At 42.5% G+C, this 72,089-nt stretch overlaps 3 protein-coding genes across 5 annotated transcripts; 2 read left to right on the forward strand and 1 right to left on the reverse strand.

The window, feature by feature from the left end:
* Window positions 1-3,483: 3,483 nt before the first annotated feature.
* On the forward strand, window positions 3,484-28,370 carry bmp7b (bone morphogenetic protein 7b). The gene is made up of 7 exons (XM_022203389.2): window positions 3,484-4,210; window positions 18,972-19,164; window positions 21,532-21,680; window positions 24,291-24,494; window positions 25,537-25,613; window positions 26,624-26,734; window positions 27,021-28,370. Exons 1-7 carry the CDS (start codon window positions 3,811-3,813, stop codon window positions 27,168-27,170), a joined length of 1,284 nt encoding a protein of 427 aa, XP_022059081.1. The 5' UTR covers window positions 3,484-3,810; the 3' UTR covers window positions 27,171-28,370.
* A 2,998-nt stretch (window positions 28,371-31,368) lies between these two features.
* irf10 (interferon regulatory factor 10) lies at window positions 31,369-39,676 on the forward strand. The gene is made up of 8 exons (XM_022203390.2): window positions 31,369-31,758; window positions 34,168-34,360; window positions 34,591-34,667; window positions 35,343-35,397; window positions 37,317-37,418; window positions 37,522-37,908; window positions 38,106-38,224; window positions 39,270-39,676. Exons 1-8 carry the CDS (start codon window positions 31,588-31,590, stop codon window positions 39,372-39,374), a joined length of 1,209 nt encoding a protein of 402 aa, XP_022059082.1. The 5' UTR covers window positions 31,369-31,587; the 3' UTR covers window positions 39,375-39,676.
* Window positions 39,677-39,807: 131 nt separating this feature from the next.
* On the reverse strand, window positions 39,808-56,656 carry zmp:0000000926 (ataxin-1-like). Of its 3 annotated transcripts, XM_022203388.2 has the most exons (4): window positions 56,217-56,656; window positions 51,490-51,592; window positions 41,791-43,541; window positions 39,808-41,503 (listed from the first exon to the last, which is right to left on the reverse strand). In XM_022203388.2, exons 3-4 carry the CDS (start codon window positions 43,381-43,383, stop codon window positions 41,039-41,041), a joined length of 2,058 nt encoding a protein of 685 aa, XP_022059080.1. In that variant the 5' UTR covers window positions 43,384-43,541; window positions 51,490-51,592; window positions 56,217-56,656; the 3' UTR covers window positions 39,808-41,038. The 3 variants fall into 3 exon arrangements, with proteins under 3 accessions (XP_022059080.1, XP_022059077.1, XP_022059079.1); XM_022203385.2 differs by lacking the exon at window positions 51,490-51,592; XM_022203387.2 differs by lacking the exons at window positions 51,490-51,592; window positions 56,217-56,656 and adding an exon at window positions 46,287-47,105.
* Between the last annotated feature and the right edge of the window lie 15,433 nt (window positions 56,657-72,089).

Genomic DNA, 72,089 nt, shown 5'->3' on the forward strand with positions numbered 1-72,089 from the left:
TTATCAGGCCCACACACCTCCGTAATGGATGCCGATAAGTATGTGGCCGGGTGAGGAGACCAGTCGAGGTGCTGATGACACCAGTGACAGAGTGCCTGAGTGATAACATCCTGCAGTGGATAAGCGCTACTAAGTCGGACTTTATGGAAAGCTTAACTAAAACGGTATCTCTGCCTGTCAGTGACACCAACTATAACTGATGGATCTGGCTGGACTGCTGAGAGCCATAAATCACATCCAAGCTACTCTGGTGTTCCCAAGTGCCATATCCAATTGCAGACAAACATGGGGGTGACAGGACATACCAAATCCAGACGAAAGTAGGTCGTGAGTGAAGCCATGGAGACCTGCAAGGTGCAGCATTTCAAATAAGAAAATCTTGTATCTCGTACCAGAAAATGTGATGTTGTGAAACCTTTCCTTTCTTTAAAGAATGGCATATTGGTTTGTATGCAATTTCAAGTTCTAATTTGCATTTTTTTTCTAATTGAAAGCATATTTTTTACTATTCAAGTCTAATGAAAGTCTAAATGAATATTTTATCTCCTCAACTTTTTTTTTCCATTAGTGAATACTCATTTAGCTACATGAGTAATATATCTGGCAACGCACAAATCTGAGTTCAGTTATTTGAACTCTAAATCTTTAAAGTTAAGTGATATGTAGCCTTTTAGGAATATTAAAAAAATCCATATTGGATCCAGATTTTTGAAAAAGACATCAAATCCCAAACCTAAACAGGCTATTCAAAGTGAACTTCGAAACTTTTTCATATACCCACCCCCTCTCTTTTCTTCTGCCTGTCTCACAGCTGTGCCTCATATGTTCATGAGGCCCCTGGAAGTGTGAGCCACCAGAAGGGGAACATTTGCAATAGCTCTGCTCCACCTGGTCAGGCTGTTTTAACAGGCCGTCGGTTTGTGCAGTGCACCCAGTGGGGTTACGGCAAAAACGTAGACAAGGGAGGACAGAACAGGCAGACGGAGAGGGCGGGGAGGGAAGGAAAAATGTGCCTCCACCCTCTTCATGTCCTTGCACCCCGACCCCACACTGCTTCATTTGAGGGTCAGTTTACCCTGAAAAAAAGTTTTACTGTATCATCTGTGGGTCCCTCATCCGCCTCCCTACATCCACAGGTCTTCAAAGGACTGCTGCCTGCTGCTCTCTGAGGCAACACATGAAATAAATATTAATCTGACCTCTGACCGCAGGCTTTGAGCTCCTAAATAGAGTTAACCAAGCAGACGGAAAGAGGACCAACCCCTACCACAGATAAAACAAAAGAAAAAGGGAGAACAATATCATGTCGAGATGAAAATGTTACGTGGGTGAGAAGGAGTTTGCAGGCAAATTTCACTGCGCTGCTGTGTGGTCTTCTTTGGAGCTTAGTATCATGCTCCAACCTGTTGGAGTAAAGTGGAGAGGTGTGTATTTGCTCAGGTTGTCTTAGATCATAGTGGGAAGAGTGCGTGTGCTTGCACTGAAAATGCCCCAGGTCAAATACTGAGTTTGAGCTCGATGAAATAAAAACTATCCAAACAAGTGGAAGAAACTGACCATAAATCTCACATGTAAAGAACTTGTGAGCTCGATTATAACCCTTGTGTAGTCATGAATGTAGTTGTTCCACTGGCAGAGGTGTGGCTGTTCTTTTCAATAGCCAGGTAGGCACTATGTTCTGTTTTACTAAATTATTTTAGTGTGTATTTCTAGAAAGCCTCAACATCTCAATTTGTCTTCAATGCATATCTCTGGCAAAAGAATAAATGTTGTGAGACGAACTTGAGAGAAATTGCACCTATTCTGCATTTTTTTTTCTATGTGTTTAGTTGACAGAAAGTTCAAACGCTGTTTGTTCTGCCTTTCTGCTTTAGTTCCCCTTGTCAAAGGCCCCTCAGTGCAGCTCACCCAGCCTGGCCTCAGCCTGTGCCCACTGTTTACTGGGACTGTCACCAGGCATGGAGGCCCAAACAAAGAGGGGTCTGTTCCTATTGTCCTGTCCAGGATTGTCAACCCCTCTCTGGGTACAATCTGAGCTGAGGGCTGGGGGTAGTTGGAGGAGCACCGGGGGGATGTGACCTCACCAACTTCATAGGAAGGGCAAGAGAGCAAAGAAGTGAGACAATGAAAGAGGGGGAAAAGAAAGTGAGAAAGAGGGGAAGATGTATAGTTATAACCCAGGCCCTTTCAAGTCCCCTGTCGGAAACTGCTGTAATGTAAACACCTGCGGCCATTAGCTGATTCTATCTGAGGCACCGGATAGAAATGTTTATATGTTACAGGCTACTACTGAAAGGCCAGTTAAAAGCAAATAGAGGATTAGATATACAGAGTAGTGGCAGGCTATGCAAGCTTTCATGCTTTAAGCCATGCTAGATTGTCACTGGAAAAAGAGGAGTGGAACGCCTTTGAAGACAAGAACAACCACATTAAATGGACAGGAAGGTGAGCTAAGTGTAGAAGACCCCAAGACATGCTCTGGCTGTCTTCCTCCCTTCCCCTGTTTGCAATCAAAGCTTAAGCCGTCTGGCAGCCTCTCTTGCTGTGCCATTGAAGTCTAATTTTATTGTCATAAATATCACCTGGCAAGCTGTAGCCAAAAAACATCTCAACTACACAGCCTTTAAAACTCCACTCTCCGTGCAGTGAGTTGTGTGCAGATAAAGCAGTCATTCTTGGGCCATGTGAAATCCCTCCGCCTGTGTCAGCGAGAGCACAGCGCACCAGAGGGTCAGGAGCGTTCCATTAAAGTGTGGTGTTTAAGAGGTGCTGGTGCCAGGGGGGCAGATGGAGGAATGAAGCAGCTGCCAAACATCTGCACCCCTCCTTTGCAGTCTGTACTCTGTCTGTGCACCGCTGCCTTTGTCACAAACTTCCTGCTCCAGCACTGGGGATGGAAAGCTTGGATATCTTCAGAAATGCGGCGTGAAATGGCAGTTGTGAGGCAGTAATGCAGCCTTTTTGACATCAAAAGACAAGTGACTTTAAAGTCTCCTAACCACATGGCCCACGGTATTCACAGAGTGCACCTGCAGATCAGCCAGCAGCTATTATAGTGGCAGCATTGCGACTGCGTGTTGCAACCTCTCCCAAAGCATTGAAGTATTCACTTGTAAAGGCAAATAATTCCTCTCTGATATGAAATTTATTCTTCATAAGCTCACTCACATTGAGTGACCCATTGTCACTGTCTGCACATCTGTCATTAGTGAATCCACACAGGCACTAGGAATTATGGGAAAGCAATGATGAAACGTGCTTCATCATAAACTGAAACGTCATAATACAGATCTCTTCCGAATCAGTTCTGTATTTGCACATGTTGCCTCCAGCCTTTCTCCAACTGGCAACAAAGCAAAGTTAGATCTGTCTCCATTAGACAACGACTACATACTCTCTCAGTCTCAGTCTCTCTCTCTCTCTCTCTCTCTCTCTCTCCCCCTCTGCCCCTCTCTCTCTCCCTCCCTCCTGCTCCTCCCAGCACACAGCGCCTCCTCGGAACTTGTACGTTTCTCTCCCGGTGAAACGCGTCCGTCCGTAGCCTTCACTCTGCAGTTGCACGCTGCACTACAGTTGGGAACTTTTCAACACTGGTTGTACATGAGGACCGAGGTCCAGGAGACATACAATCCGTCCAGAAAAGCAATCAATAAAAGGACTCTGAAGTGAAGTTGATGTTTCATTTGGGAGCATTTCCCTCAACATGAGGGTCCGGTACTGATTTTTGGATACTGAACACAAGTTGCCTGTTGCTGAATATCCGCTTCTCTCGGCGAACAGAACTGGGCGCAATTACGCACGGAGAGCAGCATGGCACCGATTTTGGATAGACGTGCTCCCGCTTTGCTCTTGGTTTGGAGCTACTGCGTCCTAGCCGATACCGCTTTTACGAACTTTACTCTGGACAATGAGTTCCACTCCAGTTTCATCCACCGTCGACTGAAGAGCCAGGAGCGCAGAGAGATGCAGCGGGAGATCCTGTCGATCTTGGGGCTGCCGCACCGGCCGCGACCCCACCTCCACGGAAAGCACAACGCTGCCCCGATGTTTATGTTGGACTTGTACAATGCCATGTCCACGGAGGGGGACGAGGACAGATACTCCTACCCCTACAAGCCCGTCTTCACCACCCAGGGGCCCCCGATAGCCAGCCTGCAGGACAACAACTTCTTGAACGATGCAGACATGGTCATGAGCTTTGTGAATTTAGGTAAGATCTTTGTCCTTTCAAACCTTCTGATTAAGAACATTTGAAATATATTTTACTCTGAAAATCAATTTCACAAAAAAGAAATCCCCAGGCAAAGACAGCCCTGGAGAGTAATCGAGTTTTTCCAATGATGGCAGCAATTAAGGCCATTAACATCATTATTGTTCACCTCTATCCAACCATTTAGTTCTCTCAGTGCTGTTTTAATTTTAAAAATCAGTCTTCTGTTAATACTTTGATACTCCAACACAATATCTGAAGGACACACAGTGTTTCTACACACTTTCTAAAGTTTAACTTTCAGTACTTGTTGTTCAGGGATCATCTTTAGGTTTCTACGTGTTGTAATTCACTGCCAGGGCTTCATTAGCTTTGAGAATTAAATACTCCAAGTAGTGACGTCCACCTGATACAACTCACTGCATGAGTACTTCGTTCTGTGAGTCAAAGGTGACAGAGCAAAATCATTGCGGTTGCATTTGATTTTGTTACACGTGTATATTTTCTGTTCCACCTGTGTGCACTCACAGAAGAGCAGCACAATAACCATGATTACATGCAACCCAGTGCAGTTATCCAGCTCATACCAGGAGTGTCAAATAGCAGTGTCCCCCTCTGTTAAACAGCTGTGCAACCAGCTAATGTTCAGGTGTTCGAGCTGTGGATGATGGACCAGCTAGCAGCTACATGTGTCAGCCATGTGTTATCTAAAGAATGAGTAAGTCAACAGCAGAGTGGGTTCAAAGTGCACTGGATCCTCCCTTCACTCTAATCTGGAGACATCCCTATAGACACTCGGACCGCAAAATCATTCCACTGATGATGATCTGCGTTTAATCAAATTCAGTTCCACACAAAATGAGTCCTAATTTTGCAGGATGCACTCCACACTAGTTTTGTTGAATGCAGTGCCCTGGACCACTGTGCTTATCTAATCAGAATGTTTATTGAAATCAAACTGTCCTGGACTATTTTCTTGCTGTCAGCAACAGTCAGAGGTTGTTAAGAACAAATAATCACAACATTAGCGTGCAGTGTCAGATTCATGGATAGATAACGGCACAGCATTATAGTTTAATTGACTCAACAAATTATGTAGTCACAGCAACAGGCCCATTTATGTTCCAGATAAGTAGCTGTAGTGTATTAATTTGGACGGGGCACACAAAACACTAAATCAAATACTGAGCAGGTGCATGTGTTCGATGGATTTTTGCATGTTAATTTTTTTTTTTTTTTGCAAAGGATTAGAAATTTGCATTCAGTCCTGGAAAGATCATTGTTGGAGAGTCTTGGCAAGAGAGAGGGAGGTGACACTGGTTCCTCCACTGCACTGTGTAATTACTTTGGGAGCTGCTGCATTGTGACTATTTTTGACAGGCTGTGACACAGATGGATTTGACCACAGAGACTCGCAAAGTCAAGGGCCTCGCAAAGTCAAGGGCCAAGGCTGCAGTAAACTGACAAGAAAGGAGGGAGATTTTGAGAGAGACAAGAGATGAACTTCACAAATATCATACTCAAAACAGACCTTTTTTGCAAATCTTTGCAAGATGTATTACATCAGCGAAGAGTATAATTTTGACTCATAGTAAATGATTGCACAATGAAAAGTCACTCTTTCTAAAATCTTGTGGTTAATGTAATCACTAATGGCGTTTTTGTTCAGCTTGCGTCTCCAGTGTTCCAATATATGTCACATATTTGGACATAAAGTTGCAGTTTGTCATTGCGTTCTGCCACGTGTTGCATCTGTCAGTAGGGTTCATTGTTAGGTTTGTTCCTGAGTCTCATGTGACAAAATCAAATATTCGCCCAAATGGCTTGATTCAAAACAGCAGATAATATGCAGCTTCATTACTCTTCACATGAGAGGAAGAGAGAGAGCGAGGGAGAAAGAGGGACCCAGAGAAGAAGTGATGGCTATCAAGTGGATTGACTATTTCCTCTCCAAATTCTTTCCTTTCCACATTTGCTCGTTGTGGTTTTTGTTTTCTTATTTAGGTTGTCGGAGAGCAAAATGAGTGTGGCTTTTATTTAAAAACTGTCCCTCAAAACTCCATAAAACTCCATAACCACTGAGCCGAGGTACATTAGTCAGACTTTGTACCCTGGTTACTGCTTCCTGAGAGGCCTATTTTCTTGCACTCATTTGTATTTTTGTTTAAAGGACCAGTGTGTCAGATTTAGCGGGTTCTCTTCACGAAAATGAAATGTGGTACTCATATTTATGGTTTCATTGGTGTATAATCACCTGTAACTGTGAGTTGTCATATTTTCTTGAGCTTAGAATGAGCGCTTCAGCCTGCCATGTTGGTATAAGAGCCCAGAGGAGAGGGTCTTTTCCTATTATGTGCTGGCGTACGGCCACCGACGGTTCTGCTCCACACTTTGAGAGTTGAGGCAGTTAGTTGCTATCTCCATCCTTACCACTAGATGCCACTAAATCTTCCATGCTGGTCCTTTAATGCCAGATATGACGATAATGGATCTGATTTCAGATTTCACATAAAAGCCATTTTAGTAGCTCACACGCTTCTCAATTGACTGTCACTTGAGTGAGTGGATAGGCTTTGTCGTCAGCTTGTGTGAGCGCTGCAGACTCCGGTGCAGCCAGCTCGGGTGGGTGTGGGCTTTGGGGCAGACCCCTGGCCAGGGGCGTCCTCTCACTGAGTCACTTAACTTTAAAAGTCCAGCTGTGTAAATGGCTTACAGCATACATTCAGAATGTACACTGCTGCATGCGACACAGGTCACAGAGACGCTGGGTGTGCCGGACATGCCATGATATCACACCGGCAAGTTAACGTGACGGATTCACATTCCCTTTTTCTTAACGTGTCATCTGTCTATCCATCTATCTATCCATCTATCCATCTATCTATCCATCTATCTATCCATCATTATTTAATGCCACCCCTTTGGTCTCTGGCAGCATTAGCTCAGCCACTGTGAATAAAGGCATTTCCTCCATAACAAACCGCAGCTTCCAGGGCTGTTGCCCACTACTTTGGCTTGTGTTGAGACAAAGTTCAGTTCAGTTCAAGTTGAACTCTCACACACTGCTGTCATGCCCAACCAGCCAGGCACACAGACTCTCATAATGTTCAACCTGAAATGCCGACTGACACCTTTGCCAGCCACAGGAAAGGAAAGAGCTGTGACTTGGATGTCTGCTATTTGGATCCTGGATGACTGAAAGAGTAGCAACATCATCACCTGTGCTTGCGTGTGTGAGAGGAGGGGTTGTAGTCTTTTACTGTAAGATGTTATCATGAGGTACGTTAGTCACAGCGTCCTTATTTTCCCGGTTCTCATGCAATCCTGAATGGATGATTGTAGCCTTGTTAGACTGTGAGTTTAAGAGACAACTCTGCATTTGGGCTGTAATTGTGTAATGATTTTTCCAGCAAATATACTATGTTTTAGTTCTATGTTGAGGATAAGACTGATGTTAGCGTTTATTTTTCTAATTGTCAACCAGTCCCAAAGATCTAATCTGTCTTTTATGATTTTCCAAATTCTCTACCCAGTTTGTGCCATCCAGCCCCATTCTCACTGACTCCTACTGACGTTGTTAATTAACACGACCATTGCATACTTTCATTTTTAAACATTGAGTAATTCCCTACAATTACTACAAACAGCGTGTGGCTCATTGACGTATGTTTAATAGTTTTCAGACAGCAACTGTGGTTTATGGCACAGAGGAAAAAGTAAATCAGACTTTGGCTTCACATTTGCTTGTGGGACCAAGTCATTGAAGGTTTTGGTAGTTTTTTTATGAGATGTGTTGACAGTTAATAAAAGCTGTAAAAACTAATCCAAAACTTAGAGAATTAATTCAATGTTTTACACATATTTTTAGGAAATGGACTTGTTTGTTTCATGAACCATAGATTTGGCAGTATTGTGCGATCTTGTGTTAATTTACTATGTAATGATGTAAATCATAATTGTAAAATATTTTTACTGATATGCAGAGGAAATCAACCATATTACCCAACTCTAGTCTGTATATTTTAATCACTGCATGTTTGTATGTGTGATATGTGTTTGTGTCCTTAAAGATTTTCGTCTAAGTAAAGCTGATGCACCTTTTTCTGTAAGGAAACCTGAACTAATGTATCTATGCATGAGTGACAGTCATAAAGTAAGTCGACCTTTACGTCTGGGTGCTCAGAATGTGTGCCGTTACAAGGTAAAAGCATATAAAAGTGAACAAATATAAAGCCACTGAAAAACATGTGCTACCAGAGTGCATTTAATTGGTCACTGCTTTGCTGCTGTTAATCAGCACCAGATGCGATACATCTCACTAAACAGAGTTGAAAAGCAGTAAACAAACAAATCTCTTGTGCTTTCTTTCTCTCAGTGCGGCAATATGCAAAATCTGGATAGTGACACACAAACCAAGTCATGATGCAGACAGTGAGCAGTTTTCCTGTAGGATTGTGTGTCACGTTAAAGCTATGCTTATATTTAACTAGTGAGTTGAGGCTGTGATCAGAGGTATCGTACAGACTTGGCGTGCTGAGTGAGTCACTGCTCTAGTGGGTAATTATCCTCGGTGTTACCTTGGTGACCTGACAGAGCACCACCTGGCCCTTGCGCCGTTCACGGCCGTCCGTCTGCTCCCAGAGGAGCTGCCACACACTTTATCCGCCGGTCCTTTCTGCTTTATACTGCGTGTTAATGGCAAGATAATGGAGAGCAGAGGAGGGAAGAAATGTCTAACTGGCAAATTAGCTGCGATGTATTACAGGCTTTGGCGTTCAGACAGCATTGTGTCACCAGCTCACACACTCACGCTCGGAAGCAGTTGTGTCACGCCACAGCCGCACTCAAGGCGCTCGGCTCTAATTTTACAGCTGATGGTAGTCTATTCATGTAACTTCCAATGATCAGCTCCAATATTGTTCCTTTTTTTCCTTTTCAAATAAATGCTCATATGTCGCATTCATTCTCTCCCCACCCTTGTCTCCGTTGCTCCTTGCATTCCTCTCCACTATGGGCCGCCTGTGGTGCTGAGGGTAATACAGATGTTTCCCTCTGTCTGCAGGCCAAAGCAGCTGTGCAGAGAAACTTTATCTTTTTCAGAGTCCAACAAGTCCCTTCGACTCAGCCTCCACCATCACGTCTGGCCCATTCTCAATCTACCCCCCCACACCGGATAATCTGATACCAAATTTCCCTGCCTGCCCCCCCTGAACCAACAGTATTGATTATCAGCACTGGCCTCCTAGTTTTAATTAGTTAGTTATCATATGTTCCCAGTAGTGTCGTGTGGTGTTTAGTCTCCAACCTCCTGCTCTGGCCCTCGCCACCAGAGGTTTAAATCTGCTGTGCTCCCAGACATAAAACATTTCAACACTTTCTCAAGTTCTTTTGTATGTTTTTCCACTCCCCGCCTCCCTTTCTCTCATACACACACACACACACACTTTGTCTGAACCCAAAACACAGCATTCTCTTTCTCTCTTCATTCATTTCTCACTGCTTCCCTCTCATATGTGAACACAAGCACACATTTGTAGTTTTTGTGCTTGGTTGTTGTAAACTGATGAATTTCTTCATCGCCATCTTTCCATCTCATGCCAGAAGCTGTTTCTCTCATTGGCTTCTGACAAGAGGGCCAGAAAAAAAGGCCTGCCTTACAAAGTATGTGTTGAAGCCCAGTCTTTGGTCCGTGCATGCAGCCTGTCCTTGACACTGTTAGTACGCCTTTCTTCCTCTTGCAGATTTATGTAATCGCTTCTGTGTACAATCCCAGTGGACTAAAAGCGCATGTCTGTGTATGTACATGCAGGCGTACAAATATTGAAAGAAATGCATGTTCACTTTTTCTCTTTTTTTTGCCCAAAAGGAATGTTTCTGGAGCTAATTAGTGTTATTGAGTCCATGTTTTATTGCCTCTTGCTGCACAGGGAGTGAGCAGAAGCAGAGGAATGTAGCAGTTAGTACAGATAGCCTGCCTTCATGTCAGGTAGATTTCTTAGACGATCTAATGTATTAAATCGAGGTCGGCTTGCAAGGAACGGACCACAAATGTTCTCTCCTCTCATAAACCTCAGGCAGCTTTACAAAGCACACAGCGGGTGAGATCTTGGAAAATCCATTTCTGTTCCATTTATTATCTCTCAGATTCACCTGTTGAACCCAGGGGTCCAGAATGACATCTGGATGTACATAGCAGAGCCTCTGTGCACTTGGCCAGGCTACGGTACTTGCTGGGAGAGATGATGAAACGCACTGCAGGTGGACTTGACAATGTGGCGAGTGGTCAAACAGCCCAGATGTACTAAGCAGCGGGCGATCGAGCTCTGCTTCAGTGATGGACGGACCTCCTTCATCGCCAGGAATGCTGCGCTCATTTTAGTTTTTGTGAAACGTTCACTCTCTTGCATTGTGCCTTTTCTCCCTCTGTGGCTCCATTTTTGCAGTAGCTGATTTAATTTGAATTTCAGATTACAGTACAGCTGAAAGGGCAATAATTGATTCACTGAAGTGAGCGCTGCGAATGTAAACCAGAATGATGAGCTGTAGCAGAAAGATGATATTTACACTTATTTAGCCACTTTTCTATCATCTGGGCTTTTTGGCCTTGCCTTATCAGTGACCGGCAGCATCTAAGACTCCCCTGCACTTCCATGACGGCGGGTACCAAGCAGTGAAGCTGAGAGGGCAGATGTGGGCCAGAGCACAGCCAGAGATCCTGGGACCAATAGCTCCACTGCTGCAAAAACAAATACAGCACTCTTTGCTTGGTACTGGGGCACTGACAGGGCAGAGGGGAGAGGAGGAATGAAATGAAAGAAGAGGAAAAGAGACGGCAAAGATGGATCACAGATAGATGACATGGATTTCTTTAATTGACTGTTTATTCCTTTTCCTTGTGGGAACATTGTGTGCTTGAGAACCTTCGTGTCAGAATAGCTCTGTGTGTGTTTCTGCATAGTAAAACACTATTTTAGAGCCACCTGCCCTGCCCAGTCACCAGCTGCACTGTGTAATGTGTGTTAGTTCTCCAAGCGGAAGATTGCGTTAGCGGAAGCCCGTAATACTGACCAGATTCCTCACCAGGCTTCAACGGCCAAATCAAAGCTTGTAAAAGCCGAGCTACAACTGTATGCAAGTGGTTTTATGATAAGTGATGAAATATTGCGTCTGTGCAGTGTGGAATATGAACTGGCTGTGGGTCTCTATTTATTTAGGCAAGCGTGCAGCTGTGTTTCCCTCATCTTTCCTCCGCAGCTATTCTGTTTATTTTAAAAAGGAATGAGCTGTGATTAAACAAAATAAACAACAAGCTGTTAAAATCAGGGTGCCAATGTGCCCATCATGTGCGCACAAGATGCCGCATAAGGATGCAGGAGATAATCACAAAAAAGTTTCTTCGGCTCGTGCCAATGTGCGTATTGTATGCGAATTTTCCTGAGGTCTATAATAAGAGGTGGCTTGGCTGGACTAGGAGGGTGTGGCCCCTGTGGCCACAAAATTAAAGAACATAAAAAACAAGGGGATGAGGGGAAGAGTGAATGAGTGGGGGAAGCTGAATGGCTGCGGTTCCACGTCTGTGAGCTGTTTAATCCTGCAGTTAAGAGGAAGTGCAGATGGTTCCAGTGACACGAGCACAGAGAGATCCTTTGCTGCTTGGCACAGGTCGCTCCACACCCTTTCATCCCTGTCTCTCAGCGCATCATATCGCACCACACAGCGATGACTGCAGAAGATTTAGGAGGTGGTTGCTTTGTTGTCACTGTTGCCTCACACTAATATACAATCTGTCTCGACAGACTTCTGAGGAAACATGTTGATGTCTAAGTTCCAACGTCCAAGATGACTCAATTTGTCCTGCAAAACTGTCACTGTGTGGACACCAATTTGTAGTTGAACATGAAAAATAGAAATATAAAATTTGATATTTTCTCATTTTCTACTAATGCTATTAGTACAACCATACCTCACAGTGTGTATTATTACTCTGCAAAGGAACGTGGTGTAGTTATGTGATGATCAGCATATGTTTGTCCTTTTGATAGTCTGTTAATTTGTCTTTCTGTGCACAACATTACTCACAAATGGAATAACGGATTTGGATGACATTTTCAGGGGGATCAGAAATGACACAAGGACAGCGGCTCACAGTCTGGATCCATGGATTTGTTAAAAACTTCTGTATCATTGTGAGATGCTGGTACGCCGCTACGTCAGCTGCCTGCTGACAATCACATGATTGTGATCCCACTACAAGTCCACGGCTGTGGACTTGTAGTGATACGACTGAGCAGCCTTGGCAGAGTACTGCGCTCTCTGAGTGCTTTTCTTGTTATTTCAAGTAACTCTGCAGTTCCGTGCTGTAGGGAGCATCACAAACACTGCTTCATTCGGAAATCTTAAAGATCTTACACCCTTTTGCAAAATTAAAGTATAGTTTTGGGAAAATGCATTTATTCTCTGTCTTATCTGGAGTTTGAAAAGATGATCAATATCACGCTATGAATTGTAAAAGTTTAGCCAGCAGCCATCTAGTCTGGCTGTAAGAAACAGAATCCACCACGAAGAACAAAAAGTGAAGGGTCAAAATGACAGTTTGGGGTTTTTATGGGGTTGTTGTGTTACATGTGAGCTGACATGGCACAGTAACGAAACTGGAGAAGTTGTTTGGCATCTAAGCCTCCGTAAACTGTTGCTTTTGCAACTTTTTTTTTGATGAGGAATCCAGGAATGAAGAATTAAACAAACAAGGTAAAGTTGGTGAACTTGAGAGCATTCATAGAGGATTCTGTCAGCTTTGAACAGAGCCAGGCAGCTGCTATATTTAACAGATACATATAAGAGTGGTATTGATCTTCCCATCTGACTGTGCAGCAGAAAAAAAAAAAAAAAGTTGCCTCTGAAATGTCAAAGTATTCATATGAACGATCTGCATGGAAATACCAGTGGAGGTTAGTGAGAAACAGTGCAGGAAAGGCTTTGCTGTCAGATACACGTCGGTTCCAAGCTGTTACATATCCAGTATAAATCTCTGGTCCATGATGCCCAGCGAAGCATGAGGTGGAACCCAGCACTACAGTTTATGGGTGTGGAGGGCAAGCATGTTTGATGGCTGCAGTGAGAGTGAGATTAAGAGGTCAGCAGAGCTATATAATCTCAACCTCCCGATGGCCTTCAAGCTAGAAATCTCAGAAAGGTTTGGTTTGACCGCAAGTCTTAAATGTAAAGACTCTTCTTCCTGTGGTAACTTGTGCACAGGCTCAAAGGCATGTGTCTGGGGCCGTGCACAGAAACACACACACACATGCTGCGGCAAGTTAATGATCGTTAAGTGTGCGTAAGTTATAGCATGAAACTTCGCTGACCCTTTCCCAGGGAGCCAGCGCTGTCAGGGCCTACACAGCAGTATAAATACATCACGCCGGCATGATGTCATCAGTAGTCGCCAGTGGGCAGGATGTTTCCTAACGTGGTAATCGCCCTACTGTGGGTAGTCACTCTGTACCCAAGAGATCAAGCTCTCTTTACTCTTTATAGGATAAACATCTTGAGCAATCTACCCCTTCCTTGCACTCCGTTTTTCTTCACCCGTCTCCTTTTAGCTTACGGAAACTATGACTTACTTGCTCCCAGTCCTGTATTTAAAACATTTTTTTTGGAGTAAGAGCATCATGAAAAATAACTGGAAAAAAAAAGACAGATTATTTGGCGGCGCTACAATCCTCAACCATCTGCTGGAAAATAATCTGACTTGACTGACTGGGGTTCTGGTTTGAACCAGGTGTGTTGCTAATGAGCTCTATATGGGCGTAGGAGAAGGTGCAGATAGTGTTGGTTAACTCAAGGGAGCACAAGGTGGGGCGGGAGAGAAGTGAGAGCGGTGCCAGGGGTGAGATCCCCTCCTGCTGAGAAGCGGAAGCGGACGGGGCAGGACTACGGGGTGTGAAGGTGGCCAACAGACACTTGGGCTAATGCGAGCCGTCAGATCTGTCTGCTGCTGCTCAGAAGCCAGAGGTGTCGTAGAAGTGTCTGAGGTCCACAGGCGCAGCAGGAGTGACGGAGAGGAGGGAGACGAGTTGGGAAAGGGAAAGAAGAAAGAGTGGGGCATACAGGCAGAGCAGGATTAAAAGATCGGGCTGATGATATTCAGCATTATTATTATTTTTATTGTCAACGGCCAGTGAAGTGATGAAAACCAACCATCTATCTTTCATTACTTTCTGTCTACCATGGATTCTCTATTCCAATTAAAGATGTACGTTTAAAAATCCCCAAAACTTGTACAAAATAATAGATTTGGCGAATGTTTGTCAAACAGTGGTAAATTAATAAGGGAATTTGTTGGACTATTTTCAATGTGATTTGGTGTTTACAGGAAGGTGTATGTAGGATTGGCTCATCATACACTGCAGTGATTGTGTTCACAGTAATGAAGAAACACGTTAGCCAGTACAGAGACGCAAAGACTCCTGTGGGTTTTTTTTTTTTCATTTTTGTTACTGACCAACAGCAAATTTTGAACTCTGAATTTTGCCTATCGAATTTGAAGACCTTGAATTTTTACACCTGAAATTTCGCCTCTGTAATTGTAAGCGTTGAAAAACAAAAGTGAAAATAATTTAAATGCGAAAAGATTCACAGTTAGAAATTCTTTTAAATTCAAAATCTGATGACTCTGATTTGCTTCCATGTGGGACATCAGTGGAAGGCACAAAGGAATGAGCTTTATCAGGCTTTAGCTGTGTAGACAATACCTGTTGTAGGATTAAGTCATTGTGGTTTGGATGTTTTCGTTGGATTTGATGGCTAGAAAAGTATAATATATATATCAACAGAATTGTTGAGTATTTTTTGGGAAAAGAACCAAATTTTTTTGGCTTTAAGCAGATGCAGACTCTCCCTAGTAGAGAACATAATAAGGAAGCTGCAAGCATTAATCTTGAAACAGAGTGTTCATGTGTTAACTCTCTGCTTGCCAGGTGCACAGTAGACTTGGAGGATGGAGGGTTCACTATCATCCTGCCATCTGTGTCGTGTGCTGCTCTGCATGTGTGTGGCCTGCTTTAGTCAAATGATGTGGGGTAACCGTGCATCATCAGCGTTTGCAGAAAAAGCAAATGGGACGTCAGGCCAGATGATAAAAGCAGCTCACTTTGTATACTGTATGTTTGTGCGCTTGTGTGTGTGTTTGTCTGTTTGCATGCGTATGTGTGTGTTGTTGCATCTCTAATTATGGATTACAGAAACCCATAATGATTGTGTTACCGTGCTGTGACGCACAGGACCGTTCACTTCACAGGCAATACTTTGTAGTAGTTGTGTATCTGCACTGGGGTGTGTGTGCGTGTCCGTGTGAAGAGCTAAAACCAACCTGGACATTGGCTACTCAGAATGAAGGGCTGAGACGACATCAGAGGAGGGTGTGTTTCAATATTTGTGGTGTGTGTGTTTGCGACACAGGTGGGGCGATGGCTACTCGCTTCCTCCCAGAGGAAATCTTAAATGCACCCACTTGGGTTTAACCGTGCCGCTTCCCCTCATCTAATGACTGCCATGCTGCCGTAATGGCCCGTAAGAGAATGAAAGACAAAGGCAGAATCACAGAAGAAGCTTTAGCTGCCTTCTACATGCTGCTATGTTTTTCTTTCCAGTCAGACATCGGATGAAATTAACACACAGAAGAGAGGAAATGTGGTGCGAGAGAAATAGTTAGTGTGGGAGTTTTACAGCAGCATCCAGCTGTTCTCTGAAGCAAAGATAAAGAGCTTTTACAGTAAAGGGGCGGGTGTCTGCTCCAGAGGCTCAGGAACAGGTCTGGCTTTCTCCCCAGAGGGAGTGCACCTGCACTGGGCTACGGGAGGAGGGAGGAGGCCCCTGGAGCAGTGGAAGAATAAGCAGGTCTTGGAGATGGGAAGAATAGAGGACCAAAAATATATGAAGTGATTGTTTTCTGGATGGATAATAACTTTAAAGTGGTACTCCTTAAATTGTTGTATTTCTCTTTGAAAAAGAGAACACGTCTTGTTGTGAAAGGAATTCTTACCGAGATACCTGCCAGACTTAGTAGTTTAAACCCCGACACATGATGACTAAAGGAATAGGAAGAAAATAGATCAATAAGATATAAAAAGCCTTTATTTCTGTTACACAATATTTTTCCTTTTGAAATATTAGACATTTTCCCCTCCTTGGGCTTCGATTAATCCCCCAAATAAACAATCTGAGATCCCACACCCGAGGCTGTGTGGGGCTTGCTTTTAACGAGCCGGTGATGAAGATGCGCCTCAGGTGTGTGATCCTCGCAGGTGCTCCCCCTCTGCGCTGATCACCAGCCACACAGAGGGAGAGAGACAGAAGCCAATGAGCCAGCTTGAAAAGAGGGGACAGATTTATTGAAACGAGCTAAAAAAATGCTGGGCTGGAAAGTAGAACTACTATGGAACTTTTCAACGGTGTGGAATTGCGTTGTTTTTCGAGCAGCTCAGTCTGTGCCCATGCTAGATGAAGGGCAAATAGCATAAAGGTAGGCCATCTAATGGGAGAAGTGCTGTCCCTCATTGAAGAGTAATTAAATCCTGTGTTGTACTTCTGCTCTGACCTGTCGCCTCACAGTGCTGCCTTGGTGTGAAAGGGAATGTAGAGGAGAGATTCTACTGGTGAACAACACTGCACAATTCATCTTGTGAAATGTGCCTAAGATATATATTATTGTGCATGTGTGTTACTGAACACTTGTATAGAGCATAAATGTTGTAGCAAAAAAATATTTGGTTTGTGTGTGTGTGTGTGTTTGCTCAGTTTAGTTTCGACAGTTTAAGCTTCCCTGAGCCAATTACGCATTGTGTTAAGACGCAAATACAACCCCTAGAGCAAACGCGCAATAGTAATAATGGTAATAATTCCCACCACCCTCATCCCCACTCTGACCCAACCGGTTGAGGCAGATTGCCGCCTTCCCTGAACCTGGTCTATGCTAAGCGCTGTGAGATGTGGTGAGCTTGTGCTACATAAATATAATTGCACTGAATTGAATATGACATGAAATTTACTAAACTGCTAATGCATTGCTGCTTTTTGTTACATTAACTAAGCAAAGACAAATGATGGCATTTTGTTATCAGCTTTTTAAGACTCTTCAAATCTTGTGGTAAAATAATGAATTACTCTAAGACAAAAAGGTTAACTGATGTCTACATATCAGGGGGAATGTGATACCAACATATCAGTGTGCTTGCAGCTAACGATTTCCACTGTCCAAAATGCTGTACTAAAAACATTGCAGTTTAGGGGAACTGAAGAAGTCAAAACTAGATCTGGAAAAGCAAGAAAACTTTCAGATAAAAAGCAAAGCAAAGGCATATATGACTACAAAGAAGCTCCAGGAGGATTAGTTGACAGACGTGGTTCCACTACACAGTATTGAGAAATGGCATTTACTTATTTTTATGGTGAAAATCAACAAAATGTGAAATTCTCCCACATATCTCAATCCTGAGACTTTTTCCTGCTAAAGTTGTGCTGAAACCTGAGGCAGTTTACTTTGGTTAAAAAAAATAAATAAATAGCAGCCATCCAGCAGTCGGTAGGTGGTTGATGCTGGATGAGCATAAGAAGGGCTGCTGGAAAAGGTTTTCCTCTGTTGCTCAACTTTGACGCTGCCTTGCACAGACACATAGTTGATATCTGTAAATGTAAACAATTATTTTCCTAATTGATTTCATTATTGACTAATGGTTTGCTAGTGCCAAAGCTGTAGGAATAACTCAGCTACTTTGGTACAAACTGCAACAACTCCGCTACTAGTTTGGATATCCTTACAACATTACAACATTGAAAAAAAAAAAAAAAAACTCCTGTGTGCACATTTTAATTGCCCCCTGGGGACAAATAAAGTTTTCTGAATTGGATATATTTTAAAAAATGTAGTGCTTTCAAAGTTTTCTAAGTCATTTAGTGTGTGTGACTTTATGCTTTTGCTTGTATACGGATACATAACTGTATGGGGGGTCTGTTGATAGTTGATAAAAGAGGCAGATGGAGGAAGACCCAGGAGATGAAGAGATACAAGGTGCTGCCCTGTGGGATGTCCTGCTGGGACATGAGAGCAGCAAGGTCAGGAGGGGGGGGGGCAAGTCCTGGAGGTACAGGAGGAGTTGGAAAGCTGGGATGTGTGGATGGGAGAGAGAGAGGGTGAGGATAGGGAACACCAAACATGGAGCCCCAACTCATGAGAACCAGATGAAGGGCAGACTGGATGACTCTCTGGGGCTATGAAGGGAAGAGAGGGGGAAGGAAAGAGGCTCATAAAGCTGTCAGAGTCTACCCGCATCTTTCTATCATGGGCCCGTGCACACCAGATGCATTGCTTCTCGTGCTAGTCCTCATGAATGTTTCAATCATAACCCAATATGTGTACCACATATCTACAGACGTGCTTAAATCTGGGACTGACGCAGAGTCTGACAAGCTGTGTCGGCTCCTCGCAAGCAACCGAGGTTGATGGACTGTGGAGGAAGCATGAATAGTCAAAAATTAGGGCAGAAAAACAGAAACATTTGTTCGCCGCCTCCTTTGCAAACATGTCCTTCGTTTCTCTAGAAGATGCAACTCAATACTACAAAAAAAGCTTTTTCGTTTCATAAGAAGTCACAGTGGCTCAAGTTTTGTATCTCTGCTGGTATAGAGCCGGATAAAAATATCGCTCATGTGAAAATAAAACCTCTCAGGATGCATTTTTCATCTCGTTTTGTTTGTTTTTTTGCAGTGGAGCATGATAAGGAGTTCCTACCAGTGCGGCGGCATCATCGAGAGTTCCGGTTCGATCTGTCACGAATCCCTGAAGGGGAGGCGGTTACTGCTGCTGAGTTTCGTATTTATAAAGACTTCATCCATGAACGTTACGATAATGAGACCTTCCGTATCAGCGTCTACCAGGTGTTGGAGGAACACTCTGACAGGTGAGCTTGGAATCTGTTAGAACAACATTCATGATGCTATGAAATAATTGTCTGGTATAGCATTGAATGGTTAGCTGATCATTTGACATGCATTTTTTTTTCAGCAGTGTGGCCCCTGAGGAGGGCAATGTCAGCTAAATGGTCTATTAGCCAGTTGGTCTACCATTTTAGTCCAGACATTTGGATGGATTACTGTGATGTTTATTTACAGACATTCGCGAAGAATGAGGCCTACTGGCTTTAAAGATCCTTTAAATTTTATTCAAGCACTACTTATAGGTTAGCCCGACTCTCCAGATGTACTCTAGGGCAGTGGTTCTCAACCCTGTTCCTCAGGACCCCATGTCCTGCATGTTTTAGATGCTTCCCTGCTCCAACACACCTGATTCAAATGATCAGCTCGTTATCAAGCCTCTGCAGAAGCCTGATAACGAGCTGATCGTTTGAGTCAGGTGTGTTGGAGCAGGGAAGCATCTAAAACATGCAGGACATGGGGTCCTGAGGAACAGGGTTGAGAACCACTGCTCTAGGGGTCTAAGCTTGCCCTTGGCCAGGCACTCAAACTATGCAGTAGGCAGATTTATTTATTTATTTATTTTTTGTGGGGTCAATAGGCCATTTTGGTAATGCACCCTCAATATTTATTTCCCCCTTCATTTTTTAAAAGGGGACAGTTACTGCATCCTGGGTTTAGCTCTGCCCGATACACCTGCGATTGGTTTAAAGAAATACAAATAAGCCCGAATGTTTTACCCAGTAGCATAGTAATAATGAGGTGCAACCAGATGGTCTTGCTATTTAAAACTATTATGAGGTTGACAGTTTTGGTTTTCATTGAAATGTCTCACCAAATGTTTGACTGATTACCTTGAACTTTGATGTAGAAGTTCCCCTCAGGATGAACTGAATTCCTTTTATGTAATCATTTAGCTTTTCATCTAGTGTCATCAGGCCATTTTTTTTAATGCCAGTTTAAAACCAAAATCCTGCATAATTAATTGTGTTGCCATTAACCTCAACTTTGCTTCATATTCAACTCACCTGGCGAACAGTTCACTGATAGTTTAGCTCAAAGCACTGCTGTAAGACTAGCAGCAAGTATGGCTGTAGACCATTCACGTTATTTAGTTAGAAGAAATTACATTACCGAGTTTGTTTTTCTGTAGATGTAAGAAATTCTTTGTGTTCTGCTTAACATCAAAGGCCCTTTTACAGCAGGCATCTGTCAAAAATACTGGTGTGAAAAATATTCATGATGGCTCTTTTTTTTTTTTAATTGAAGTCTTCAACTAAGCATTGACAGTTTGATGATATGCTGACATACACAACACCAGAACCCTGACACCAAAGCAGTTTAATGAAATCCAGGCATTGTTATGTTTATATGTTACATCTGTGTTGTTACTACAGACATGTCGCATATCTGTGAAAAAGACCTGCTATTCATTTAATGTTTTGGATGCATATTTTAACAAAGCAAAAAAGTTCCAGGAGTCTCTCTGGGGTCTACAATCTCGGACAGCCCCCTTTCACACTCCTGTGATATTTTATAAACTATAGAGTAAATACAATCACTAAAAACGACCAAAGTTATTAAACTCGTCTTCATCTGAATTCATTTCATAATATGCTTCGACACATCTTCTCTTTGTGGTTAGTCTTGGCCTCCCTGAAGGTGTGTATAACTCTGGAATGGCCCATGTCCTGCTCTCTTCAACCCCTCCTGAAGCTTTCTGTTTTCCAGAGGAAACAACACAGTCATTTATTCCTTTGCCAGACACAGGCCTGAGTACATGAATGAACCAGGGCTCCGTGACACACTATCTGCCCAGTTAGAAAACGGGTTGGGATACATGAATGGCCACATGAAGAACAAGAGAACTAAGTCTCCAATGGTGAAAGAGTAGAAAAACCAGAGTTCACTGTTGGAGAAAAAAGGCTGACTTGGATATGCATTGCTTCACTCACTACTTTCCACACAGTCTTTTCCCTTTTTGCAGCTATGCGTGTGTTTTCATCCTTCTTTCTTTCTTTGGCTTTCTGGCTCTCCCACAAAATTCCAGCCGGTGATGGACTGTGTGTAGTGTATGAAAGGACCGGTCGTTTATAAAGCCATTATTGTCAATTAAGAAAATGAAGTGTTCCCTTGGGCCTCGCCATCTGGAACCCTCCCCACCTCCCTCCTTCACTCTCTGTCTTGCTCCATCTCTGCCTTTGTTTCACTCCTTTACACTCCTTTGACTCCCTCTCTCCACTCCATTACTTTGCTTCAGTCAGCTTTACACTCATCTCATGTGGTTTTGATCAATGTTGCTTTAATTGAGCATCTTCGTATCTAACTTTAACTGTCTTCTGCCTCCCCTCAAGGGAGTCAGACCTGTTTCTGCTGGACTCGAGGGTGATCTGGGCAGCAGAGGAGGGCTGGTTGGTATTTGACGTGACAGCCACCAGTAACCACTGGGTCCTGAACCCCGGCAGAAACTTGGGCCTACAGTTGGCCCTGGAGAGCACAAGTGGTGAGTTTTGCTCATGTCGGTGTATTTCCTGGTGCGTAGCTCACCGACACCAATGTTACTGGTGTGACTTGTTTTGCATAGAAATACACAGCTATACAAATAGAAAAATGACCACCTTCTGATCCAGAAAAAAGGTTCACAAATGTAAGATTAATGCAAGGTTGCTGTACAGTTGTGCAGAGGTGTACCCGTTGGTTAATTGTAACCATCTCAGATATGACATGAAGGCTGTGTTGTAAGTTGGTGAAATTTTGATTTCAATACATGTATATAGTGCCTGTAAAAAGTGTTTTCCTGCCTTGGAAGTTTGCCCCTTTTATCACTTTTCAGCATTGGTGCATGGCCAGTATAATCAGAAGAATTTACAAAAAATTACTTTCATGTCAAAGTGAAAACGGGTTTCTACAAAATATAGTCAGTTATTTAAAAATCTAAAATGCAAAGTAAGTGATTGCAAAAGTATTTACTTAAAGTCAGTATTTAGTAGATGCACCTTTTCCTGCAATGACAGCATTGCTGCATTATTTTACACTCTACCTTTGCAAGCTTGTCAGGGCCTGCTGCTAGGAAGCATATCTACATGATGATGCTGCCACCACCATGCTTTGCAATGGGGATGGTATGTTTGTGATGATGCATTGTTTGGTATCTCCTGAACATTGCATTCAGTCTGATGTCCAAAAGAGAAATTCTGGTCTCATTAGACCAAAGAATCTTCTTAAAATTGAGTCTCACACATGACTTCTTGAAAACTCTATTTTAAATTTGATATGAGCTTTTTTTAACAGTGACTTTCTCCTTGAGGTTCTTCCATAAGGCTTTGACTGCTGAATAACATGGACAACAGTTGCTGTATGCATAGTGTTTCCCATCATAGCTGCTGAAGCTTGCAACTCTCTCAGAAGTCATAGGTGTCTTGGTGGCCTCCCTCACTAGTCTCTCTTGCATGGCCACTCAGTTTTTGAGGGTGGCTTGTTTTAGGCAGATTTACACATTTACCATAGCCCTTTCATTTCTAAATGATGGAGTTAACTGCACTCCAGCAAATATTCGCCGACTTGGAACTTCTCTTGTATTCATCTCCTGATTTATGCTTTTTAATAACCTTTTCACAGAGTGACTTAGAGTGTTCTTTTGTCTACATGTGGTAGTTACAGCCAGAAGTACACATTCACTGCTGTACTCAGATGATCTCCATTTCATTAATTGTGACTTCTTGCATGAATTGGCTGCACCTGTGTTGAATTAGATGACTCACTTTAAAGAGGGCAAGTACTTATGAAATCACTTCTTTCAGGTTTTGTATTTTTTTTTTTAATTTCTTTATAGAAATTGGCATTTGTTGTGCCATGAAAGAGTCATTTTGTAAGTTCTATTAAAAAAATTAAAAAAAAATTAACCATGATTCACTGATGAAAAGCAATAAAGGCAGAAAACTTCCAAGGGGATGTATCTATTTCAGTAAAAGTAGTTACCACTCGGTATACCTTATTCAGAACAAAGCAATCTAAGATGGAGTTCTAGCTATGCTTAAGTGTAAAATAACAAACCCAAGCTATCTATATGTATTAGTAGTGTGGAGTCATTGTATGTGCTGCTGTTGCTGTGTGAGTCTGTGAATAAGTCAGTGACAAAGGCATTGTAAAGTGTTTTGTGGAACCGAAAAAGATGCAGTACAAGTGTAGAAGATTTACTGTGTACCATGCATATGCCTAAAGTACATCATAGCTGTAAAATCAGATGATTTGTTGTGTGTACACAGCGAAGATAAATCCAACTCTGCCTCTCATTCATCATTAGTCATTCATCACCATCATCATCTGTCATACCCTCAGCATCATTAGCAGTCATGTGGAAAATACACTGCGTTATCCTAAAGATAACATCACAGCAGGAGTTTGTCATCGCGAGGCTTGAACGTTTGTCAGTGGAAAGCTTCATCAACAAACAGCGTGCAGCACAAGAGCGTGTTTGAGAACATTATCTCTCACAGGATGGCAGGATGTTACATGTTAGGTGAGGAAAACAGACACTGTATTGCTTTCAAGTTGTGGGAGGAGTGTGTCTCTGAGTGTGTGTGTGTGTGTGTGTGTGTACGTTGGATGGTTTATGAATGGTTATGGGTGAGCGTGTACAGACAGGCACATGGGACATCCCGTCGCCAGCAGCGACCAGAAGCCTTGATTTACCACCGAACAGTGATCAGACACACATTCTTCTGTGTGAGAACAAGACCGACACTGCTGGATCGCATGCACACGCACAAACACACCCACACAGGCAAACATAAGGAGAGAGAGGCTTTGATGTTCAGAGCTGCATTTGTTCTTGGCATTTCAGAAGTGGAGAAGGGATGAGAAAAAGGGAACGGAATTCACAAAAGAAAATATAATTTGTAAAACTGAATGTAGGATTACAGACACGACTAAAATGGTTTCGGCGAGGAAAGGACCACCCACGTGCAAAACAAACTCCAAGCACAGGCACACATTTATTTCATTTCTAAATCTCAGCTCTCTGCTCGTTTATACACTTCCCTGTTCAAAAATAATCTAGATTTCTTTGACGTGCCAACACCTGTTGTGCTGTTCTCTCTGTCACCCTGCGCAGGAGAGAGTATCAATCCTCGTGTGGCAGGTCTGATTGGTCGCAGTGGGCCTCAGAATAAACAGCCCTTCATGGTGGCCTTCTTCAAAGCCACTGAGGTGCACCTGCGAAGCATCCGCTCAGCGTCAGGGGGGGCCAAACAGCGAAACTCCAACCGATCCAAAGGGGCGAAGAGCCAAGAGGCACTCAGAGTGGCCAATGTTGCAGGTAAACGCAGAGTGTGCGCTGTGTATATGTTCAGTGCTGATTTATGCTGTTGTGTTGGGCTAAGCTCTGGTTTAATCTGTCTTTTCTTTGATCTGTGAGGAATTCATGGAATGGGACACAGATGACTGGTACTGGTCGGCCCATATGAGGAAATTCTCTTTATTTTCGTAGCCACATACAGCGTACTCACATACGTATATACAAAAATACAACAGTATGTCGCTGGAACTGATGCGATTCCCACAAGACAAAACATGCAGTGCATATTGAGGGTCTTTGTTATGGAGGTGTGAGAGGGATGTGTTTATGTGAAGCACTGAAACATTAGACTGTAATGCTTGAGCTTCAAATATCCCTCTGCTGTCTCTGTTTATTTACACGAGCACTACAGAGCAGTTGGGGCCAAGTTCCCTGCATGGAGGTAAGGCAGTGCAGGCTTTTATGGCAGAACACATCTGCAGTGTACTGTGGGGCAACCGGGGCCACGTCACATGGGCCAAATGGGCCTGTTTGGAACTTTGGATACCAGTTGGGCTTTTACTGGCTGATGAGAGCCAGTCGCTCATGATCATTTCCAGTGTGAACCGCTTTTAGGAACTAATGTACCACAGAGCCCCAGAGGTCAGCGGGAGAAGAGAGAGATGCTATTCGATAGAAAACAGACTATTCTTCTTCAACATATGGACACAGTAAAAGGGAGAAATGAAGATGGATGGAGAGAGCGAAACTCTAATCTTGAGTTATGAAAAATGTGAGGCTACACACTGAATACTTTTCTCATCCAAAGCCCTGCAGGGTGACCTCTAAGCAGGGTGGCCTGCTCATTTGAAACTGTTACCAAACTGCTGCTGTATCTGGAGGTGATTTTCCTCATTGTTGAAACGTTAATGTTTTGTAAGAGCACATTGGCTGTGTTTAGGTCTGTTCTTTATCACTGTCTCCCAATTACGATCTGACTGCAGTAAATAGTTTCTCCTGTTGCTGAATAGGACAACACTTGTGCTGAATTAAAATCTTTCTTTTTCTCTGTATGTTCCTTTAGAAAACAGCAGTACTGATCAGAAGCAGGCGTGTAAGAAGCATGAGCTCTACGTCAGTTTCCGAGACTTGGGGTGGCAGGTATGGAAAGGATTCCTCTTTCGGGGCACCAAAACTGCTCCGCATCAAAAACAAAAAAGCTTGTACCAGAGACTGTTTTGTTGCTGGTCTTCTCCCAGAATCCTGATAAATGACATTCTCGAAATTCACAATTACTAATAAGTGGTCATATTTGGTAACTTCCACACACATGAACTATCTGTGAGGTCGAGAAGCATATGGATTTCACACAGCCAATCTTCGAAGATTACTGTGTTACAGAACACAACATTGTGGCATTTGAGCTATCAGCAGAGGCCTGGGACGTATCAAACTTTCTCTTTTCTCCGAAAATGGAAAAAGACGGACTTGTGGCTCGGTCCTCTTCCATGCTCTCAATTGAAACGTAAAAACTAACCATGGTTAGTTGATGAAACTCACACATTTGAGTAGTTCTAAGTGGTGATATGTACATTTCTTGGAATGTTTTTTTAATCACTAATGGACAAATAACCATATATGGTAACTGCATTGATGTTGAATTTCAACATGAAAATTAAAAATTTTGAAAAATTTCACAAAAGTAAAAAATGTTTTATGTCCTCCAATAACACTCTAGAGTTTAAATTTTGAATTTCAAAGTATTTCAATGAGTGCCCTTTAAAAGTTAATTTCCATCATACCTTTACACCTTCAGTTGTATGTGCTTAATAAAGTCACTTAAATGTCCAATTGCTACAAGCAAGATGAGAAAACCTAGCTGGTGAAACTGTAGATGTACTCATTTAGTCGGCTTCTTTTTCTTGAGTTTGCCAGCATACAGGTTGTCCAAACTCTTGGATAATATACATAGCATGATGCACCTAAAGATCTGCAGACACCATTAAAGCCTGACAGAAAATACTTGAAACTCCCCTGTGAAATAAATAGATCTTTTTAAACACTTGTGAATACATTCAGTCAACAAATCAGCCAGTAGAAGGACAGACATTTGGTCTGTTGTGCACAAACGCACAGTTCGCCAACCTGAAAATCTCTCCTCCGTTCTCAAGGACTGGATCATCGCTCCAGAAGGGTACGCAGCATATTACTGCGAGGGAGAGTGTGCCTTCCCTCTGAACTCCTACATGAATGCCACAAACCACGCCATTGTGCAAACCCTCGTGAGTAACCATGAAACCAGAGAACAAAAACTGCAGCAGCGATGTTTAGAGTCTAATCATCTCATCAAATGTCAAGACAATGTGACTGCTGTTGGAACTACTGTGTTTAATCATTCAAAAGAGCTGCGGACCGCGTTTTAGTGTAAACTGTCATCAGTAATTTGGGCACTGATGTGACACACAACAAATTCTTTTCTACAATAGTATAGCATAGTGTTTGTGATACATACCTGCTGTCAGTATTCATGTTGTAATGATGAATTTAACATTTGATTCCTCTTCCCAGGTTCATTTCATCAACCCAGACACAGTCCCCAAACCTTGCTGTGCTCCCACGCAGCTCCACGCCATCTCCGTGCTCTACTTTGATGACAGCTCCAACGTCATCCTCAAAAAATACCGCAACATGGTGGTCAGAGCTTGTGGCTGCCACTAAGGCTGTCGACGTCTTCACACGGACACACGCGTACGCACACACTCACGAGGGCTTCCTCCTTGCTGTCGTTTTGAAATGTTGAGAAGGGATTGCAAAAATGTAGTATGTGAGTTTTAGGGATGTTCCGAGAATTCAGGACAGCTTCCCGTGTGGAATGAGCTCTTGTTTCATTTTCAAAGTTTTCCTGAACATAGCCTTGTTTTGTGTGGCCAAACATCAAGCTGAACCAATTTAAGACTCCTCGCCACAAGGGCGCACATACACACTCACATTTGTGCTTTCTACTGTGTATACAAGACATTTAAAGCAGTGATTGTACTGTATATTCATTCAGTCCACAATCTTTTGTTTTTATCAAGAATTTTTATAATTATTGTAGTTTTTTTTTTTTTTTTTTTAAACTGTAGATGCAATGATCAGCCACAACATTAATACCACCTGCCTACCTATCGTGTAGGTCCCCCTTTTGCTGCCAAAATGGGACATGGACACGACACCTCTGATGGTGTCTGGCACTAGGACGGATCCTTTGGGTCCTGTGGCTTGTAGAGACTTTTGACGATCGTGGGTCTCAGACGCTCAATTGGAGTGGGATCTTTAGAGTCTGGAAGTCAGGTCAATGGCTTGTTCTTTGTTGGATTCTTTGAGCTTTTCTTGCACCGTTCCTTCAGTGTGCCAGCAAGCGTTGTTGAAGCTGAGAAACGGGGATGGAATTTGTATTTCTTCTGTGTACAATACTGTGTAAATATTTTTTTTTCAGACAAAGCAAGTGTATTTATTTCCTGAAATGTCACTTGGATTTGTGTTTTGTTTTTTTCCTGTATGCAATGCTGCCTGTTTTTTCTCTCTCGTGATAGTACACTCGAGGAAATGAAAGGAAAGTTGACAGAAAGCTACTCTGACATGAGCGCTGAGAGCAAACTCGGTGCACCTCCGTTTGCCTCGTAAACCCGTCCCTGTTTTTATAGCAACAAATAACCGAGCTGTCAGAGGGAGCGAGAAGAGGGGAAGCTTTGTAGGAAGTGTCTTGTTCTGTGTGATCGACATTTTCAGGTTTATATTTCTCTGCTGTAATACAATCTTTCATATTTAAAAGGTCTATTTATTGAGAGCTGGCTAATCTGTTCAACAGTGGGCTCCAATGTCTCAACTATGTTTTACTGCTGAACTGGTACAATAAACTGGGAGAAAAGCAACAAAGCCACCTTCAGATGTATTGTTTAATCTGGATGAGAAGCACATATATATCATTGCCAAGTTAGAAGAGAGCGCGCGCCTGGTATTGCACTTTCTCAGCCGTTCCCACACAAATATTTGCTTTGACTGTAGCTTCTTCTTGTACCTGCTGACCGGAGTTCTGTAACAAGTGACTGCCTACTCAGAAGCAAACTGAAAAACTTGTCAGGCTTAGTAACTGAGTGTGTCTGTGGTTTGCATCTCTGGGCTGGATGTGGATTTTTTTTTTCTGCCTTTGAATGAGTGGATGTTTGCATGTTAATGTAAAGCACGTTGAGTTTAGGTGTGATGAAATGTGCTACATGAATAAAACAGCTTGCACCGTATTCGACAAAGGCATTATAGAGCGAGAACATGCATAGCAGTGTGTAGGCGTTTCTGTATCTTTTTGTTCACTGTGCTTAAAAGCAATTTAGAGTTGAATACTGTGCGCTACAGTATGTGTGAACTTGTTTTAGATATTTCATAAACATTCGGACAAAATGTTAATTGAACTGGCGGTAATTTGAGTCTAGAATTTGTTGTATTGTTGGGGAAGTCTTCATATTTCGAAACCGTGTACTGAAAGGGTTCAGGAAAAATAAAGTGTAAGAAAAATTTGAAATGAACACAGATTTATGTAGTTTAACACCTATGTCTAAAAAGAGTGAAAAATATGCTGCAGTTGAATGTGTGTTGGTGCAGGTTAAAAGGTCAAACCCTCTAAGGAAGGTTGTAATGAGATGGAAATATTGTTTTCCTGTCAGGTGCACAGTGGTGAGAATAGTGAAACAGATTACCATCTTTAACTATTAACTTTTGAGTCATTCCACCTCAATTCAATGAATGCCCCACACCTATCTTCAATTTGACTGAATTTTTTGAAGTGATATATTGAGTTGACCCTGTGTAAAACCTGGGCTCATAGGTAAGATTATTTTTTTGAGTTAAAAATTCTTAAATAATGTAGGATTACACCAATTTTTGTGCTGTTTTCTTTGCACCAATCTGTGGATTAGTGTTGTAAGTGCCGTAATGTTAGAGATAATGTAGCTAGAGCCCTGAAATTTTGCAGGCTCACTGATATGTAAATATGGTCTTCAGTGCTTTTATAGAATGATACAAACCACATATTTGCACCATCATGTAACTGGTCTGTGTTGCTCCAATGAAAGCAGGGTTGCTCCATTTAAAACCATAGTTACACATCAGTGAGTCTGCGTAGTTTCAAGACTAGCTACTTTTTGCTCTGCAGATTGGTGCGAAGAAAGCCACACAACAACTGACTTGAGTTATAACACCTGTGACCAAAATTTTTACACGTTTTGCTTCCTAACGTTTGTACGCACTGGGGGGAAAAAATCTGACAAATTTGAGATGGTGAGGCGTTGACGTCTTTTTAAAGTTTAGTAAACTTAGGTGTGAAACTGTCTCACAATAATCACAGTATGATTAAGAGAAAGGCAGCTGAAACTATAGGGGCACAAGTGTACTTGCTAACAGAATGACTTTTAACAGGGTTGACAATGGAAATACAGGCAAGGAAGTTCACTGAGGCTGCATATGTAGATTTGTGTGCTACCCCGCTGTTTCCAGTATCAGAACAGTTTCCTGTCATCTCACCAAGACCAGCAATAAGTAAAAGTGACTGACAGCTGTAATGGATCAGGTACTTTAATGTCTGAGCCCTGAACTTTAACAAGAAGACAGATTTTTTTTTTTTTTTGTATCCACCTGGTGATACTGAGCACCCAACATGGGATGAACCCACAATAAAAAGCTAGAAATGACAATTTATCCACAATTTTGAAATTCAGCATTATTAGCTTTTACTATTTACTATTATTATTGAAAGCTTCATACATGAAAAAGAGTTTTTTGAAGAGAAAGATGGCTGAAATAGACCCAAGTTTCACATTGTGACGACTTGCTCCACTGTGGGTGCTTGAGTTTACTTGTCGATACAATAACTTGAAGATGCAGGCCTGACGCTGGAAACATTAGAAGGCTAAAGTGAGTTCAGATGTTGGATATGTAGATTTTTGTGTCACCCCACAGTTTCCTGTAAACTCACAAAGATCAGCAAAAAGCTTCTGTGGCTGACGAACTAGATGCAAGAGCAGTCCTCCTACTGATGGTTGTAAATATGTGAGCCGTGTTAATAACAGTGCTGATGTTTTTGCATCCATGTCAATGAAACATATTCTTTCTGTTTTTTATCTGGTGGACAGATGTTTAGTTGAGTCAGTCAGATATACACTGCCCTCTGCTGGGCTGTTTTAAGACTGTTTTAAACATTATGTCACTCAGTTCTTTATTTTACACCTCTTATCGCAGTGAACTTTGCATTTTTATTGACTCTTTCAGTATCACTGGCTAAAAAGTGGCTGCATGTTCAGTGACAAAAATGAACCCTGTAGATTAAAGGAGTGGTCTATGGAAAAAAAAAAAACTATACACCCACATACTTTCATTTTCACATGAACGTTTCGGTATGACTGTCAGAGTGTGTGTGTGTGTGTGTGTGTGTGTGTGTGTCAGTCACATTCTGGTCAGTGTGATTAATGTTTCTTGGAGCTGTCTGTTACTGAAAACTGTGGGGACAAATGAGAATTTCCAAGTTAGGAAAAGTAAGCTTTATTTTAAGTAGCACATTTGTTGCCCAATAAGCATTTACTATGAATCACTTGGTTTTTGTTTTTTTGTTTTTTTTAATTTAGGGTACCTGGATGAGGTTTTTGCTCCATTTGGCAACGTCAAATTGACTCCAAAACAAATAAAACCAGATGATTTACAACATGTTTTTTGTATTCTTCTCGCATTAATACCGTTTTTTTTTTTTTTTTTTAATTTCTCGCCCTCCACTTCTGCACCTCACTTAGCAAAGGTTGAACTTTCTCCGTATTGCAGTAAGCAGAGAGGGGGGGAAACCGAAAGTATCAAATGAGCTCAAAACTTTCGCTTTCGCTTCCAAGAGTTCCAATCTTAGGTGCGACTTCTGCATTTAAGTTTGCGGTGAGACTCGTTTGTCTACAATTTGCGAGCCTCTTTGTGTAATTAGGTCGATTTATTGTGTTGATCATCACATCAGAAGCGTACGCAGCATCAGAATAAAAGTTTGGATATTTTTTATGTGCTCGGGGCTCCTTTGCACATGTGTGTCTGAGGTTTTGTTCCTGAGAAGACGCAGCATGTGTTGAAGATGGAAGAAGGAGCCAAGTTGCACCTGAAAGAGTGGCTGGTAGCTCAGATAGACAGCGGCAGGTATGAAGGGCTGAGCTGGGAGGATGAGGACAAAACCATGTTCAGGATCCCGTGGAAACACGCAGCCAAGAAGGACTACAAGCAGACGGAGGATGCAGCTTTGTTCAAGGTCCGCACATTCTGTCTGCTCACTCAAATACACGCAATAAATGGCGTTTTAGCACATTTTAAAATGTGTTAAAACTGACCCAGGTCTGACAATCGACGGTGGTAAAGTTAACTGGTTAATGGTATTATTTCCAGTATTGTTTTTCCTTATAGTACAATAACAGATAAAAACCAAATCTATTAAAATTAATTCTACTAATATATACTAATAACAGTTCTTCTTCTTCTATAAATAAGTTACTTCTTCATTGCAAACTGTTTCAACCCTGTGTTACATAAGTTTTGGACGCTGTTCCAACAATAATACCAAACAATAATGAATTTAAAAGCGGTTAACATCAGTGTTTGGATATAGCTAATTAAGTATGGTAAACCATAATTCCCCTCTTGGCCACTAAATCAACTCACTTGTTATTTCAGCTCCTTCCTTGGATGCTAGCAGCCTTGCTAACGTTTAGACAGAGTTAAGTTCAATTTACTCGTTTGACAAAATTATAAGAGGTGTGTTTAGGTATGTTAATGTAATACTTTGACTGTACAAACTCTGTGTTTTTAAAAAATAGAATACACATAAACAGTGTATTTTAACTATTTATGAGTCATATGAAGAGTTATCCATTATTTGAATAAAAATAATAAATATGCCTTTGTAATATGTGGAAGTGTAAGAGGAAGACTTTAAAGGGAAGCCACCTACTTATTAGCTTTGTTAATGTTAGATTTCTGATAATTTAAAAAAAAAAATTACACTTTTACCTACTACAGTAACATAATAGCTAACTTGCAATAAAAATTAATTTTATCTGTCTGAAATGCTAATTAGCTAACTCTGAGTTAAGCTTGTAACGTTATGTTACATTAGCTTGTTGTGGCACTAGCTAACAACTAGCTTGAATTCTTTGCTGTTCACTCCTGCAAGTGTCTCTGCTGATTTAATATCATTTTAATGGGAGGAATTTACATATCAGTGACAATATAGCCATAGTACGGTTATAATCTCTTCAACTGGGATTTGTCCAAGGCCCATTAGTTCAAAATTAGCATATAATTAAACTGTTTAAAAAAAAAGAGATCTAAAAATTTTTCTGTATATTAGCTAACATTTATGTTGCAGTTAAAGAAAAACATCAATTAAAAAAAGGTAATCTTGTGCATACGTTTCAATAGTGACTTGAGCAAATAGACTCAAGTTCACAAGATTTTACATTTCGTTTTATATTAACAAAATTGTAGTCATTAATTATTTAATTACCCCTCTAAATCTGATCACGCAAGCATCCCTCTTTTGTTCATATTAAAACAACATCGTAAAAGAAAATAGATTTTTTCTTAACAGGGTTGTTTTATCCTAGTTTACCCTGATGACCTGAAACTTTATTATTATTTTTATTAAATAACTCTTATAATAGTTGGAATGCACACAAATGTCACAAAGCTTTAATAAACTGTAAATGTCCACGTTTTAGATGTCACAGGACGTACACACCATATACAGATGCGATGTAAACATTACAGAATACAGTGCATTTTTGTAAATTAAACTACCAAACTATATCCAAAGTAGCTCAACCTGAAACATCTGCTGCAGGAAAATGTAAGATACACAATAATACAGCAAAGATTGTAATCCATAAACACTATATATGAAACAGTGGCAGGGACCGTTTAGAATATATAGAGAATATATCTATATTTTTTTGTGCTTTGTACTTGCATAAAGTTTTGAATAGGTGTTGTAAGTGAAAGATCTCAGTCCTTCTATTACTTCTCATCAAGGCTATTTTTTTGACTTTCAGTTGATTCAATTTCTGTTGGTTTCATTCACTTATAGCTATGTGACAAATGACAGAAATTTGTATAGTGAATTAATTTCCTAATTTATTCATACGTATAATTGAATAATAATGTTGCCGCTGTCATTGCATGTAAGCATTTTAGATCATCACTGTAGTAATTTAATAATCAGAATAAATCAGAATGCCAGTTTCATCCTATAAATATCATAAATGCTTGTAGAATCTAATATTTGATTTTCTCATTTCACTGAATGGCAAGTCAATGAAACTTGTGTCAATGCATGTAATGAGCAATTTAGACTAATTATTTAGTAATAATTTGATGAAGTCACGATTTTAAGGCCAACTCATGTCCTGTATTTTAAGCTAAAATGATCCATGATTTTCTTTCTCTTCTTAACTTTTCTAAGATGGATTTTCTAAAGATATTAAATAACAGAAGAATTTACATTTAAGGCAAACATGACACTGTTTTTTAATAAATTGCAATAAAATATAATGTAGATGTTGAAATACATATTCTTCTCAGTTTCCCCAGTTGTTTCCATGCCAGTCATGTTTTTTCCAAACTTATATTTTGAAGTAAGCATTTCATTTTCAATCCTTATATTTAGGCCTGGGCTGTGTACAAGGGCAAATACCGGGAGGGGAGGGATAAAGCCGATCCCACTATGTGGAAGACCCGTCTCCGATGCGCACTTAACAAAAGCACAGACTTCCAGGAGGTCCCTGAACGCAACCAGCTGGACATCACTGAGCCATATAAGGTCTATCGCATTCAGCATGATGTGCCCGCCAAGCCAGCAGGTAAAAATTCAGAAAAGTGTTTGTCATATTGATTATATCTGCAGCTGCAAAGCATTGGTCCTAAAATCTGCTGCATAAATTCAAGATGAAAATGTACAGCTTTTGACTTTGTAAGTATTTTTCCATAAACTTTAGTTTTTTCTTAACTGACATCTCTTGGGTTTCTTTCTGTCATGATAGAATATGAGTGTTTTCTTGCACTAATTTTTCCTACTTGTTCCTTTTCTCAGAGACTCCCCAGACAAAGGATCAAGTAATCAACCAGGTTAAAAGGTCTCCAAGGACCCCCACCTGTCTGGACAAACAGGTAAGACAAGACTTACAGACTCTAAGCCGTGGATCAACAAAATGCAGCAATCGTGTCTCTAGGCTACAGATCAGAACGCTGTGTATTATAACTCTTAACTCTGACCGCTTCAGTCATGCTTTATCATGGCTGATCCTGCACTCTGACCCTAACTGGGATATGTGAAAAGAAGGTTTGCTATCATGCTTTAATGTGTTTCTGATAGATAAAAAGCATATTCTTCTTCTAAAATGTCACACTGGACTCACTAAATCCTTGATAGTTAATATACTTTTCTCACAGTGGACACAGCTGTAATACAGAGATGAAAAACTTGGTCACTTCAATACATTTGTTGCAATTAGAGCACATTATTTCAGTTATTTTTGTTTATTTACCTTATTTATCAATGAGTGAATTCCAGTTAAAAGGTTTTGAGTAGATCATTCATTCTTAGTTTCAGTAAAATGTGTTTTGGCTTTTGTCTCTTGATATTACCGTTATATCTGGTATTACCGTGGGATTTAATCATTTATTATTTATCTGATTTGAACCAGCAATGTTTTCACTATTGTGTGCAGCAGTGGAGGAAAATCTTTGTAAACTAATCTGGTCTTTAAAACAATGTTATCCTAATCTTATGAAACCTATAAGCATCATGTGATGTGTACCTAACTTTGGTTTCTCTTTCTTTAGCTTCATTATCACAAGGAATCATATCAAGCAAATAAAGAAGCAAAACCATTGACTGGTAAGTTTATACACACAACTGATACTGCATTATAGAATGATTATGGGCAATCACGACAATAGGTGTCAGAGAGGCAATCGAAATACCCACATGGACGTAGGATTATCCACCGACTTGTCTCAGAAAAAACAAGTCTATGAATATTTTGTTAAATCATCAGGCACCAGTTGTCCTCATTTGTTGCGAAGCTCTTTGTACATTCTCCCATCTGTGTGACTGTAGTAGAACCTAGTTGCAGACAGGTGTGACTACACTCAAGCCTGTGTGCTCACACTACAAACAAATCCTTTAAAATGTTAGATTAAAAGCCAAATGATCACCGTCACTACAATATCCTAAAAAACACAATTTCCTCAATTTTGAGATTAAAGGTGTGTGGAGCTGAAAGTGAATTCCATCCCCACAAACAGTAGAGACTCAGGAAGCTTTGCAGTATTTAAAACCAGCCTTATGGTTCGGCTCAAATCAGCACAAAATTGTCACCACCATTGATTGCCTTGTACTCATCGTATTTACTGATCACTATGAAGGTATTATGTTGTTTTATCCGTTTTTTTTGTCTACCTGCCCACTGACAACACATGCAAATTAGCCGCTAGCTAACTCTGGTACAGTTTCTTGGAATTGTGTGCTGCCCCTACAAAAATAAACAATAACATGGAAATTAAAAATTGTTAAGGCAGGTGGATACCATTTGAACAATCAAAACAGGGTCTGAATTTGTATGTCTGTGCACCTCCAATGCATCGGGTACACTTCGTCCAAGCTCCAACATGGTCCCTTTTTGTGTCCCTTTAAGTGTGACAGATGACTGGGCAAATACAGAGATCAAGTTGGATATGCACAGACAAAAGTTGGATATTGAAAGTAGTTCTATTTTGCTTAGGGTATACAAACAGGCTATTGTGAAAATTTGTGTGAAGTGACATTCTTCTAGAAAAATTGTCTGTCATTCATAGGCCAGTCTACTGCTTTGATCTAGTCTGAAATACCTCAACTAAAACAAGGCAGACTATCCTTTAATTTTTTGCACATGTGCCCATTATCAGTGTTAATGGCTGATTTTTCCAGTAGTGACAACATGAGGTTCATATTTCTGGTTTGGAGTTGAATGTCTCAACAACTATGAGGTAAATTGGCAAAAAATTGACAAAGACACTCACAACTTATCATCCAGTGCCATCATCGTGCCGTTAATTAAACTGTGGTTTATGAGCAAATACCTGCAAAACTTAAGAGATTGACGTCAGCCTTTAAAATTTTGCTGAAAGCACTGTTCACAGAGCTTGTCTTGTTTATTGATTGTTCTTCGCGAACCTTTCAGCTTTTAATTATTGGTTTGGATCCTGGCAAATTAGTTCTTGACTGCAGACGAGTCGTTGGGTGTTCCAGTAAATAAACACTCGTCTATTTGCTAGCCTTCAATGCCTTTATTCCCTGGCTGCAGTGCTTCTGGCTCCAAACCATTTGTGGGTGAGAAATTGGCAAGAGAGTATATGTTTTGTCACTACAATAGAAACTCCCACTCTGTGAATGGGATATCTGTGCCGGGGGAAAAAGATCTCTAAATCCCTAAAAGTCTCCAAAAGTACGCCTTCCTTCTTCAATATGAACTCCTACTTCTTGTCAAGTCTGTGTAAGTGCACTGTGTGGGGTGGGGTTTGGGTTTGTTTGCTTCACTTGTATGCCCAATTTTTGGCCCACATGGACCTCTTGAGGGATGTAGTAGGCCTTGTTTTTGCTCAGATAGGACCTAAATGCAACTTCTGAGTGTTATTTCACCTAAATGGACATGTTGGTAGGAGTCTTTGTTGCAAACTTAAAAGTAAAAACAGCAACAACAAAAGCAGACTTTTTTTCCTGATATGCATACACTGTTGAGAAAGTTTTGACTGCATTGTGTCTCTGTTCTGCTTTAGATGATCTGATGAGGGAGCACATGTACTGTGAAATAACAGGCAAAAAAATTAAAAGTGAGACTCCGGCTCCTATAACCTTCTTCAGTCCTTCACTTGTGTCGGGTAAGAAAGCTTTGGTGATTACCCAAAGAAACATAACCAAATGAACGCGCTGCAGCCTTTTAACTGTACGACCTGGAACACAAGTTGTAATCTGTGTGTACAGACTTTCGTATGCAGGTGATGCTGTTGTACCAGGGCCAAATAGTGATGAAAGTGACCACCAGGAGTCCAGATGGGTGCTTCATCTTGCAGGGCCAAGTTCCCCTGGGGAACGAACGGATCTATGGACCCTGCACTGCCCAACAGCTCTCCTTCCCTTCCCCAGCTTCTGTATCCTTGCCGTCCAGCATGGCTGAAGCAATGAATCGCCTTCTTTGTCACCTGGAGAGAGGTGTGCTATTATGGGTAGCCCCAGAGGGGGTGTTCATCAAGCGTTTTTGCCAGGGCAGAGTGTACTGGAGCGGTCCCACAGCCCAACACACTGACCGGCCCAACAAATTGGAGCGAGAGAAGACCTTCAGACTGCTTGATATACCTACATTTCTCAATGGTAAGGCAATGCATGCATACTATCTCTGAATAAAAGACAGAACACAAAACAACAGTTTGATTTCATTACCTACCAGTCATATAAATACAAATAGAGCAAAATATGACTTAATGAAAAACATTTCACATCATTGCTCTATGCACAGAGGTGAAGTCTTGATATGATCAATTTGAACACACTAATAAATGCTTCTACAGCGCTCCAGATGTTTTTACAAGGGAAGGGACCTGCACCTGCTTATGAGATTGAGCTCTGCTTTGGAGAGGAGTATCCAGACCCCGATGTACCTAAAAACAAGAAGCTAATCATGGCAAAGGTAGGTAGAAAAGGAATAAGAATTGCTCACCTCATTCGTTTTACAATGTCCTCGACCCATTAATTCATATTTTGCATTTGTTTCCAATTTAGAAATGGTTGACAATATATTATCCAGGTGATCATAACTGACTTTAAGAAAATAGTTTTAACTTCACAGTAAGCTTTCATTCAAAGTGTTCAACATTTTCAAACCAAATTTTGCTCTGATATGACAGGTACATTTTCCTCGCTGCTTCTTGTGAAGCAGAAATCAGACCTGCAGTTTTTTTTAGATTAAAATATTTTGTAAATACATCCATCCATCCATTCTCTATACACCGCTTTATCCTCATTAGGGTCGCGGGGGGTGCTGGAGCCTATCCCAGCTGACTCGGGCGAAGGCAGGGGACACCCTGGACAGGTCACCAGTCTGTCTCAGGGCTACATATACAGACAAACAATCACACTCACATTCACACCTACGGGCAATTTAGAGTAACCAATTAACCTCAGCATATTTTTGGACTGTGGGAGGAAGCTGGAGTGCCCGGAGAAAACCCACGCATGCACAGGGAGAACATGCAATCTCCATGCAGAAAGATCCCAGGCTCAGGCCGGGACTCGAACCAGGGATCTTCTTGCTGCAAGGTGAAAGTGCTAACCACTACTACACTGTGCAGCCTTTTGTAAATACAGAATAATTAAAAAATTTCCTATCACTCTCTTTCATCAATTCATTTTTTTGTTTAAATGTGTCAGTTTTTATTATTATCATTATAATTAAAGGAAGAGAGGGAAAGCAGAGTTATATTCAGACTTCAGTGATGTGAACAGTGTGTTGGTATGATTTGCTGTCAACGGTTTTATCCAGCATGTAAATTTCTCAAATGCGCCATGAGTTTGACCTTTGAAACCACTGGATGGATATTGATGGATATTGGAAAGTATGTAAAAAAATGTTATCCTCCTCAGAGCATGTCTGCTTTCTGTACCGCAGTAGCATTTTCAACCAGTAGAGGTCCTCATAATACTGATCACGTATTACGCTGTGTCCTGTTGGCCAGGTGGTTCCCTTGTTTGCAGTGGAACTGTTGCAGAGATTCAACTTGGAAGAGACTGAACAGAAGCAACTGCATCTCACCTCCAAAACAGAGTCGGAGAAGATGTAGGAAGATTGGAAAAGTGACCCTGTGTCACGGTAGGGATGAACAATATACAAGTGGATACTGAGGCTGTATGTCTATCATCCAATCATCATGAAAGACAGCCTCAGCAACAGAGTATGTTTCTTTAGAGTTAGAGATGCAATGAAGAAATGATGGCTGCATTGCAGTTCTGTTTGCCGTGCATCAAGGGAAATTCAGACAATGCGCTTTATTTTTTTTACATTGTACTGATATTTTTTTTGTCCATCGTGCAGCTATACTGGCAACAGTTAGCTGTTATGCAAACATCTTGTTTAACCAAATAGAACAGGCTGTTAATTTACATGTAATGCAACTTGTTCCTGTATTTTATGTTAATCCGATATTCAACATTTTGATGCTAATTTAAAATCATAGTACTTTACAGCAAATGCAGTGAATAAATTGACACTTGTAATTAAATCTATAAAGCTTTTTTTCCTTTATTTCTAGCGAACATCATATAACAGATTCACAATTTTTAAAAATATACATTTTTGTAGCTATAACATTTAAAAAGAAAAATCAACAGGTAAGTTATTCTTTTTGAAAATAAAAAAACACAAACTAAAGTGAGAGAGTGTGCTGAATCGGAGGATATACCCGTATCTGAGTTTAAAATACTTTCATCATTTTCCCTGCTTTCAAACATATACAGTACATAAAAATGAGATGGGAACAGAAGCGTACAGTACACGGGGGTCAAGAGTATTCACAAAGCATCATGTTCCAACGTGTTATTAGCACCATTACTCTTCAGCCATACTGCACTTTTTACTCTTTCCATCATTCAGTTTTAAATGGAAAAACACCATGAGTGTCGAGGCGATGTGGCACAGACCTGTCTGTGTGGGTGGGATTGTCTGTTACGCAGTTTTCATTAGTGTTCTCCCTTTCTCAGAGATAATGTTAAGAACATATTGGAGAGTAATGCCTTGACGAACAATTGTTTGAAATGACTCCCAGTGATAATAAAAAAGGCGAAGAGTTGCTCATACATTCACCTTGCCTGCCCAGGCCGACACGTAGACATCGGCTCAGAAGCAAGAAAAGAAAAAAAAAAAGATAAAACGAAAATGCATTGCAAATTTGACAGAGAGATTGCATTAAATCTGTTTAGCATATTTACTGTATATAACATCTGTAATGTAATATATATATATAGTCGATTTTTGTTCATATATATATCTGCACTTCTTCAATAGCGTTTACTTTCATAACACTGATTGAAAATACCCTGCAGCAAACACTTTCAGTAAGTAGGTGTGTGGGACAACCATTACAAAAACAGAGTGAACACAGACATGTGCTTGATTGTCTCACTAAATGTCTTCAGTGTGTTTGTAAGGAGCCGCCTAGAGATCCTTCATCTGCTGCTCCCTTCAGGGCTGTGCTAAGTAAGGTTGAGGAAAGGAAAGGAAAGGAAAGGAAAGGAAAGGAAAGGAAAGATGCAACAAGTCCTAGACTAGAGTGACGTAGATTAATCTTTTGGGCAGCGATTTGTTGAGTTGTTTTTTATTCCTTCCCTGCAACCCTGCCTTGAGGTCTCGCCATTGTTTGTCGTGGTGGGTGCAACAGAGACAAGGAGGGTGTGTATGTGCTCATGTTTGTGTGTAAGTATGCATGTGTGTGTGTGCATGTGCAAGTTACTACTGCCACTTCATTAGCTTTGAGCCATGAGGTAAATCCGAAAGGCTTTCATCAGTTCCGGTTGAGGGAAGGGTGTCCGGGGCAGACCAGCGCCGCTTGCGTGGACGCTGCTGCTCCTGAGCTGGAGGCTCCGCGGCCAGAATGCATGGAGGCGCTGGCGTCGTAGGTGTCGGGTGGTGAGGCAGAGGAGGAGGAGGAGGTGGGGGCGGCATGTCCTCCCTGTGCGAGCTGCTGGGCTCTGCTGCAGCCCTGGAGGTGAGGTGTGTGCGATGGGCCCTGGAGCTGGTACGCGAGTGTGTCCGGTGCGTTTGGATGGGCGTGGGGGTGAGGGCCAGGCAGACATCACCCTCCATGAGCTGGCGGCAGGGCAGCCCATACAGCTGTGTGGTTCTCTGGGGACAGCAAGAAGACCAACCTCGGTCCTGCACAAAGAACGGATACTCCACCAAGACCTTCAGTAACTCCTACACAAAACCACAACATTGTTATAAACTCAATAAAGAGCTCTCATGTCTTTCACTTTGTATCACAAAATTTGACTTTGACATGTAGTGAAATTTAAAAGGAGTTTAACTGAGCTAAAGTATTTCGACCTGAAAGGACCAAGGTAACAGCGGTCTAAACTGTGACTGGTTTTCGCTAACATTCATTTTGTCATGCAGTTTTTTTAAAATAAATCTTTATTATGCTGTAATGTACACGTACTTTACTCAAGAGTAAGCTGAAGCATATATCTGAAGAGAAGGCTGACCTGAGTGTTGCGGTCTGTGAGGTGGACTTGCAGGTGGCTGAAGCCTTGTGTGCTGCTGGGGGAAATCAGCAGCACAGTGCAGGTGCTGAGGTGGAACTCCGGGGAGGTATCCGCACTCCTCAGGAAGTCCTCAGTCCGCAGCTCCTCCACCCGCTTCAACCGCCCGCTGGCCAACTCGATCAGAGATCCCTTGGTGAAGTGAGGTAGGAGTGCAGGGGAAGATGGGTGAAGGGCTGGGGATGAGGTGTGATGAGAAGGAGACAACTCTCTCCCTCTGTCTCTTTCTCTGTCCCGTCGTCTCTCGCGCTCACTGTCTCTTTCTTGGTCTTTGTCATGGTGTAGTTGCTTCTCTTTGTCTTTACCTCGCTCCTTGTCCCTTTGTACGACCTTGTCTCTTTCTTGGTCTCTGTCCCGGTCTCTTTGTGACCTGTCATGGCTGTTAGGCAGACCCAGGGGTGAGTGTGGTGAGTTCCTTAGATTGTGCTGCCTGGGTCCTGGCTCCCGGTGCAGGTTGTACATAGATGTTCCTGAGGAGCTGTAGAGTGGGTAGGCCTGGGCCTCAGGGCTGGGGTGGCACACCGAACCCAAAGAGTAGTAGATTTGGGCTTCAGCTGGAGTGGCCCCAAGGTGGTCCAGCAGTCCCCCTCTACCTGCCCTGGAGTCTGGTCCGAGGGGATGGGGACTGGTGGAGAGAAAATTGGAGCTAGTCTTAACTATCCCATGCAGATGTCTGTCCTGCAGTGAGGAATGTGGCTCAGGGCCCTCCTGAGCTTGAGAGTCTGACAAAAATGACCCTCCAGAGTGGACGCGAGATGTTAAATCCTCTTGCTGTCTCCGTCCACCATTGGCATGGGAGCTGTGTGGACTGATGTCCAGCCTGGTTCTGCTGCTATCGTTCCCATATTCTCCTGTGATCAGAGGCCTGGAGGTAGAGGCAGTCCTGCTGCCTGGCCCATCCAGACCATTTGGCCTCTTACCCAAGTACCTGTGTCGTGCATCAACTAAGCTTGGGTCTTGGGGGTAAAGAGAGTGGTGGCTAAACAAGTATGGTGGGGAGAAGAGAGAGGAGCTGTAGTCCCGCCGACCGCTGTTAATGTAGGACCACATCTCTCTAGAACTGGCTGGGAAAGGCGTCTTAAAGGAGGATGTGGAGGAGGAAGATGGGGAAGGTGGTAATGAGAGGGGACCTTCCCCTCTAAGCCACCTGGAGTGGTGTGGCAGGGTTGAGGCGAGGGGATCATCTCTCCAAGCGGGAGACGCTGAGCCCCTCCTTTCGCTGACCTGCCCTGGGAAAAGGGGGAGAGAGACAGAGGGGGAGTAGCTGAGGGGCCATGGTATGGGCACTGGGAGGCCTGGTGCTGGAGCAGGAAGGGGTGGAGGAGTGTGCAGGAGATGGGGGTTTGGGTTAGTCAGGACTCGGTCCCTGTCACTGGCATCCCTGCCTCCCTCCCCTCTCACTGTGGTAGACCGACTCCGGAGGGGCACAGGGGGTTTAAACTCATCCAGAGGGACGTGGTGTTCTGCTGATCCTTGCCGAGACTCCCTCTTCTTGGGAGGGAGGCACTCTTTGCCGCGGTCGGGGCTGGGATTCATGGGTGGGCTCCAGCGGCAGTGGGGGCCCCCTGTGTGTGGGTGTAGGTTAGGTCACATGGGCCTCACGGGAGAACGAGGGGCGCAGACAGAGGGGAAGGCTGATACACAGCATCACTGTCAGATCACTGTCGATTCTTTTGTACTGAAGCACCACTCACCTACACACAGGATGAAGGAGGACAGAAGAAGAGATAAGGTTGGTGAAAGGGAGGGAGGGGACAGAGACAGAAGTAAGAGAGATTAAGTGTGAACATTGAAAAAGAACAGTCTGTCAGGTCCTGGCATCAGTTGCAGTTAAGACTTAGCTGTCAGTCTGGTCAGACATACAAACAAACATTTGGCTGAATCAGACAGATGGAGAGATATCAGCGAGTGACTCCCTCTTCCAAACTACTTTAAAGAGGTTAAAAACTCTTAGCTTTCTTGTAGCTGCTGCTAATTAGTCATTACCTATGTGCAGTGTGGTGGGACTGAAACCACCCAACTTACTCGTTTCATTCAAACACATTACTCCCACATGTAGGCTAAAAATACATTTTGCAGCCATTGAAGTTCAGAGGCAGTGCGGCATGTGTGAGCAAAAACACACACACACACACATAGAGCACTCGCAGCAGGAGAGTTTTCATCTCTGACTCTCGGGGGATGATTGGAATATGTAGATATGTTTTTGTACCACTTTCATGAACCGCCCCCACGACACCATCGGGTGTTCTCTGTATTCTATATAAGCTTACAACTACCACCCCCCAACACCCCTTCTTATTCAGACACACACATGGACAGCAGCAGACATGCAAATGCTCCCTCAGGCAGCTGTACTTACTCCCCCAGTGATAGGCAAAGCTGGTCGCCACCCACCCAAAAGCTGACAGAAACACTGTTGATATTACCACCAGTTGTTGTGGATACAGGATATGTGCCTTTGCATATTAATTACATGTCACAGCGGGAGTGCGGGGAAATAATGTGTGATTGTTTGTGTGTGTGCATGCATGTATGCCATGTTCGCCCATGTAATCTTTGTCTCTGGCAGAATTATGCGAACGTGTTTATTTGTTTAGGTCTTTGTGTGCATGTGTGTTTGTGTTTGAGTCCTCAAACGTGTCAGAGATTTTGCAGCCTTGTTTCATTCAGTGAGAAGTGCGGGGGAGCTCCACTAATTCTTCTCCAAACGCTTTAAATGGGCTCCTTTGAAACGATGGCTGCTGCGCTGCGAGCCCAGCTGTTCCCTCCACCGCCACCACCACCAGCACCGCCGCTGCCGCCACCGTCGCTGCTCGTGCCGCCGCCACAACACCACAGCTCCGTGCAGCCACTCAGCCCCGCACTCACCCGCAAGTCTGTCTCAACTGCCTACCAACTCCCTGCCGTCTCACCATCCGCCACACTGTCGCCATGGCAACTGTGTCCACACACTCACACACACATCCAGTTGGTTTAGAGAGGTTAGATGGGGATACTCCATGGAGAGGCGGGTACACTGTTGCTCATCAAGTGACTTGGTCCAAAAACAGAATAAGTGTTAGAGTGGAGCAAGCTGTTTGTGCATCTGAGTGGAAAACTGAAAACTGGGTGGTGAGAGGAGGGGGATTTATTGTCCCACACGCAGACAGGACGGCTGTAATACGGTAGAACATTGGAAAAGCTTATGATGGACCATTTTTGGGTGCATGAAAATGTTGCTACTGTGATGGATGTTCAATGAAAGTGATATATTAAAGTTTTGCTAAAACATTAAGGCTGAAAAACAGCAATAACTTATAGTTCATTTTAAAAAAAAAATATTCGAGAGATGCAAGGCCCTTAGACAGCAGTAACCGGCAGAACTCCTTACATAATCAATACAAATCTATGCACATATTAATTTACAGTTTTCTGTAAATAAAAAAGAAAATTCTTCTTCTTCTCCTATAAATCTATTAAACACGTAAAAGTAACTGCAAATTCAAAATTAATACAATAGATTTAAGCAACAGCATCTCAAAAATAGACACGGAAAAGATATCTCACAATGCAATTTACGCACAGCATTCGAAAGGTCTGAATTTGTCAGACATAATTTCTTGTAATCTCTGCACTCTAGTTTTGCTGTACAAGAAGTTCACTTCAGCTCAGATTCTTTGAGATTGAAAAAAAAAATCTGGTTTCAGTATTTGTCCTCAAATGACTCTTACGCCCTTGTCATTTTGACAGCCAAGGTTGTCAAAATAGACCTAATATAAACCTGCCAAAAAAGTACAAGAAAACAAAGAACACAATTGTGCATGTGGAGGAGTTTGCAGAGAAATGTCTTCTAACAGAATACTCCTACACTGTGCAGACATGCACACAGAGCTGCAGTTTAGCTGGAGCTACTGTTGTCGTAGTACTTAAATATATCAAACCGACAGATTACAGGCATAATGATGTTACACGTTCCTTAAAAAGAAATATTCCTCAAGGCTCTCGATTTGTTATTGAAATGCTATTAATAAATACAGGCCTTTTTCATTTTGCACCTCAAAAACAAAAATATAACAAAAAGCCGGAAACCATTCGAATTTATGTTTTTGTTGTAAAAAGAAAAATGTTTGCATTTTGCAACTTCCAAACAACTTCATATTTGACAGATATTTATGCTGCTCCACCTCATCCCGCCTTTTCTTAGCATGCATTTCCCCAGAGAGCTGTCAAGCGCACCTCCACACACTCATGACTGTAAACCTCAGAGCAACAGAACTACAAAATATTCGCGGCTAGTTTCGTTTACTTTGCTGTCAAAGAAAAATTAATTAAGACTTGTAGCCCTATATTGCTATTTGCAACAGACATGCAGCAGCTCTTATCCAAAAGAGAGAATGTAGCAGCAGACAGACAGGCTGATGGAGTTGGTAGTTGTTGTGATGTGATGTGAGACTGACCTTAGTGCGGGATGAGCAGACGTCCCAGTGTTGGCAGTCATTCATATTCTAGTCCTCCCAGAGGGTCTACCCACTCCTCAGCTCCTCACTGTGCTACACTGCTCCTCCACAGCACTACAACACCCGCAGATATCAGCAGCCTCCAGCTACACACTGCCTCTGATCTCTGTACGCATGAAATAACACCAGCGAGCCCACCAAACTGAGGGAAAAAACTGTGAGCCTGCTCTCCGTCTCTGTGTCTGTGTTGTGCATGTGAGTATGTGTGTGTGTGTCAAGTGAGTGTGTGCATGCTTGTGTGTGCAAAGGGCTGAGGAAATGAGTAATATCTAGCAGTGAGAAACATGTCTGCTATGCAGAGCCACACAGGCAGACCAGTTGCTGCTGCCGCCCACTTGCTTTAATCACTGTGAGGGATACAAACATGCACACACATATACACACACAAACGTACACACAGTCAAGGATGCATACAGATCATATATCGGGCGGTATATTCTCACTATATGCTGCCTTTGTGCCATCTGGTTTCATACTTCCCACATAAACTTCAACGGCTTAATGCACCTTTCAACGTGAAAAATCCGCAATCAATTAATCGGCAATCAAATCACTAATCTGTGTTCCTGATGAACACTTTTCTAAAGACATGTTGGCACATAAAAGAGAGGGAGGGATAGAGACAGAGAGGCAGAGAGACAGTTGATGAGAGACAGGGAGGGACGTGGTAGGAGGCTCATCCTACACACACTCTCAGACTTAGGCTTTTGCTGCCTCTGACTCAAAACTAAACCTCCCATCCATCAAGCACACACACACACACACGTACACACGTACACACACACACACACACAGACACACACACACACACACACACACACACACACACACACACACACACACACACACACACACACACACACACGTTCTTTTTGTTTATCTGTAGTTTCATCTGAATTTGTGTCCTTTGTTCTTATCAAAGCACTTTTTGACGAACGTGCTTGTTGAAAGAGCTTTCATGAATACATTTGATTTGACTTCATATGCACACACACACACACACACACACACACACACACACACACACGCACGCAAACTCACACACTAAAAGGAGCACTGCAGGAGAGTTCTGAATGATTTGCTTCAGTGATTCAGACGGTACAAGTGAAGTGTGTTGGAATGGCTGGTAGGGCTTATGAGGACTGTATCAGTGAGAGCGGTGAAGCTCATTCACGACAAGAAATTAGAAGTCTGTTTGAAGCCTTCTGCAAAATAATAAACAGGCTCAGGGTTGAAAAGGGTTGAAAGCAATCTTTATGTTCTTTCATATTTCTAAAGGCAATTCATCCAACCTTTGGAACACAGAGCAAAATGCAGACTCATACCAACCAACCAACAGTAAATTAGAAGTTAACCTTGTCTAACTTCTCAACCTCAATGGAACGGAAAGCTAATCAGACTCAGAGGTGTGCTCAGAGAAATCTGCTTGAAGGCCACATTGAAACATTCTCACAGTGAGACAACAGCTGCCAAGAAATTTAGATGGATGTTATTTTTATTCTTCCAAATGAATGCTGAGTGCAGATTTTTTTTGACTGTTCATTACATGCATCACAATTAATAGAGACTTAAGGCACATGTTTTAAAATTGTACAACATTAATTTTTTAAACTACAATTTTTGTGTAGCAGGCCCACATGAAAATTTAATCAAACTGACTTGGCAAACATCAGTAGAAACAATAATTGCTCAGCTAGAAATAGCAATGATAATAGAAACAATTGTAAAGATTATCTAAAATAAAAAGAAAACAGTTGTTCATAATTTTAAATTTCCTAATCAGTACAAAGGATCAACAGACCAAAAATGACTGGTTTCTTACTTATTCGATATCATTTCTCTGTGCAGTAGTCAACATGTTAACACAAAATTGCTCCTGTAAACATGTTTCTCTTATTGCATTACACAAAGCAACCCATTGCTGATAAGGTGCCAGAGTTAACTTGGCAATTTAAATTATGCTTCCTAACACATAATTATACGAGATAACTTTCCACCTCAGTACCGCATTTCTAAAATAAATCCATCAAAACAAACAGCAAGTTTTTGAGAAAACATACTTTGTGTATAAAAGCAGACGAATAACAACCAGGAAATAAATTAAATGTAGAGAAGCAAAAAAAAGTAATTACTTTCTTTTGATGATTGTTAACACTTCTGCCCTGTGATCACTTTTCAGCAATAATAATGTTTATTTAATTGCATAAACTACCTTAAATGTAATTCTACATTAAGTGCAACATTCTTCGGTGTCTGATATCAATTTATACGTAATAGTCCAGTCATAGTGAAAGAGCAGGAAGTAGAACTACGTTCATCACAAGGTGTTTACTACAATATAGAGATATAGAAATGACTATTGTGTTCTGCTTATGCATGCACCCTTTGATATTTAGCACATTGAACTCACACCGATGAACTTTAGCACAAGGAAACACACAACTAGAGTCACACTGTGCTGACAATCACTTGCGGCACCACCGAAGCATTTGCTCTGCCTCTGTCTGTCTCATTGTCCTGCTTTGCTCGATTTAATCTGTCCATCACACACTGGCACACACACACACACACACACACACACACACACACACACACACACAGGGTCAGGTGCCCAGACAAGTAAGGTCAGATGAGGCAGGCTACATCTAACAAATCATTGCAGTGGAAGTGTAAAGTCGCAGCAGGGGTCAAAGATGTCCACAGGTGAGGCGTGTTTAGAGAGCAAAGAAATCTCTCCTGTCATTGTCTCTGCTTTTGTTTTGTTTTGTTTTGTTATTAAAGAAAAAGCCATACTTCATTGTTTCTTTTTTCTTTTTTTTTTCTTTTCTACCCTTCCTCATGTGTAGCCTCGTATTGGATGTCTGATCACGTTTCAGGCTGAGTGGGAGATCTATGATGGACGTCTGATGCAGCAGAAATTTGTTGCTGAATGTAACAGATCTGAACAGAGGGAAGAGTAGAGGAGAGTGGAGGGGGGTGGAGAGGAGGGCGGTGGAGCGGGGGGTGGGGGGTGAGGACACAACCAATAGATAGATAGATAGATAGATAGATAGATGAGCAAACTTAGACTTGGCTCACCTGTCAGAGAGGGTTCGAGTGATGGAGTGCAGAAGGGATGAAGGAGGAGGAGGGCAGGAGGGGAGTACTACTAGCTTTGTGTGGCGGCTTACTCTACAAGGAGCCGGGCTAAGCTGATAAAAAGGACAGGGTGATACGGGCGATAGCTTATTGGGCAAAAGGCCAGGTCAGTCTTCAGGGCCCTGACCCATTCTTCAGCAGGATGAGCCAGCAGCCCTGCCCGCAGCAGGATCAACCACAATGAAGACAGGCTTATGGCTCAGGAGTTACTATTAACACCCCCGTACACAAATACACACACACAGAGATGCATACACACACACAGACACACACACACACACACACACACACACACACACACACACACACACACACACACACACACACACACACACACAGACACGTGTACGCAGAAACACTCCTGCAAAGAGCCACTACACGATTGATTCTTTGTGAAAATGTGCCTGCTTATGACTGTCTTGTACACCTCGCCGCTGCGCAAAGTGATAAACAAAATATTTGCTGTTTTTGATTAAAAAATAAGATGTGCCATAAGTCCGGCAAAACAAACACAACGCTGTGCCTTCTAAATACGAGAGCTGAAGACAGAATATGCTGAACATTGCAAGTGTAGACCTGATAGATAGGATGAGAGTACAGCAGCGTGAGTGATGCAGACTACAGGGTGACGCCTGTAATGTATTGCTGGGTTAATCCCTGTGAATCCTAACTGGTACGGCCTAAGGCAGGCTTAGTATAGTTCTGGGAGGAAATCCCCCTGTGTAGTGGTACAGGCCATTAGCCCCTAGGGTATAAATAGGGCAGCTATGGCTCCTTAAGCTGGCTTTTACGCAATATCAGTTAAAAATATGACTTGACTAATTACATGCAGGTCAGCCAGTCAGCAGAAGCAAAAATTCCTCCACCTCGTTCTCCTCTTCCCCTGACCGTGGCAGACTGTCGCAGTGCTCCTGTGGCTCTCGCTGTGCTGTTGTAAAGGCATGCAGGCATGTGCTGCACATACAAGTGCACACGCATGGGTCAGCATGGGGTAAATGGAACAGTTAACAGGTATTCTGCAAACCTTGTGGTTGACATTTTCTAAGGTGGGTGTTAAGTTTTTGTCATTCACTGACATTTAAGCGTCTACTCATGGGAGTTTCATTTTTGCATTTTTCCACTGTCTCAGCCTGATAATTTTCCTCTTATGCGGCATCTTCACCGGCTATATTTTCAACCACAAAGCACTGACAGTGGTTTCAATTCGAAGGCAACATATGCATCACAAAGACGTGGAGACACACAAAGCAAACATCAGATGTGCCAATAATGGTGAGGTGACAGCAAGTCTTATGCAACTGTAGTGATGTCACACACTGCCGATGCACAGTCATGCTTTTGTATTTCCATTCTTGCAGCTTACTCATTTATGCTTAAGTTAGTTTTCTAACTTTGTACAACCATTCCCTCAATGGCAGTGCAGGTAGCACACTCTCTCGCTAGTTTGAGACATGATTAGCCCAGCTCAGAGCCCTTGATGCGAGCAGAACTCTCACGCTATGAGATCAGTAGCTTACAAGTGGGGTGGAGGCGGGAAAGAGGGGAAAGTGAAAGAGAGAGAGGTGGAGGAGACAAAGTCTGATAGGGTAAAAACAGCTTGAAAGAGAAAGGACAAGTGTGTGTATGTGTGTGTGTGCCCATGTTTTTGCTACATTGTGGGGACCAAATGTCCCCACAACTGTAGGAAAACCGAAAACTATGTCACTTGTGGGGACCTCATTTCGGTCCCCACAAGTTTAAACAGTGTTTTCTTGGCCATGTTGTTGTTACTGAAAAAAGTAAAAGTGCAAAAACGTTTCTTTAAGGTTAGCTATTGTTTTGGTTAGGGTTAGGTTAAGGTTAGGGTTAGGGTTAGGGTAATGGTTAGGGGTTAGATATGAATGGGAGTCAATGGAATGTCCCCACAATGATAGCAAGACACACACATGCGTGTGGGTGTGTGTATGTGTGTGTGTGTGTGTGTGTGTGTGTGTGTGTGTGTGTGTGTGAAGGGAAGGGGGATTACTTTTCATTCCAAAGATTTGTTGTTTTTGGCACTCTCCCCTGGCGACTGCCAGTCAAACTGGGTTTCTGTTGGTTCTCTGGTTTAGCAGCAAAATGTCAGCAAGCTGAAAGAAAACATAGTGATGACATCTCCATGGAGAAAGCATGGCCAGGTCTCCCGTTGGTAGCTTAAGTGCCATTCATTTTCAGAGAGACTGTCTAGACTGGCTTCACAGATACTGTCTAGAGTACCTTTATCACTGCCGGTATTCAAGGCAACATTGCTATACACTGCTATTATTGCTATTGCTCTACAACCCCTCCCACACCAAATCTGCCAACCAGCCACACACGGTCACAGTCATTTACTCAGCACATAGCTTATGCTGCTTGTTACAGAGGGTGCTGCAAATTGTATTGAAATATTATTGAGTGGGCTTAATGCTTGTTTTCAAAATGAAAAAAGGGAGAGCCCCAATTCCACTTGAGAGAGGACCTTTATCACTCAGCTATTTGATAACCTCGGCTAATAATTACAAAAAAAAAGAAATGAAGAGAAATTAATTAGAGAAAAATGCTTTGAGGGGTTTTAGCGTTGCTCAGAACAAAACAGAATGAGCCGGAAAGCATTGCAAGGGTAAGGGAGGTAACGTACATCCAACTTCAGGACAGGCATTCAGGACACTGTCGATGCAAAAGGCTCACAGGATGTCTCAGATGTTACACTTTCTGTACAGTGATACCAAAACCAATACTGTGCATTATATTGTGCTTGTGTGTCAGTAAGAGGGAGCAGATTTACTTGCAAAGGCTCTAGCAGGCAGAAAAGTCAGGCCTGGCTGAAAAACTGTGGGTGTAAGTGGTGGGTGGCAGGGTTGAAAGGCCGCTGACCCCTATTGTAGATGAAGTGTGGAGGAGGAGGAGAACATACTGCTTGATCATACACAAGGGTTACAAGTCAAGGCCAAGGAAAACGATCTGTTCGAACACAAAGAGCAAAGCACAGCCGGATTACTGACAGATTGGATACGCATGTTTGCACATGACCACACACACACACACACACACACACACACACACACACACACACACACACACACACACACACACACATTCGCTTACGAGCGTGTCTTCACTTCACACATACGGTGAATGTATTTGAATACAAATGCATCCTATAAAATACCAGCTCCTGCACCTTCCTCTCTTGGGACACTGAGACCGACAGGTGTGTCTGTCACCTTAAAGTAGTCTGGCACGATGTCAACTGTATTCAAGCACCTGCCTCTGTTTGGGATTATTCATCACACTGCTGGCTCCTCCACTGAGCTCCCAGGCCAATTCTCATACCATTCCAATTGGGAGAGTGCTGATCTACTAACATGGGCCCTGCAAGTCCCCTTGACTGATCCAAAAATCCATAATTCTGATTTATGACCTGAATATATCTCAAAAAGGAATTTATGCAGTGTCATGTACTGTTTCTTAATTTATTGAGAAAGGTTAATTGTGAATATGAAACCCAGTATGCCTGGAGTGACACAGCAGATATATACATATTTATTGAGTTTCCAGTTCACAGAATAAATAAAGTAAAATCAATAGGCTAAAACATTTCTGTATACTGTTTTAATTAAACGCGGTAATGTGTAGGCTCAAGTTAGGGCAGCAGAGTTTTTAGAAAATGTGTCTGCACAGCAAGAAAGATGGAGTTTTGACTCACTTTCCGTTGTGGGAGAGGATGACATGCAAGACAGGCAAAGACATGCTGGTCTGATTTTGCCCATAGGTGTGACTTTGAGTGACAATGAGAGTGATTATCCCGCACACATTCTACAATGAAGTGGCGAGCGCCTCCCCGCTGTCTAATTCCCTGAAAAGGCCCAAAACGTGACAGAAAATGACTGCACAGCTAAGGTTACGTGGGGTTATGCAGGCTCAAATACCGGCTACACTTGTGCGCCCACGCAGGATTTCAGTCTGTGAAAGGAAAGGAATTTTCTCCGAGCGCCCGTATGGCATTCAGTCCTGGAATTACACATACATGAACAACACGCATGCACAAATTCATATAATCATGCAAATGTAGTCACTGCTTGGACGTACACTTCACTCTCTAAGTTTTCCCTTTTTGTGTCTTTCACTTTCAGTCTCCCCACCCCACCCACTCTCGGTCTTCCTCTCTGTCTTTCCCTCTCACTCATCTGGGTGGCTGTTTGAGAGCATACACTCAACGTGGGTGAGAGTGCTAGAGTAGAGTATATGACTGTTAACACAAGGTGCCGGGTGTGTGTGTGTGTGTGTGTGTGTGTGTGTGTGTGTGTGTGTGTGTGTGTGTGTGTGTGTGTCTGCCTGCCTGTCTGCGTGGTGCTGTAGGTGGAGAGGCACAGCAGGGCGTGAAGGAGCGCGGTGATAATGACAGGCCATGCATTATATAACATGCAGATTGCATAAGGAGAAGATTATTTTAGGTCCAGATATTGAGGATGTATAAGTAATTTTTTTTACGTGGGCGTCCGGCACCTCTAAGTGCACGGATGTGTGTTTGTGCTGAAATGTTCTGAAATGTGTTCATTTTCGTGGCTTCTTTCGAGGAGTGTGTGGGTGTAAGTAAACTAAAGTGTATTATGTGTTTGTAAGAAGGGGGCACGAATGTTTTCAGATTTCTTTCATAGCTATCTGCATATCAAAACAAGTATGTGGGAATGTTGGCACATTTGTGAACACTGTGCATAAGGGTGTCTTTATTACAAGCTCCCACTCATTATCACTTTTAGACTTCAGAGAGATCCACGTGAAAAGGCCTGATTCTCCTTGTCGGGTGAGAACCTCGCAACTTCCAGTTTTGATGATTTTCATGTCAGAGCGTGTGTTGAAAGAACACGTGCTTCTCCGTGGACCGCACAAGCTTTATGACTCTCCCAGTCGCTCAGTCACAAGGTTATGGTCCAACAGGATGCGTTGTTTGGAGTCACAGAAGTGAGGCAGCGCAGATACAGTCTCCGTGTGGCACTGCCTCGTCTGTGCGCCTCACTCCATGCATGAGCGTGCCCCTTTAAAAATAGACCTCTTAAAGGGCCAGCAGCCACTCAACCTTCTCCCACAAGAGGCCTGTTCTCCTCTTCAGGGTAACAGTACTCTAAGAAACATGGTATGGGAGAACATGCTGTATTTCTCATTCAGCCCACAGAGACTAGTTGTGTTTCTGTTTCCCAAAAGACACAGAACCGTCCCTATGTTCAGTTTCACTTCATATCATTCATAAGGGCACAAAGGAGTCTGACATAAAATCATGGGTTTTGTCCTGGTAAGTCACTACAAAACTCAAAATTAACACAGGAGATCTGGGATTTGAAGCCACCAGACTAATGCTAGAGCCCCACTTTGGCGTGACCTCTCGCTGATACACCAGAGAATCCCTGCTCCAACATACAAGTGACAAACGCAGCATTCAAAGCAGAAACACTTCTTAAATGTGCTCTCAAAGCAATCATTTGTACGGGCAGTCACAGAGTGACATACAGCTTCCTGCGCACTCCAGCAGATCATCCTCATAATTGAAATAAGTGAATTAAGTCAGCAGGGACAAATGTTGTACGTCTCGCTTGAAAGACATCTATAGCTGAGAGCTGTTTGAACCTGTGAAACGGTCCTATATGGAGCATATGGGATATCACTGCAGCAGAAGGACAGTGCCTGCTGTAGCAGAAATAGACGTACAGAAATCATAATTGTGCACACTGCCGTAATACGTCTCCGTCGAGAATGGTGAGAAATGAGGAGGGGTTTAGAGTAACAGAACCGCAAACACAGCTCGGTAGTCTCAATAGAGGAAACAAATTCACAGCTCGACCAAGCAGAGTTTTAAAGTAATGAAAAAAATTTAAAGGGGACGTTAGAAGTTCTCCCAGTGAATGTTTTCTCGTCTTTCTTGTGCACTGGTTGAATAAGAAGTTGCAGACGCCTGATGCACCTGCCCTCTGGCACATCCTCCCTTTGATTACATGAGATCTTTCCAAGACTTGCCCCCAAACATCTGCACATCTTATCTTCTCTCCTCCTCCTCCTCACTCCTCATTCGGTCTCTTTCCAATTTTTTTTTTTCCTGACTGGACTAACCCCACCCCAACCAATCTCATACCCATCCCTCCCAATTTAAGCGGGCTCCTCGAGGGCCCCTGGTTATCTCTGGACCAGGGCTATTTAAGCCCACTGCTCTAATTCTGAAAGCCCTGATCTGCCATCGGGCTGAGTTATAAACCTCCACCTCACTCTCACTCTCTGTGTCTGTCTGTCTCAGTCTTTCTCACACACTCCTTCTCTCCGGATCAGTCACACTCTCCCTCTTGTTCGCACTCTCTCTGTTATTCTCTTCCACACACACAAACGCCCACACATATAGGTGCTGACTTACATGAGTCTATACAACATGCCCATTCACACACACACACACAGATGCATGCACACACAGGCGCAGAAACAATTCAAACATATTTCCCCCTATAATTAGCTCAGCTCACCCTCAGAATGACATGTACCTACAGTAACTCCTAAACCTATTTCCTCAGCGCATTCAAATAGCACAGCCCAGTCTGTTTATCCCATCATTCAAAGTTGCCAACACACCTGTGCTCCCTCTCTTCTAAACACACACACACACGCACACACACGCACATACACACACACACACACACACACACACACACACACACACACACACACGGAGGAGGAAGTGGTGTGGTCACATACCTCGCCGGGTGCCTTTGCGTAGCAGGTATCACAGAGTTTACTCATTTAATCAGGCGGCAGCAGGCACGTAGGAATATCCAGTTTTGAGACTGCGAGTCTCTTCCTCCTCTCTACTGCTCAGCCTTCCCTCCCTTCATCCTATTCCTGCCTCTCCTCCTTCTCACTCTCTAAACGCCTCTTTGCTCTCTCTCTCTCTCTGTATCTCCCTGAGTGCGCTCTCTGTCTCTCTCCCCAGCTTGCTTGATCTCTCCAACCCCCTCCCTCTCTCCCTCTCTCTCTCTCTCTTTCTAACTGACACACACCTTCTATCTCACTCATACAACTTCAATCTACACTCATCCCTCGCAGTAAGTCTCTCTGACACACAGCGACACTTGATAACTTTTTCTTTGCCCCCCCATGCCTAATATGCTCTCTGTGTCTCTCTTCCTCTCTCTCTCTCTCTCTCCCTCTCTTGCTGGGAGTGTATAATTAGACAGAGCTCAGTGGTAATACAGTCAGGCTCATTGTGGGAGCCTTAGCATTGCTGCTCATGTTTGGCTGACAGCCCAGCGGCTTCACTCATTAACCTCCCTCGAGCTGCAGAATGGACCAGCCCACAGCCGGTGCTATTTGCTGCAACACCTCAGCCTCTTAGCCTCATCAGCCAATGGCAGCCCACGGAGGACGGTGGAAAAGGTGTGCTCGCTGGGAGCAGGGTACCAGTAGGTGAGGAAGCTAAACATAATCACTAAAGAATTGACATGCCGTGGCAGGTGAGGTGTAATACCAGCTGGTCGGATCTGACACACTGAGGGTTTCATCATAGTCAGAGCAAGTCGGTTCCCTTTTTATTTTGTGGCATAATCACTTGTTCATGATCAGCGTGTGGTGGCATCATGTGCTTTTCTTTCAAGCATGAAACCACAAAAGACCACTCACACATCTTATTGTGAAACCACTGTGAGGTGTAGGAATGTCCTGAGTAATGTAGCAGTAAGTCATGTGCTGTCTTTACTGTACTGTGTGCCCCAGTTCCCATTGCAGATGACCTGGTATAAACCCTTGAGGGAGGCTTCCTTTATCTCACTGATACAACTTTATAGGATAAAGACTGGCCATTATTTAGATAGCAAATGCATTATATTATATTTTAGTATTTTATTACGCATTTGTATGTGGTCACAGTCCCACCTGTTGGAATGATCTAATTTGCATTTTACCATTAGAATATCCATGTTTGTTTCATTTTTTAATAATATGTACACTACCAGTCAAAGTAAGACACGCCTTCTCATTCAAAGCTTTTATTTATTCATTCATTTGTATTATTTTCTACATTGTAGATCAATGCTGAAGATTAACACTTTTTTTTGTTTACAGCAATTTCACATGTATTCTTTTATAGTTTTGATGTCTTCAGTATTAATCAACAATGTAGAAAATAATTAAATAAAACCCACTGAATGAGAAGGTGTGTTCAATTTTTTTTTCTGTTGGGTTAATTGCAACCTGTGAATCCCGGGCATGGAAAATAATAAATAAAAAGCTATGATTCTACAGCATAAAAATATTGTTTCCCTGTAGCAAATGACCCAGAAACTCACAACTACCATTTTTTTCTCATTTTTCTCCCTTTATTGGCGCCATTAAAAGCCGCTGACCGTAATGAATATCACAGATTCATAGCAGAGTAGGCACCGGCACTGAAGCCTTCTAAACCGATTACAGCAGGATTATACTATTCATCCAAAATCAGTGGCACCCCTGAGACGATATCAGGCCCTCAAATGTAGAAAAAATTAAAAAAGGAGCAGTTTATTAGTCAGGAAAAGCTGCTTAAACACATCAGTTTAATGTTCAAGAGCCTCTATAAGGTACAACCGTCTCTAAGCAGCAAACTTTAAAAACATCATCAAGTTTGATTAGGTAACTCTGAAATACAGATAAGAAAAAAACATTTTAGCAAAGCAAGTTTGCAGTCATATCGGTGTATTATAACCTCTATAGATAGTGTACTTTTTTTTGTAACAGTAAGCTATAATCCCAAGCTGTTACATCCACCTTTAGATTTTGAGTACCATCCAATGCAAACTTTGAATATCTGTCGATATTTCAAAATATTTTTATATTTTTGTTCTGTCAGCCAAACATTTCCACAGAACATAAAAAAGTTGAATATCTAAGTTATTTCAGCTAAAGGTCATCAGTGATTTCATGTCGAGCAAGCATTATCTTTTGAAAGTTTCTGTTTGACTGGAGCCCAGGAGTAGGAGGGAGATTGTGATCAAACAAGCAGAGAGAGTGGGAGGGTGTGACTACAGCACTAATCGAGAGATCACATGGTAGTGTGTGTGTGTGTGTGTCTGTGTGTGTGTTTGTCTGTGTGTGTTCATATTTGTGCAGGCATCTTTTGCTCTTGTGATCATTAGGCACCGCGCCGGCCAAACGTCTTAGTATCATTTCCTCTCTCCTTCTCTCTCTCCCAATCTCACTTCTGCATTCATGCTACAACATCCCATAAACACTGATGTAAATAGAACCGGGAGGGGAGGGGGGAGAAAAAAATGAATGTTATTGCTAAGAAAACTTCCAACATTCAAAAATGAGAGTTATGATAAAATAACGCCCCCTCCTTTTAAAAAAAAAAAACAAACTTGAACTTAGAACATATTCAAGCATTATTTTCCTCTTGACTCGATTTGGTAACGAAAGTTCCTTCATCAGCACAGATACATGCATTGCTATAAACTTAAACGCAAACACCAGCAGAATTTGTAACTCCTGTAAGGAGTGGTACTATCCGTGATGTAGTCATTATGTGATGTAAAGTGTTGTACAAAGTGTAAAATGAATCAATTAAACTTTAAAGTGCGTGGAGTACCAGTGCAATAGATTGATCAGAGGCCGTCGCACAGCCAAACACACTGTGACTAAGCCTATAACGCACAGCAGGTGCATCATGGTCTGCTGACCCATAAGTAACTGTGTGGAGGGAAATTCAGCACCACACCATATTATTATTTTCTGACTTAATGCAGCCCCACAGAGCTGAAAAGGCTGTGAAAGCTCATAAAAAACTGTAAGCCATTGAGAAAAAAAAGTTTCAAAAGGCTTAGCGAGTATGAGGCAGAACCATAAGCCAAGCATGGGGGAATGTTTGACTGTAATTTGTGTCGAAAATGGAATCAAACAAACAACTGAGCAAAAAAAAAAAAAAGAACCATTCTCATGGCAGTGAGATACAAACCTGTGATTCCTGCCTACACACACAATCAGCAATGACAAAGCCAATGAGAGAGACAGTTTCACAACTCTGCGTTTGTTACGTGCTGCTGCATGCTGTATACATGTGTGTGCTTGTATGTGGAAGGGTTTGGATGAGCACACCCCATGAGCGTGTGTGTGCGTGTGTGTGTGTGTGTGTGTGTCTGTGTGTGTGAAAGTGACTCACCCCAGTGTCAGTTACTCCTCTACTAAAGTGTCCTTTCCTTTTTTACTTCACACCTCTCCACTTTGCTATTTTTGGGCCATGTTAGCAGAACTAGTAGTATCCAGAAGATCGCGCGCACACACACACACACACACACACACACACACACACACACACATTCACTCACTCACTCACTCACTCACACAAACATGCAAAACCCATTGGGAGTGTTTTGGAAGAGCGAGAGGAGACGTGCATCTTTTATGGTGCACTGGTACAATAGCTGATTCGGTGGAGCCGACAGAAATATCCAGGGTTACTCGCAAAGTGAAAAATATCGTATTGCATAAGATGGTGAAAGGACCTGACCACGTAAATGCAACAGTAGCTCTCTCCCACAAAGGCACGCACACACACATTTTCTTCCATACACACACACACACACACACACAAGCCTGGGCTCACACAGACACACACGCACACATGCACGCACAACCACACACACACAGTGATGTCCTAATAGTGTCCTGCAGGCAGGCGGGCAGAGGCGGGCCGGGATAGAGAAACTGGAGCTGAGGCAGAGTGCTGACTCAGGGAACAAACCAGTGAGAGAGAGAGAGAGAGAGAGAGAGAGAGAGAGAGAGAGAGAGAGTGTGTGTGTGACAGAGAGAGAGAGAGGAGGACATTGTGCTTCACTGAGGGCTCTCGACTTGCGTGTGCAAAGCAGAATGTCCCGACTACCACTCTGTTTTACCCACCACTTTGAGGTTTGGGCCAGAGAAGCTGCCTGCTGCCGTGACAACGGAACCAAAAACCTAAGTCTTACTCTTGTAAGAATTCCATTGAGAAAAAAGGAGAAGTAAAAAAGAAGAAGTCTGTCTTAGTCTTTGTCCATTTCAGTTGTATTTCACTCCTGATTTGTTCCTCTGAGAAAATGTTTGGCCCGTGCATTTTCCACTGCTAAAAGTCAACTTCAAGGATAATTTGGTTTAAGTTGGATTTTAATTCTGTCATTTTATTGGTTATGGGAACATGGGACTAAACATGTTACCTGCAGGGATCTGAACATACAATGTCATGGCTACAAGACAACAAACAAAAGCAATCAGACACACAGTAAAAAAGTTTTTATTTCTTAATTTGTTTTATTTTTATTTTACGGTATTACTTTTAAAATAAATGATGATAACTAGCATCCCAAGACAGGAGCTTTAATTTACATTTTAACTGGAGAAATGCAAAAATCTGTAATTTTACAAATAGTGAGTCATTCTTTTGCCACGTTTGATCCTAAAATTACACTTTCTCTGTATTTAAATGAGCTAAAACCTGTTATGTCACAGGTATTTGCTGTTATTTTCACAATTTTTAAGTTTAAAAAAAAAATTACAGTATCCTGCCATTTTTCAAACATATTTTTTCCAGTGTCCTTGCTGCCAGATGTTGCTTTTTTGACAGTCCTCCCAACCCAAATTGAAAAGAAAAAGATAAAAACCAAGTTAAATGCTCAAATTACTGCTATGCAAGTCTCTGCTATGAATAGAGATGGACTGAAGAATATTTTCATTGTGAGTTTTTTTTTTTTTTACTTATTAATCATTTATTGCACTAAAAATATTCAAAAACAGTAAAAACAAAATCCCTACTGTAATTTCACAAAGTTCAGGGTGACATCTTCAAGGGCCCTGTGTAGTTTTCAGTTGACTATCATATATGAATAATGACTCATGCCACTCACTGCTATAGCAACATTTCCGTCTTCGAGCAATTCGGCAATTACTTCAATGTCATTATCATGAACAGAGCTGATAAAGTAAATTGTGAAAACACGACCTAAGTTGTCACCAACCAGAATTATCCTCAGTTCTTCTTTTTGGAAACATTTGAGGCGGCACATGTTCGGATTTGTGTGAGGGATGCGAGTGTAATGTGTTGTATATAGACCGTGTTCTAAACACAAGAGCGGCAAGTCAGCAACATCCAGGTGGTTTTGGTTTACCCTCACATTTCACTCCCCCCGTTGCTCTCCCTTTCCTCTCTCCTTTACTCACCCCCTTGTTGTCTCCCTCTGTCTTTCCTGCTTCATTATTTGTCCTTTCTCTCCGGCTAAAAATACTTGCCGCCCTGTCACTATAACAGATCACCTCAGAGGAAATTTTCAGCCGGCAGTGGACAGTGTTTGATACAGCAGCGAAACACTATGCACTCCAGCCACACACACACACACACACACACACACACACACACACACACACACACACACACACACACACACACACACACACACACACACACACACACACACACACACGTGCCATGAGCCTTGGATCATAATGGTGTCAGTGGATTAGTATTTGCCACCGTGGGCTGATATATAAAGTGTGTTTGTGTGCGTGTTAGACAAACAGGTGCAGTAACCTCATGAGGCTGGCTGAGCTGTTGGAGGGTTGGCAGTCTAGGTGCAATACTTACATTAGGTCACAGCAGTTGGAAAGCTGGAATAGCAAATACCATCTCACTTACACACACGCAAGGCAGGGTTGCACCTGCGCTGTGTTGTTCAAAATAACAGGAATATATTGTGTGAGAGAAAATACAGAGCGGGAGCGATGCAGACAAAGAAAATATGTGTGAGCAAATGTCCACAAGGGTACGTGTGAAAATGGGATTTTAAGCAGGAGAGAGGAAGAGAAGGAGAAGGGTGTGAAAACAAGTGGGGCTGACGGGCCACTCCTGTGACTCGTAAGAAAATTAAATAAACAACAACTTCTCACTCCTGCTTTCACACTCGATGTGCAACTCAGCCGAGTCTGTCGGAGTTGGCGTAAGGTGTCACTGTTCAGCGCTCAGGAGAATTTTCCTTCTTGTTATCTGTTCCCATGGCAACTGTGCGGTGACCTGCGTTGACCCCCTGATTATTGCAGAGGGATGGAGGTGAAGTTGTCATTTGGCACATGTCAGCGGATGGATATTAGCACTTTCATCATTTCTTGCGGGTCACTCTGGTGAAGTCGGTAATCAGCCTTGATGATGAAGATGCACTGATTCCCTCTGTGTGGATAAAATGGTCAGAGTGCTGCTCTGTGCCGTTAATAATGTGTCTGCAAATGTGGTCAGTTTATTAAAATGCTTTTAATACTTTGATGTTGTCATTGCATTTGATACACATGATGTTTCTTTTCTTGCATTCAGGACTACCCTTTCCTTTTTTATTTTTTCTTCCTCTCTATCTCTGTAGTGTGTGTGTGTCTGTGTAAAAGCATGCACCACAGCCCTGCTACCTGTATTTCAACAGGCCCTGTTGTCTCATTATCAGAGTGACATTTGTGCAGTCCTGTGGAGCCATCTGGATGCGTCCCACACACATGTGAGAGAAACCAGCCTGGGTTTGGATCTGACTCACATCAAACAGCCTCCCTGCCCACACACACACATACTCACAGACACACACACACACACACACACACACACACACACACACTGGTACACAAACACCAAATACAGACGGCACAAACAGAGCGGCATCCAGAAGCTAATATCTGACATTTAACGAATAGTGCGGTGACAGAGAGACGTTTCACACGTAGGACTTTCCAATCACAACAATGGAAGCGCTCTGAAAACAGCTGCATGTGAATCCGTGGAGAAAACATCGAAAGTGACCTCTCCTTAAAGTCAGTCTCAGTGGCGTGCTCTTTTAAATGTGTGTGCAAATGTGTATCAAAGGGACAGCCCCATCGTGAATATAAATGTTTATCAAAGTGCCACAAGTTGGAGTTGTGAAACTGTGTCTTTGGCTAAATGGCACAGATGAAGATGAACATTAACTAGAGGTAAAGTGCTACTTCATTATCCAGGAAAGTCCCACAAAATTGCACATTGTGATCAAAGCTATTGCTCAATTTCATTGAAACGAAATCACCAAATGCGAAAGATTATAGTATCGATAGGAGCAAGGCATGAGTCAGAGGGTACTGTAGATGGTAACATTTCTACCAGTGAGGTGCAACCAACAACGATAATTCTTTGCAACAAGAATGTTTTGTGTTAAAGCTTGTTAATTCCTAGAATCACCACTAAATTTATCTTAGAAAATCAGTTTGTGGTCTGATATGTGTAACATGTACTGTAGCTACTAAGAGCGATGAGAACAGACAAAAGGCCTCTTGACTCAAACGTAAAGGAGAAGACGCAAGACTGCGAGTGTGATAATTCTAAAATGCTGCATCTGGACCAATTTTATATCCTGGTTTCGGAACAAGCTGTAGCCTACCAAGGGGACGATATGACTGTTGCTCGACATTTGTGAAAAGACCAAACGCAGTTTCGCTATGACTGTGTCAGTGCAGCGAGCCATAGAAAAACAGTGCACACACACACACACACACACACACACACACACACACACACACACACAAACACACACACAAAAGTCAACCAAGAGACTGTTAAATAGGCATACAGAGCTGTCATCAAATACATGCTATAGGTGTGGTGTGAAAAGTGCATGCACACTTCTCTCTGCGCAGAATCCAGAGTGCATTACCTGAGAAGCCGTGTGCAGGCAGGTTGCAGAACGCCACTGTGATGTTCAGTGACATGCTAAAGCTCTGCTGCATGCAAGGTAGGCCTCTCTCGATCCCCTTCATCTCTCTCTCTCTTTCCCTCCTACCTTCTCTCATCTATAATTGATTGCTCCCACTGTACCAACTTCATTTGCTGGCTGTGAATAATGAATGAGACACGGAGTGGAGGCGCTTTTTCCTCTCCGCTGGTTTGATACCCGATTAGCCGTTTACAGTGTATCTGTGCTATCCATGACCAGATCTGGGGTTCCCAACGTGTGCCACAAAGTGAAGAGATGCTGCCAAGAAGGCCGCTCTGCCTCAGGGAGAGAAAGCATGACAGCATGAAATAAACAAAAAAGAATTATTCCCACTGATTCGCATTATTTGAAACCAGTGTCATGTATGACCAAGCAACAGGCTTGGTAAAGTGACAAGCATGTTGATTTCATACATGACTGAGGCTCGGAAGCAGCAAAACTGTTCAGTTGTTGTATGGAAATGAACCCTGTGACTTACAGTGAATGCATAATTCCCATTATAACGATCTCACACTGCGTACGCATCTTCACACACGCATGTACTACATACCTTGCACACATTCACACACACTTTCAAATGCACATGCGAACCCGCCAACACAGAGACAAACTGTTCTCTGGCGCAGATAAATGTGCTCTTTTGAGGTGCATGCCATGTGATGCACACTCTGCTCACCTCCTCTACACAGCTCAATGGACTTTCAAGCTGTGTCCAACACACACACACACACACACACACACACTGGCTCACTCACTCACACTCAACTAGGATTATTAATAGCGTGTTTTGGTGCCACAATCCACCAGAGAATTTCAAACGAAGCAATTCAGAAATCATGGGCCAAAGATGACACTACTGTTTTGTTTTGTTTTTTTAATGGGTAAAGTTACATCAACCGGAGGCTCCGATGGCACGTCGCTCTAGCTGGAGGAGCTGACATGAGTGGCATGCCCCGGACCTTCCTCTCCTACTATCCCAGGCCCACGCGCTTATCATTCATGAAAAAAGAAAAAAGAAAAAAAAACACAAGAGATTTGCTGACACAGGCGTGGACACAGAAACAGAGCCACATTGTTACCAGTCTGCCGTTGGACAAAGTTGTAACGGACAGAAGGGGCTCGGTGTGGGCACCAGAGGGCTGACGACACAGCAGCTGCTCGACTTTCTGCAACCTGATGGAGCGGGCGCATGTTTGTGTTCGGAAGAGCGGCGATGATGATAGTGATGATGGCATGGAGATAGTGAGGATGTGGAGGAGGTAGACAGCAGTGAAGAGCAGGTGGAGGCTGAGAATCAGGATATCTGTGGTGATTTCATCTCCAGCAACATCTTAAGTATCATGTCTGAAAAACAAGAACTTCCTCATCTATCCGTTTGCAAGCCACTCATCCCTCTGTCATCTCCTCTCTTTCTGTCAGTCTGTCTGCTCCTGTGACCACACATCTACACACTGAAAGACACAACCCTTTCCTGGGTTGTCTGAAAAAGTCTTGATCTGCAGAGGTAGACACACAGAGGCACAGTTATAAAGAGAGACGGAGGAAGGGTTGTGAGAGAAAAGACTAAGAACACCAGAGAGCCGAGAATGCGTGAGAATGAGAGATGTACTGTAGGGAGCTGGAGGGAGACGGAGAGAGAGAAAGCAAGAGAGAGACGAAGGGAGAATAGATGAGCATGAGAGTGTGTGAGAGAGATAAATAGAGACAGAGCAACCAGGAGGAGGGGGAGAGTGTAAACAGCAGAAGGTTCACTGGGTTCAGTGTGCAGTAGAGGAGCTGAAAGATGGGCGTCAGAACTCGAAGCCCAGGGGGCTGGATAGTGGTGCGTGACTCACATACTCATGCATACATTCACACACTCACACACATGCTCGCAGACAAGCGTGCCGCAATGAGAAACATCTAAATGCGATTTCATTTCCAAACATGATCTATTACACACACAAACTCCTGGGAGACAACCTGACACATAAATAATGAAGTCATTTGAAATATGTGACATATTTTCACCTGTATCTGGTTATTATTATGTCACACCCCTACTGTACTAGAAGTAGTATAGCGCATCAATAATTATATCGACATACTATAGCCAGTAGTAGAATATGTCAGTAATTTTATTGAGATGCCTTTAGAATATGTATGGCAGCAATCAGAGGGCACACAAGCAGTCTGAGCTTCTCAACTATGTATAACATTATCACCTCGTAATGGTCTGTAGGGCAGTTTCTGTTGTGTCGATTCATAAAATACATAACATCACACAAAGATCATCTGACATTTCCACAGACAAGAAATACAAAATACAGCCGGCCTTTATATTCATAGGTCATTTTTCTGTGTGGTTTGATTTTCTATCTGGCATTGACTAATGTCCACAAGAAAATACTAAGTTCACTGCTGTGTATCGGTGGCAAGGCTCAGCATGACGAGTCAAACCGATACTGTCAGTCACCCAGTCCACGTCTCCGATTTTTCTCCACATGAGTCACTGGATCTCGTTTAGACACTGAAAAACAACTGCCCACCCTTTGCAAAGCTGACATCACAAATCATCACGTTAACCTGAAGTCGACGCCTCAAAGCGCACACTTTCCCAGCTCCTCCACAGAGACGCACGACGCAATCAAAGAACGGTGACTGTTTCAAATTTCACACTTAACTGAGTGAACGACAGAACTATATATGCAACATATCCATAGCAGGCTTTCCACATCATACTCAGCTTAGTGCTGTCTGAAAGTTTTAATGACATAACAGGTAAATATACTGTAACTGCCAGATCCCCTGCTGGCAAGGACAAACAGAGTATTGAGTGCTTTCAAAGAAGCTGTCACTCACTTTATTGCATTCTTTACAAAGTCTGGCGACAAAGCTCTGTTTCACACAAAAGGTTGTGCATCTCACAGCTGAAACGAGCACAATCCTAACAACTTTCCAGTCTCACAATGGCTGATTAACACCTTGACAGAGATGTGTGCTCCTTTCTCTGAGAACAAAGGCATTTCTACTGTCGCTTCTCTGTCCTGCCACATTTAGCAAACAGCACCTAGATACTGTCTAACAGGCAGGCTCAGAGGCAGAAGTAGGAACACTTGCAGGCAGGTGTGCACGTTCGTGCGTGTGGCACTTGGATGTCTGTTGCCATGGTGACCCCCAGAATATCCCCACACAGCACAATGTGATATTTTTAATAAAGTTTGAGGGCTTTGACTTCACTGTCTAGCGTGGCTGTGAATATGTGAAGTGAAGATGTGAACTTTTTTTTTCTTTTGGTCTGTTGCTGAGGCTTAACTGTGTTCTGCTCACCTGAGACAGTCTGGGAGCTTATGCCAGTGAGCTTACTGTGTATTGATCCACCAAAGTGTAAGATGAATGCAAAGGGAATACTAACTAGTGACCATGACAGTGTGGATGTGAATACATGTGTTTGTGACTCGGTCTGTGTGTGTGCATGCACAAATGTGTATATTTACCACAGTATGACTCACAAACCACATCAGAGACTGTGCTGCAGAAAACTGAGACAACACAGTTTCAAAGAGGAAGCCAGCACTGATAAAGCTGAGAGAGCAACAGGCGCAACACACACACACACACACACACACACACACACACACACACACACACACACACACACACACACACACACACACACACACACACACACACACACACACACACACACACACACGCTTACACACACATGCACACGCACACAAAAACACTTAGCATAGACTGGAAATCCCCTTTTGTTCACCTGAATGAATTAAACCTGGGAGTATCTGAAACCTGAAATACAAATGTGAAATGTGATCATGACTCTCTTTCATTCCCCAGAGACATGTCCATTCTAAGAGCTAAACACACATTTCGCTATTGGCAGGTAAAGTATTAGAATGTTTCCTCATGTGGATTTTCGGTATCAATAATTATTCTCCACAAATAGAAGTGGCAAAGTCCGTTTTGAGTTGCCCTGAAATGTTTTTATGCAGAGATCATTGAGCCTTTAACTGCACACAGGTTGTCCTGAAGCGTGGGCTGCACTGTAATACACAATCTTCACCAGCAGATGCCAATATTGACTCATGAATGAGGTAAAGGAAGGCGTTGAGATTTCCTGTAATGTATTGTACGTTGGATTACGTCTTGGCATGTGTGCTGACAGGAAAGATCTTTTCCTGTTGTTGAGCCCGAGTGTCAGACTGCAAAAAGACAAGACTGACTTAGAGTCCTTTTAGGTACACATTATGCTGCACATCAGATATCCAAACAGAAGTTGTGATAGTGGGAGAGCAGATTAAGAGTTCATAGATGACCACAGCGACAGCGTGAAGCAGAAAAGGCCATTGATCATGTCTTATTATCCTCCTCCATCTCTTTTCGTGGTCTGCAATGAGTTTTCCATGACATTAGTGGTTGGGCTGGAACGGCCTCTTCCAGCAGAAGCGTGATGTAATTGCCTGTTAGAAGCCTCTGATTAGGGAAGGGGGAGTCAGAACCTGCGAGAGTCCGTGATGCTAAGTGCCTATTAACCCTGCATATGTGACACTGTTACTGTGTGTGTTTGCGGGCATGTGTCCGTGTTCGAATTCAGAAGCCTCTTCAGCAAAGGGTCACTAAAAGAATCTGGTTTGATAGCAAATAGTAAAGAGTTGGCATAGTTCTCTTTATTTCATTGTCCAAATTATATGCAAACAAGTAAGAAAAGGTGAACCTGTACAAAGGATTATGGGTGAGAAAAGAGGCACCTTCTGCTGCTATTAATACATAATTAATGGGCTTGCTTTCTAGATGTTATGAAGTTATTAATAAAGCGCGACGGGTTTCTCACCTTTTCTCAAGTCTATGAATGTGAATGTTAAAATGTGTTGTGGATTCTCTGCTGCATTTTTACCAGAAGGTCAAGCTGTCCATTAGACATGACCTCCTGATGAAATAAAGAGTTCGCTACACAGACAAAGTGATGCAGGTGGAGAATTTATATCAGCTAAACGGATTTCCCACAACCTGACATCTCCTAGATATTTATGGCTTATTATTAATTGCCAAATAACCAGAAAGTCATTTGTAACCAAATAGGAATCTCAATTATTTCACAGATCAATCGGTTTACTCATCAAAGAGAATATGAGTCAGCCAGTGGAGAGATTTGTGTAATGCTGTCGATGGCTCAGCAGAAGCTTTGACAAATCTGAGAAAATAACCCGTCATGATTATCTCTGTTTGAATATGTAGAGCACCAATATTTGGTGGAATGCCTGCTTTGCAAACTGTAGATATTGAGTCTGAAAAAAGTAGGTATTCTTAATGCAGGGATGGTGCAATATAAATACCCTTTGTGTCCAAATTATGTGAAGCATCCAGCATTTTAGCACAGCTAGAAGGTTATATGGATGACAGTGTTGCTTCAGTCAGTCCAATTAAAAATGTCTGTAATATTGGGATACACTGACATGAAATTTGTCACAGACTCTTTATGTCCCTTTGGTGATGCTGACTTCACCTCTAGCATGACAGTTTTGGTTCGGATTCAACTGTATTGACTATTGTCCCTTTGATTGCTGTGAAATTTGCCACAGATCTTTAATCTCCTTACATGCATTGCACAAACAGTATTACATGAAAACATTCTGTGAGGGTCATTTTAGCGTAAACCTTCACCTTAAGCCTTCAAATCTTATCAATGCAGCATTTCTTTCCAAAGTGGCCAGCAGCACAGTAATTAAAAGCCCCAAATTAGCAACTGAAATCCCAGTGACTTGCTGAAAATGAACAACTCATTACATGTTTCTTGAGAAGCTCGTGTCTTTTCAATTGGGAGTCAATTAGGAATTTCTTTGGAGGCAGCAGCTTGCAGCTTTTGTTGGCATTGCACTTTAGCGTACAGCCACGGTTGTTGCTGCAAGCTGCAAACACAGAACCTCAGCTTTCTCACTGCAGTGTTGACATTTTTGGCAACCTTCTGCTGAACCGCGATGCTAGAAGGGTTCTTGGATGGATAGTTAGCTGGTGTACAGTAATTTGGGTAGCTCTAAGTGTACGGTCTTTTGTGCTTTTACTTGAAAAATACTGAATTAAAAAGGAGAAGGCTGTCGCTAAACCAGCAGCACTGCTCAGTTGTATTGAAGCCTGATTATGTTCTGATTTCTTAGGGTCTCCTGTTGGCTAACATGTACCACATGAACAATAAAAAAAAATATTTCTAATGAAACAAATCCCATGGGGTGAACCAAGGCAGTGTGACAAATGAGGGGAATGAACAGTCTGAGTGTACAGCAGCTGAATATCAAAAACAAAGATGGTGCAGGAAGGACTTGCAATCTGGCAGGTGGTCAGACAAAAAAAGAGAGAAATTATAAATATAGAATATTATATGGACAATTTCTTCCCCTCTCTAATGGATCTCACGTTTTGTGTTTAACGTGTAATGAAGCTCACATGACATCAGGCAAAGCTACATATCCAGTGGCACGTCCAAATCGTGTGCTTTTGGTGTTTTCACAGTAAAAAATCTAAAAACTTAAGTCAAATTCTTAGAATGCTCCGTTAATCAATCATTTTAAGACCTCCTAACTGATGAATAATATTTAGAGATATGATAAAAAAGAACTACCAGAATGACACAGTGAACCAAGAAATGACATGATGTAGCTTAGCATTACACAGTATTACATTACATAACACAACATGACATTACATAAGATTTTACAACGTATATTTTACAGCAAGAGTTAGTCATGTAAATTGCTTTTATCCCCCCGTTCCACTTCTCTTATCACAGTTCACTTCTAAAGCCCACAACAGACAGAATAAATAGTTAAATAAATACATGCAAAGCAAAGCAAGGAGAACTGACATGAGAGGAGTTTAATCCTCTCCTCCCTCTTGATCCTGCTTGGCCCCCCGCAGTCACCAGTTGGTACAGGCCACAATGCCGTATAGCCCCCTCCACACACACACACACACACACACACACTGTTCTACAACCCTACCGAGGCTGTCTGACAGAGTGAGCAAGCGAGCGTGTGCGTCTGCATGTGTGTGTGTGTGTGTGTGTGTGTGAGACACTAGAGAGGCAGCCGAGATGAGAGTGTGAAGCAGTGAGAGGGAAAACCTAGAAGAAAAAAAAAGGAAACAGCAAAGGCGATCAGAAAGAAGGGGGGAGGGATGGAGAGAGGGAGGGAGTCAGCAAACACAGCAAAAAGGCAGAGCAGAGGAGAAGAAAGGGAAGAGAGAGAGAGAAGGGAAGAGAGGGAGATAAAGGGGTGATGTGAATGCACTGTCTCTGAGAGTACCAAAGTCAAGAGATGCAATGACTAGATGACCATCCACTCCACATACCAGCATCCTGTCCTGGAGCCTTGACAGGAGGAGGAAACGAAAAAGAAAACAGGGAAACAACAATCCACACACACTCAAAGGTAAACACTCTTCAACCCCACATCAGCGGATCATGTCTTCTACGGGGTCAACCAACCACAACAAGCGTCTGGCATGTAAGTAACCAACAGTAGTAGAATGTAGTGTGTCTAACTTTGTCTCCCGTACAGCGAGTTACTCTGCCCTGCTTTGTAATTTAACACTGGATGCTGCCTTCTTTTGGCCGTTTGTCACATTGCTTTTCGGAGCTCATACTTGGCAACGTAAGTCTTAATGTAAAACTGTGTGGCAGATTCTAATTCTCTGCTACTAGAAGAGCCTCACATGACTCACAAGTAAGCCCTCAGGGGCTCATGGCGAAAAGGTTTAACTCCTTCATGTGACACGTTTCATTTAGCAGCAGTTAGAAGGTGACAGATTAACTCTACTTTATGTTGCTTACAGTGTTCTTAGTAGGTACAGCATGACTATT

Source organism: Acanthochromis polyacanthus, chromosome 6 (assembly GCF_021347895.1).
Source record: "Acanthochromis polyacanthus isolate Apoly-LR-REF ecotype Palm Island chromosome 6, KAUST_Apoly_ChrSc, whole genome shotgun sequence".
NCBI lineage: Eukaryota > Metazoa > Chordata > Actinopteri > Pomacentridae > Acanthochromis > Acanthochromis polyacanthus.

Excerpts from the sequence above, each read along its gene's own strand:
- bmp7b (XM_022203389.2), top strand. The coding sequence starts at position 3,811 with ATGGCACCGATTTTGGATAGACGTGCTCCCGCTTTGCTCTTGGTTTGG. Across the intron at positions 19,165-21,531 it reads TTGGAGGAACACTCTGACAG|GGAGTCAGACCTGTTTCTGC; the intron begins GTGAGCTTGGAA and ends CCTCCCCTCAAG. Across the intron at positions 21,681-24,290 it reads GGCCCTGGAGAGCACAAGTG|GAGAGAGTATCAATCCTCGT; the intron begins GTGAGTTTTGCT and ends CACCCTGCGCAG.
- zmp:0000000926 (XM_022203385.2), bottom strand. The coding sequence starts at position 43,383 with ATGAATCCCAGCCCCGACCGCGGCAAAGAGTGCCTCCCTCCCAAGAAG. Across the intron at positions 41,504-41,790 it reads TCACAGACCGCAACACTCAG|GAGTTACTGAAGGTCTTGGT; the intron begins GTCAGCCTTCTC and ends GGTTTTGTGTAG.
- irf10 (XM_022203390.2), top strand. The coding sequence starts at position 31,588 with ATGGAAGAAGGAGCCAAGTTGCACCTGAAAGAGTGGCTGGTAGCTCAG. Across the intron at positions 34,668-35,342 it reads CCACCTGTCTGGACAAACAG|CTTCATTATCACAAGGAATC; the intron begins GTAAGACAAGAC and ends CTCTTTCTTTAG. Across the intron at positions 38,225-39,269 it reads AGAAGCTAATCATGGCAAAG|GTGGTTCCCTTGTTTGCAGT; the intron begins GTAGGTAGAAAA and ends CCTGTTGGCCAG.